This window comes from Mus caroli, unplaced genomic scaffold, assembly GCF_978045245.1.
Source record: "Mus caroli unplaced genomic scaffold, Mus_caroli_1 scaffold_10, whole genome shotgun sequence".
NCBI lineage: Eukaryota > Metazoa > Chordata > Mammalia > Rodentia > Muridae > Mus > Mus caroli.
The window spans coordinates 44238228-44300181 of NW_028227265.1; the positions used below are offsets into that span (position 1 = coordinate 44238228).

At 43.4% G+C, this 61954-nt stretch overlaps 1 protein-coding gene across 1 annotated transcript; it reads left to right on the plus strand.

Annotated features, from left to right (window-relative positions):
• Nucleotides 1-18207: 18207 nt before the first annotated feature.
• Mylk3 (myosin light chain kinase 3) lies at nt 18208-53627 on the plus strand. Its single transcript, XM_021170588.3, has 13 exons — nt 18208-18911; nt 23825-23918; nt 25065-25473; nt 28715-29115; nt 30380-30485; nt 31120-31213; nt 31904-32013; nt 34475-34616; nt 36089-36159; nt 42298-42426; nt 50159-50311; nt 51570-51702; nt 53360-53627. The coding sequence occupies exons 1-13, from the start codon at nt 18426-18428 to the stop codon at nt 53417-53419; spliced, it is 2388 nt and encodes a 795-aa protein (XP_021026247.1). The 5' UTR covers nt 18208-18425; the 3' UTR covers nt 53420-53627.
• Nucleotides 53628-61954: the final 8327 nt, after the last annotated feature.

Consider the following 61954-nt stretch of genomic DNA (forward strand, 5'->3'; position numbering starts at 1 on the left):
CTTGCCAAGTGCTAGGATCCCAGGCATGCTTGACCACCTCTCGCTAACTATTTTACATACTGCTCCCTGCTCCTCCTGTTGGGGGTGTTCTTCATTCTTCTGTTTTACCTTTGTGCCTCTGTTAAAACCGGTTCTCTACTTTGATCGAATCTCATCTTTAAAGCCTCCATCCTAGGGAGAGTGCTTCGAGGAAAGGAAACTAGTGTCCAGATTTCTACATCTTTGCAACCTGTGGAACTCTCTGGCAAGGATGCAATGTGATTAAAATTCTGAGGGGAAACGCTTCCCAATCTAGAGCTCTATGTCCGACCTACTGTATCCAGTTGTCAGGATGAGAGGTCTGATATCCAGTTTCAATCACTTGTTGTGTGACTTTGTTTTCTAATTTCCAGAAGCTTTTACTTATGTTTTCATTTAAAATGATTTATTTTATTTTAAAGTGTGTGCATGAGTGCGTGTGTGTATGTGTGTGTATAGAACATATATGCCTGCTGGTGCCCATGGAGTTGGGAGGTGCAGATCCTTTGGAACTGGAGTTTCAGGCTATTGTGAGCTACTGGTCCTGGATGTTGTTGGTCCTCTGGAAAGGCAGTTTGGGTTCCTAGCTGCAGGGCCATCTCTGCTGTGAACTTGCATAGTGACTATAGTATTTGTTTGACAAATTCCTGAAACTCCAGTTAATTAGATGTGACACTAGCTGAACCTATAGAATGTGTTTTTGCTTGTCTTCTTTATTTTGATGTGCATGGGTATTTTTGCCTGTATGTAATCTGTGTATCACATGTGTGCCTGGTACCATAGGAAATTCGAGGAGGATGTCAGATATTCTGGAACTGGAGTTACAGGTGATCGAGAGCTGCCATGTGGGTGCTAAATATCAAAGCCTGGTCCTCTGGAAGAGCAGACAGTGCTCTTAACCATGGAGCCAGCTCTCCAACCCCTCTTTTTGCTTCTTATGCATATGTCTTCATATTGACTTTTTTATTATTTTAAATTTTAAGTTACATCTGTCTGTTTCTTATTTATTGATTATTTTGTATGTATCTGTGTGTTCATATGTGTCTGCATTCAAATGCCATGGCAGATATGTGAAGGTCAGAAGACAACTTGTGGGAGTTAGTTCTTTCACCCTGGGGATTCTGGGGGAATCAAACTCCAGTTGCCAAGCTTGGCAGCAAGCGTCTTCACCCACTTAGCCCTCTCACTGACCCTATGTCTTTATTTTTAGTTTCACCATCTGAATGAATATCTTTAAATGTTTAAAGATTTATTTTGTTTAATGTGTACAGGTGTTTTGCCTGCATGTATATATGTGCACCATGTGCGACCCTTGTGGCCACAGAGATTAGAAGAGGACACTGGATCTCCTGAAACTAAAGTTGAAGATGGTTTGAACCATCATATGGGTTCTGGGAACCAAACTCAAGTCCTCTGCAAGATCAGCAAGTGCTCTCAGCAAGTGCTCTTACAGCCGGGCCATTTTTCCAGCCCTGGGACAGTATCTTAACTATATTTTATAATCCATATTTTTATATTTTTAAAAATTAGTATTTATACTTTAAAATTTCACCTTTGTTTGCATCCAATTCTTTCCATAAGCCTTCTTTTAATTGCTGGGACAGACTTTCTTACATTTTGTGGCTATGAATGACAACTATTTTGAATTATTCTGTTTCTCATATTCTTTGTTTCTTCCTTGAATATATTTTTTTTCTCCATTAATCTCCTATTTTGTGGGGGAGGGAGGGTTCTTTTTTTTTTTTTGTCTCTGTGTATTTTCAAATATGGCACTAAACACCGAGTGAGCCGCTGAGGTTTGTGCGCTGCTTGGAAGTTGAAGATCATCCTGGGGGACCCCAAGGGGCCCTCACTATCGCAGTACATAGAACCTTGTGTTCTGGGCTCTTGAGTTTCCCTAGGAACAGTGTCTTTGTCAGGAGGTGCAGTCTCCTGGCTGTATCTTCTCTGTGTGGAGATGTGGGGAAGGATTAACCCTTGGCACTGTCTTTTACCCGTCAGTGTCTCAGGGACCAGCAGCTTCTCTGAGACTGTATAGAGAAAGTTGTCTCTGTTGTGTCTGTGTTCATCTTTGCTCCTGGTTAGGCAGAAGGTAGTTTTTTTGTTGTTATTGTTTTTTGTTTTTTTTTTTTTTTGTTTTTGACATTTCTTTTCAATAGCTTTCCATTTTCCACAAATTCACAGTTAACCCTCACTCACCAGTGCCTCACCTCCCATCCTCTTGATGGAGAGTATGTCTTACTTTAATACATACTCTATCACTTCTTTTCCTATCAAGTTTCTGGAAGGGAAGTCTTGGGCCCCACCCCCACCCTCACAGCCTCACAGCCTCACAGCCTCACAGCAGGGGGACAATTTGCATAAGGTGGAAAATGGACATCTTTGCTGGCACTGGACCAGAACTTCCAGAGTCTGACCTCATGGTTTATTCTCACACATTTAGCAAAGCAAACTTTGGAAAAAGGTTTCCACATAACAATTATCATAGTAAAGCTTTAAGCATAGCTACATAGACTCCCTAACATGGCAGCAAAGCTACATAGACTCCCTAACATGGCAGCAAAGCCCCTGCGTCCTTTGCAATAGGAACAAGTTCTATTGACTTATAGACAGTGCTGGGGTAAGGCATAAGGAGGAAGGGTTTGTAATAAGCATAAGGTTAGGGTCTAATGAAGGAGCATGAAATGTTCATGGGACCATGATGATGGGTTCTATTCACTGAGAGACAAGGCTTAGGACTAGGACCTAAACAATGCTCAGGATTTTGGGGGATTCAGGAAGGCCGTCTTCTAATAGAATACCCAAAAGATCCCCAGGTTGAACAACAACGTCCACTTCAGTCTTGCTGGTGAAGAGGAAACAGCATTTCCTTCCCTTGAAGAAAGTAAAAAGCCTTCACGCTTAACAATTCTGGATTTTCTAATGCTTTCTTTGAGCTGTGCCTCCTTCAGGGAATGAGAAAAATATGGAAGATGCGTTTTCAATGTGAGACTTGATATGACAGGCACAGATCTGAGTCCAGAGGATAAACCAGGAAGTTCCAGGTTCTTGTGCTCTTTAATGCATTGTCGCAAAGCATGGATACTTACAGAAAGGAGACAGTTTATTAAGGGTAGGGTACTGAGGAAGCTGAAGGTGTCTTAGCTCACCCGTGGCTAGGCTCCAGGTGGCAAAGGGTGGGTGGGTGGGGATATGAGTAAGTGAGGTCCCATGATGACCCTTATGGGATATCATAGCACCTCCTAACTATGCCCAGTTCATATAACTCAAGCTTTTCTGAGCATGCTCACTTAGCTGAATGAGGTCCATGTAGACTAAAGGCTGTAGGTATTTCTACTACTGCCACCTTCCATGTGTTCCCCTGTGGGACCTTCTCCTCTGCTGTTTCCTGCTCTCCTGCCTCATTGATAGCATTTAAAAACAAAAACCTTTCAGTTTCTTCTCTCCATGAGCCCTCACCTGCTGTCAAGTTACCAAAGGACTATGTAAAACTCTTGGGGTTCAGAATGCCCCCATTACAGGGGAATTCTATCCCCACCCATAGCAGGGCAAAGGTTAGCCTGCTTTTCTCAAGAGTGGACCAACTGCTCTGTCCCTCAGCAAGGAGAAAATGTGTTGGGTTTGCTACTGTTTATCAACCCAGTAGTCACTGCTTTTCTGGTCTTTGACATAGGGTGGTAATCCCTCTGGGCAGGCACTGTTGTCCTAAGAGAATCACCAGCTTTCTTGCTGTGTCCTGTACATTCATAAGAGATAGAGAATAGTCATAACTCGATCCCCAGAGAACCTATGTGTGCATAAACTCACTCTTCATATATACAGAGAAAAGAATTTAGAACTGGTGGTCTTGGCTCTTCCTTGCCTTAGAAATTCCTGTGGGTATGATTCCCACGAGTGTGATTTCCCAAGGGTGTGATTATTCACATGGGTGTGATTCCTGTGGGTGTGTTCCATGCTCACTCTCAGGGGTGTCAGAGCCTACTTCTGGGAACTGTCAGTTTTCTGTACTCTGTTTCTTTCAAAGGTTCTGAGAGCCAACTCCTACTGCTCCTTCAGAGGTCTCCCCATGATCAGCTCACCCAGAGCTTCTTGCTGTATTGTTATAGGAATAAATCTATGCCAGGTGGTAGTGGTGCATGCCTTTAATCCCAGCACTTGGGAGGCAGAGGCAGGCGGATTTCTGAGTTCGAGGCCAGCCTGGTCTACAGAGTGAGTTCCAGGACAGCCAAGGCTATACAGAGAAACTCTGTCTCGAAAAAACAAAAAAACAAGCAAACCATCAAACAAACAAAAAACAAAAAGCAAACAAACAAACAAAAAGGAATAAATCTGAGTTGGAGTGTAGCTGCCAGTGGCCACGGGTTCCTGGGTTCCTGAAAGGAAAGCTGGGGATGGATGGGAAGGATGGTGAGAGAAATAACAAACCAAGACAAAGTTCTCTGATCAAGGCTCAACTTTACTTCTAATGTCTGAATTTTTAAAGGGGGGAAACCCATCCCCCACTATGATAGGATCTTGTCAGTCACTTTGTCAGGGTCTCACCAAGCAAACAAGCTCAGCTGCTCAACAGGTAGTGGCTTCTTGTAGGAAGCTGCAGAAGTGGCAGGACAATAGACTTTACCTAGGTCAGAAGACTCCACCCTAGGTGAGCTAGCCAACTGTGGCAGACAAGGTCTGATCCAGTGTGCTCAAGGCTGGGGAAGAGCACAGTTCCTCCCTTTTCATTTATTAAAAATTAGTTGGATTGGGGCATAAGATTTACTTATGCTCTGTGGCCCTGCCTGGGAATTATGATGGCTGGCGGCTGCACCTGGCTTAGGACTGAATCTATTTTACTCTTTCTGACCCATCCTGGAGAACACATGCAGCTTGTTTGTGTTTATTTGCACAAGCACGCCATTTTAGTGTTTATTGTGAACAAACATAGCCTCTTGGCACATGCCTCTGTCTTAGGTTGATAAGAGCCATAGATCAGTTGCCCATCTTTGGCTGCTGGCCCTCATAGCACACCTTTCTCCCATTAAGACAAAAAGCCACGATATGCACTCAATGCATTTCTTCATAGCAATGAATAACAAAAAGCCACGATATGCACTCAATGCATTTCTTCATAGCAATGAATATCTGAGCTTTGCTGAAGGCGAGTCTGTATGGAGGTAACCAATCTGTTTAAAATACAAGTCAAAAGTTAAGAGCAAACAGTATTAAGGCTGTCTGTGGGGATGTTCCAGGCACTCAATTCAGTTACAAACTAGCAACAATCAGACATGAAACCTGGCCTCCTGGTGTGTGGAAGGTGGCTTTGAGAATCAACAGAAAAACTTACTGCTCAGGTAATAGTGGTAAGAGCCAGGTAAGCTGGCTGATAAAGATTTATAGCAGGAGTTACAGAGACAAAGTTTGGAGCTGAGATGAAAGGATGGACCATCTAGAGACTGCCACACCCAGGGATCCATCCCATAATCAGCCTCCAAACGCTGACACCATTGCATATGCCAGTAAGATTTTGCTGAAAGGACCCTGATATAGCTGTCTCTTGTGAGGCTATGTCGGTGCCTGGCAAACACAGAAGTGGATGCTCACAGTCAGCTATTGGATGGTACACAGGGCCCCCAGTGGAGGAGCTAGAGAAAGAACCCAAGGAGCTAAAGGGGACTGCAATCCTATAGGTGGAACAACAATATGAACTAACCAGTACCCCCGGAGCTCGTGTCTCTAGCTGCATATGAATCAGAAGATGGCCTAGTCGGCCATCATTGGGAAGAGAGGCCCCTTGGACTTGCAAACTTTACATGCCTCAGTACAGGGGAACGCCAGGGCCAAGAAGTGGGAGTGGGTGGGTAGGGGAGTGGGGGGGGGTATGGGGGACTTTTGGGATAGCATTTGAAATGTAAATGAAGAAAATACCTAATTTTAAAATTTTGATAAAAAAAAAGATTTATAGCTATCTTTATAATAGGAATCTCCAATCTTGGATTGATTTCTAGACCAGTCCATGACTGAGTCAGAACAATTGGTCACATTGAAGGAAAGAGAAGAGTCATTATAACTCCTCCTCTTGATTAATTTTGACGTATTAGAGCATAACCATAACTTTTGGAAAGTAAAACCCAATTTTAAACAATCCATTCTCTTTAAAATCAATATCAAAAGCATCACTTTCACATTATGAAGTTTGGCTGCCAATTCTTATATATGAATGCATAACAGTACAACTTCTAATGCTACATTAAAGAGATATTGTTTTAAATCTTATCCCTTTTAAGTCTAATTTCTAGGATAAGAATTACATAAAATATTATCTTGTTGCATCCAACTCGACCAGCAAGGAAAACGCAACCACCGGTTCTTCTTAAAGCAGTTTACTCAGGCAGCTTCTCTTTTCAAATCCCCCGCGCCTCGGGGTACAAGCTTATCCACTCAAGCCACAACCATGCCTCAACCAATCACCACAGGTCACATCACCTCACCAGGCAGGCTTGCTCAGCCAATCAGGAATTAGGGGCGAGCTATCCACCAAATATGGGCTTGTTTACTGCCTGGCATAGATTTCCGTCCGGCTCCGGAATGGCTTCCCACATTATCCCAATTTAGAAATATCTTTAGAGGCCTGGTTTTCCTGGGCTGGTTCATACCATGTGTTGTTTAAAATGACTCCAACCCAGAGTTACCAGTTTTAAGCTAACTTTCTTGTTACCAATATTACACCTTTTAAATCATACCCAATAATTTATAAGCCAATACTCTATAACCAAGACATGCAGAGCATATTTATACCTTTAAGAACAGTCAGAAACCAAATGAAGTGGCTACACAAATCTTACAAATTTAGACCAATTGCCGGGCAGTGGTTGCACACGCCTTTGATCCCAGCACTTGGGAGGCAGAGGCAGGTAGATTTCTGAGTTCAAGGCCAGCCTGGTCTACAGAGTGAGTTCCAGGAGAGCCAGGGCTACACAGAGAAACCCTATCTCGAAAAAAACAAAACAAAACAAAACAATTTAGACCAATCAAAGAATTTTTACTTTTTCTAGCTATAATTTCAAGAAAAAGCACTTTGTCATTTGCTGAACCCCATAATCACAATTGAAGAGATTTTTCTAGGAAAAAACAGCTATGAGTTTATTTGCCTTAGAACTAAGGAGTTGTGGACTCCTTTTTAAAAGCAGCTTTTCAGCAGGGCCTCTCCTGCTGTGCTTGACTCTTGGCTAAGGGTGCAGGGCAACTTAAATCAGCCTCTGCTGTGCAAACTGAGGCTGAATCAAGAGGTGGATATGTTCCTCCTCCACTCTAGTCCTTAGTCTTCTGACACAATAAGCCAACGAATGCTGTTAGCTCCAAGGATGCCAGGTATCTTAAGGTTTCCATTGCTGTGAAGAGACCCCATGACCAAGGCAACTCTTATAAAGGACAACATTTAATTGGGGCTGGCTTACAGGTTCAAAGGCTCAGTCCATTGTCATCATAGTGGGAAGGATGACATCTCAATCCAAAGGCATCCAGGAGAAAACTGACATCCTCTGGCAACTAGGAGGAAGCTCTCTTCCTCAATGGGTAGAGCCTGAGCCTAGGAGGAGACCTCCAAAGCCCACCCCATGGTGACACACTTCCTCCAAGAAGGCCACACCTCCTAACAGTACCACTCCCTGTGGGCCAAGCATATTCAAACCACACCACACACACCACCCAAACTGAAGCTGTCATTTTACCTTCAGCTCACTCCATGAGGGATTTGGAACAGCAGCTGGCCAAAGTGGCCATGAAAGCTGCCTTAAAATCTTGCTGCTTCAGGGAGCTGTAGGGCAAACCTTTTGGTAATTTAAGTAGCCATCTTTAGAGACAGACAGTATCTGAGACACTGCATGTCTCTTTTGGCCTTTCAGTATTTTCCCAGGGCTTCATGGTTTCTCTTGGAGGTTCAACACTAGTAAGAGTAAAGCACACAATGTGTCAAGCAGTTCAACGTGTTGAACTTGCAGAGATCAGAGGACTGCCTAGACTCTAGTGGGAACTTAGTTCCACAAAAGCTTATGTCATTGACTGCGACAGATCTGATTGGCTGAGGGTTGGACTTCCAGAGATTTCTCAAGGCAGCTATTTCCCAAAGTTTGAGCCATGAAATTCTGGTTCCTGGGGGAAAACCAAGGGTCGATTGATGGGGAAGGAGTGCATCTAAGTGCAGGTGATTTCTGTGGCAGATGAGGTCCTGCGGAAGAGAGGATGGAGCATTGTGTTCCCCAAATCTCGTTTTCCAAGGACTCTTTATTTGTTGTTTCTTTGCTTTGTTTCTTCTTTTATGTTTCCCTGACATGGCGGGTTTCTCTTGAAACCTTCCTGTCTTAGCGATGAAGTACTGGGGATGTAGGAATGTGTTTATTATGCCTGGTTTATGTGTCTTTTTAAGAAACTTTATTGTTGTTTTTAGGCAAGGTGTCATGCATCAAAGCAGGCTTTAAACTTCAGATCATTAAGTCTCTAACTCCTAAATGCTGAGACTACAGGTGTACACAACGGTTATCAGACTTAGGGTTAGAGTCTATGTCCTGATAAGCCAGTTTCAGTCATCCCTCCTCATTAAGGTGATTAAAAGACACAGATTAATAGGAAAAAGAAAAAAAAGAGGAGATTTATTCACCTTGACTAGATTGGAAAAAAGGGTGCCTTAGTTTATGTTTTTATTGCTGCTATGAAACACCATGACCAAAAAGCAGATTGGGCAGGAAAGGGTGTATTATTTGGCTACACTTCCATATTGCTGCACATCATTGAAGGAATTCATACAGGGCAGGGCTTTGGAGGCAGTGGATGAGGCAGAGGCCATGAAGAGGTGTTGCTTACTGGTTTGTTCCTCATGGCTTGCTCAGCCTACTTTCTTATAGAACCCAAGACCACCAGCCCAGAGATGTCTCCACCCACAGTGGGATGGCCTCCCCCACCCCCCCATCACTAATCAAGAAAATGCCTCACAGCTGGAACTTAAGGAAGCATGACCTCACCGGGGTTCCCTCCAGTCAGATGCTTCTAGCTTGTGTCAAATTGGCATAGAACTATACAGCACAGGAATACACACGACCTAGAGAAGATTAGTGTCAACAACAATTCCATCTTATAGACTATCATCTTTGTAAAATGTTTCCTTAAGGTTTATATCATAGATTGCTTATGTAGATAACAGAGCCAAAGCAATGAGCACCATTACATAAAAGAATTATACAGGGGCTGGTGAGATGGCTCAGTTGTTAAGAGCGCCGACTGCTCTTCTTTGAACTTCCCGAGTTCAAATCCCAGCAACCACATGGTGGCCTACAGCCATCCGTAACGAAATCTGATGCCCTCTTCTGGAGTATCTGAGGACAGCTACAGTGTACTTACATATAATAAATAAATAAATCTTAAAAAAAAAGTTAGTTTAAAAAAATTATACAGCAGTCTTTTTAAATATGTGAAGCCAGTTTCTCCTATGAAAGTGAGATTCAGAACTTTTCTCACAGCAGGGCAAATGTTCAGCAGCACTGACTAAAATTTTAGACCTCTTACAGAGTAAGGAAGAGGGTCAGTTGCTAAAAATAGATCATGAGCAACTGCATCTTGTATATAATAAGAAATACTTACTTTGTCAGGGCAAGCAGATTTATACCAGGGTTTCAATCATCAAGGTTGTCCAGATGGAAGAATTAAGGTGCTGTTTAAGCTGACTATGAAACCCTTTCCACAGGGGTTGGGTAGGACTCCATAGGCTTACCATTATCCATTTTAAGCAGGTACCAGTCAGTTTCAGGAGTCAGTAGAGAACTACAGGAACTGAAGAAAAACATCAGGACTGTACAACAAAGTGCCTCCGTTGGTGCTTTAAAAGAGCAAACTTCAGTACAGTTTGTGGATGGGAGGCATTTTCTTCTCAGCTACCCTCCCTCATCCCCCACACCAACCCCACCCCACTCTGTCATTCTCCCATCCTGGGCACAACCACGGGGCTGCCTTGATTTCTCCACGCTTAGTTTAGGCTGGCTCAAAGCCAAGAGGAAACAGGACCCACTCATACCTGATGTGCCCACCGCTTGGGTTGACTGTGGCTGCAGCTGCTGCTGTTGTTTCCCCTGCAGCCAAATCTTAAACGAATCTGGAAACATTTTTTTTTAAACAAAATGTCAATTCCTCTCTTTTAGGTTAACTATAAAATGTTATTAAGAGCAGAATAATGGACTTCAGTTTGAAAATGCCATAAAATGGCATAAGGATGTAAGGCTGCAGACTGCCTTGTGATTTTCCCAGGTCTTCATCAAATAAATGCTTTACAAAGTACTAAATTATTTTAAAATAACCACCCATATTTTAAGAGCCAAAAACCAAAACAGTCTACTTTCACATCCTCATGATTCTGAACTGTTGATGACATAGTCAGTGGATGACTAGAAAGGAAAAACAGAATTTAAATATATTTTGGGTATCAACAGATGCTCACTTTGAATCCTTGAAAGATTAAATTACATCTAATATTTTAACCCACAAGTATTCTAAAATGTTGTTAAGAATAGTATAATATTTCTGTAACAATAACTAGATGAACTTCTCAATTGAGTGAAACCTTTTATATAGTTAAGCAAAATGAAAACTTAAAAAATTGGCTTGTTATCTCTAGTGAAATCTTCTAAGTCATACTTTGGAGATGAGAACACAAGACACAAACACAGAAACTCTTCCAAACCAGTCAACGGGGGGCAAAATACTAATATGTTATCCACCAGGGAAGAATGGTCGGACTGCAGACAGTGGGAAACAAAGGGAAAGCATTCACAGACTTTGGCTTTGCTCTGCTTTCCCTGGGCTGCTTTGAACCCAAGTGAGCAGTAACCAGACAGTGCGTTCAATGTCTCCTTATGATGAGATGTGTCTTTTAAAAGAGACTGGGTAAAGAGGAAGCGTAAACAACTGCTATCTCTTAGGCCTGTCCATTTTTTCATGTAAAGAGGAAAACTGATAAATTTAAGTTAAACTATAGACTCGTAAGGCAAGATAATGGGTGCAAGATAGTAGAGACATGCAGATTCTTCTAGGAGTGTTTTTCTTCTTTAAAAAATAGTGTCTTATTAAGTCCTCTTAGAGTTCCTTGTCTTTTTTACTTTTCTTTTGCTGTGATAAAGCACCATGGCCAAGACAGTTTGTAGAAGAAAGGGTTTATTTTTGGCATATGCCCTTGGATCCAGAGGGAAGAGTCCCATCCCAGTGGGGATGCATGGCATCAAGCACCATAGCACGGAGGCAGAAACAGCTGGGAGCTTGCCTCTTGAAATGCAGGAAACACAGAGATGGAACTGCAAATGGAGAGAGTCTTGAAACCTCTAAGCTCACCCCCACTGGCATACTTTCCTCTAGCCATACCACCCCACCTAAGCCTTGCCAAACAGGAACCCCCAACTGGAGCCAGGGACTTATGAGGGACAGCTCATTCAAACTTCTACATTCATCTAATAGCTTAACAAACAGTCCTGGCAGAAGAGAGAAAACAACATCATAATTTCCAATATACAATGTAGTTTCCTCTTGTTTTGAGACAGGTGGACCTGGAGCTGGCTAAAGCCAGGCATGATTTTGGAGTCACGATCCTCCAGTTTCCACCCTGGAATTACAGGCTTACATGACTCAACTCTCCCATTTTGGGCAGTGCTGGGAATCAAATCCAGAGCCTCTGGTAGAGTAGGCAGATCATCTATCCACGGCCAAGTTTCAAGTACAGAACACCCAGCATGGTCTACTGCAGCACCAAGGTTCCTAAGAGACAGGTTTCAATACAGGAAGGCAATAGAGTTATTTGAACAAAGGAACAAATGGAAGATATAGTCACATAAAGATGGAGAAGAGGGTGCTAATTCTCTATATTACTACAAAGGAATGGGGTTCTTTTTATAAATTAAAAAAATACAGAAAAGTAAAAGCAAGCCTCTAAACAGATTTAATGTTGAAATTGTCATATATGCTATATACAGATATATAGATACAGGTATATAGATATAATCTTCTTTTTTTTAAAAAGAAATTATTTTTCTTATTTTTTAGTGTGCATGAGTGTTCCGGATTTAAGCATGTCTGTGCACCATGTGCATGCTTGGTGCCTTCAGAGGCCAGAAGAAGACATTGGGTCCCCTGGAACTGGAGCTGCAGACAGCTGTGAGCCTCCATATGAGTACTGGGAATTCAATTCAGGTCCCCCAGGAGAATAGCCAATGCCCTTAACCACTGAGCCACCTCTCCAGCTCTGTGAACAAAAATTGTACTAGCATTTTCATCATGTTGCATTTGTCAGAGTTACATCATACTGCATGTATCACGAGAGTATGTTGTACATGAATATGAGAACTGAATTTAATAGTTCAATGGATGGAGACTAAGCCTAATATATTTTTGTGAATTACACTGTTTTGGTTTTGGTTTTGGTTTTTGAGACAGGGTTTCCCTGTGTAGCCCTGGCTATCCCGGAACTCAGTCTGTAGACCAGGTTGACCTCAAACTCAGAGATCCATCTGCCTCTTCCTCCTGAGTGCTGGGATTAAGGCATGTCATCACTGCCCATCTGAATGACACTGGTCTTACCTTAAATATTTTATAATGTAGATTTATGCCAACTTGTTAACTAGACAGGAGACACATTTTAGCAGGATTGGAGGCCATTAAAGATGGGCCTCATCTCCCATTTCCTGGCTAAGACACAAGAAAATAATGATGGAAATATAGATGGAAAGAGGACACAGGTATTATGGCTTGGTGGAGGTCTGAGGGAAAGCCAATGCCTCCATTACAGGGAGAGAAGCTCAGTTCCCTCTCAGGTCCTGGGTAGAAACATAACCTTTCAATCTGTTTTAAATATCATAACATAAATGTCCTCTGTCTTCCTGTGACCTCTTAGAGGTCTTCAGCATCTCAGCATCAAGTTTGTCCAATTTTCTTGAGTTCTAACTCATGACACACACTTTCTACCCCTCCTTTGGTAACAGGTTCAAATTCCAAGTTTCTGCTCTACATTCTGGGTGTTTTCTTTCTGGAGAGCCCTTCCTCCATCCAGCCCCATACAGATCTCTGTTACTGAGACCCACCCCTCCCTTTGGGGGAACTCTAATTCAAAAGGCTCTTTTTAAATCTCCTTTCTTCCCTCAGCAACCCAAATGTCTAGCCAGTCCCATTTCCCTGTTCTCAAACTCCATCAAAAGGACCTTGAGTTTTCTTCTAATTTTGTTTCCAGATTCTCCATACACGAGATTTAGCATCCACAAAAGGGAAGCCCAATTCCTGGACTCCTGGCAACATGTTAGATATTAAAATATTTAATTCTATAATATGATTTAGACATTAAAATACCTAATTCTATAATATTATTCACAGCAAATATATTATTTCTCAGCAGTATCACAATAGTAAAATTAACTCATTTTAATATTAATTATATACACATATTTTAATATATTTACACATATGTGTACATACATATATATTAGTACATACATATATTATATATTTTCATATATATATTTAAAATAGACCACCAGACAGAGTGGTAATGACATGATCCCAGCACTCAAGAGGCAGAGGCAGAGACAGAGCCAGGCAAATTTCTGTGAGTTTGGGGCCAGTCTGGGGTACATAGTGAGATCAATAAAATAAAAATAATAAAATAAAATAGACCAAGGTATAAAAATCATATAAAATATTTTCATATTCAGACTAATCCCCAAAATATTACATTTGTCTAGCAAAAGCAGTTTAGATATTTTTCTGACCACCTAATAAAGGCATATTTTAATAAATTAGTAATTCATTATATTTAAACTACTAATTTCTCTCTCTCTCTCTTGTCTGTGTAGCTCTGTCTGCCCTGGAACTTACTTTTTAGACAAGGCTGGCCTTGAGCTCACAAAGATCTGCTTGTCTCTGCTTCCTGAGTGCTGGCATTAAAGGAGTGCATCACCACACCTAGCCATTTTTCTCTTTTTTATTAGAATTAATGAAATATATTTTTAAAATCATACATAAAGGAAGCTAATATAGATTCTCAAAATTACTATTTGTAGAATTATATTTCCTATAATGTTCATTGACAATGAAATTAAAACATTTTTAAATGTGTCTACATACACACATGTGTGTATATACATGAGTGCAAATGTTTTTTGAAGTCATAAAGAGTCATAATATTCTCTTGAGTTGGAGTTGCAGGCCCTTGTGAGTTGCCTCATATGGGTACTGGGAACTGAACCTGAGTCCTCTGCAGGAGTAACAGGTGCTTTTAACCATGGATCCATCTCTCCAGCCTTTGAAAAAAGAACTTTAATAAGGACCCTTTACAAGCATGCATAACTATTATTTTATATCCTAACCTCAATAAAAATCTTATATGTATCACTAACACATGATTTGTTATAAGGACAAAGCATAGCAATAATCCAACAGAAGTGGGTTTGTTTGTGATACAAAGTCTTACCATGTAACTCACCAAGTATATGTAGGAAGCAGCTGATGCTGCCTGAAGTAATAAGATAGAAAAATGTCCTTGATGGGGACTGGAGATATGGCTCAGTGGTTAAGAGCACTAGTTGCTCTTTCAGAGGACCTGGGTTCAATTCCCAGCATCCACAGAGCAGCTCACAACTGTCTGTAACTCCAGTTCCAGGAGATCTGGCACCCTCACACAGACATACACGCAGGCAGAACACCAATGTGCATACAAATAAATCTTAAAAAAAAAAAAGTCCTTGAAATAATATGACTGGCGCAGCTGTTAGAACCTTCTAGTCTTTCCTCTCCATCCAAAGCCAACCATCTGCAGGTGGCAGCCATCCCAAATGTGTCTTTTGGTCCCTTCATAGTGTCTTTGGTTGTTACTAAATAGGTCACAGCCTGTTTCCCAACAACATAGTATCATTCACTTCTCAATGAGCCACGAACCAAATTTAATAGCCACAATCAGGAAAAAAAGAGAGATTTATTCAATGTGGCCACTTTAAGAAAAGGGACAAATAAACCCAGTGAGTCTCACCCAAGTCTGCCTTCAGGGGTCCTGCCGTTTAGAGTTAAGCAGATCCGAGAACTACGCATGTCTAAACAGGCCTAGTCAAGACCCCTTCCTGCATGTCTCTGACCCATCACTGATTTGGCTTCATTATCCCTCAAGGTTGTAAAGTTCTCTCTCTGGAGGAAGTTTTGCTTAGGCTGGCTCAGCTTTAGGTTTTCCCTGGCTAGGCGTGAGATTCCTAAGGGTACGCTAGTGTGAAGTTAACACACAGCTCTAAACTCAAAGGCAGTAAGAGATGATTTCTTTTAGAGCTAAAATATAAGTGACCATGGTCCTTGGAAAAGACCTGTAGCTTTTTCCAAATACATTGTTTCAACATGGAAATAGTTTCATGGAGTTTTTATGGTAGCAGAACAAAGAGTGCCACAAATCAAGGCACTTTTAAAATACATTTTTGGGGCTGAGCATGGCAGAGCATGCCTTTAATCCCAGCACTCAGAAGGCAGAGGCAGGTAGATCTCTTGAGAGTTCGAGGCCAGTCCAGTCTACAAATCAAATTCCAGGACAGCCAGGGCTACACAGAGAAACCCTGTCTCAAAAACAAAACAAACCAAAAAACACTGGTGGGAACAGAGAGGTACTTACAGGGAGATGGGGGATTTTAATAGGCCCCAGATCTTCTCTGATCTGATATCTTCCCTTTAAAACGTTATTTTTAGGTTTATTTATTTTATGTGTATGAGTGTTTTGTTTGCATGTGTGCATGTACCGTATGATTCATGGTGTCAGCAGATGTCAGAAGAGGGTGTCAAATCCCCAGGAACTGGAGTTGCAGGCAGTTGTAAGCTACTGTGTGGTATGTCCTGGCGGCTACGCTGCTGAGCCCCCTGTTCAGCCCTGAGATGGCAGTCTCTGGTGGAGACTAGGGTTGTGCTAAGTTAGTACATTCCCAAGGTTTTTAATCTGTTTGTCAGAATGTGAGGTCCAACACAGACATGGACAAGGCGCAGCTGTTTGGTAAGCTAAAGATCACCCAAGATAAATTGTAACTTAGCCCTGAAGCTGCAGCCTTTCAAATGTTGCCCAAACCTGGAGTTTAAGGCAGGAACCTTCACAGGCAGCATCTTTTCAGGAACCGTGGCTCACAGGTCCATGTTTCAATGGTCCGATAGCCAGAGCAAGGGACACGAATGTTTCTTTAGGAAATATTCATCCCTGTCAGGCTGATTCACTACCGTCCGTACCTGGTACATAATGTGCTGGGTTACTGTGTGTAATGCTGGGTCCAGGGCTCTGTGACCCTAGGTAACCACTCTCCCAGCTGAGCTACAGCCCCACTCCATGTATCTGTCTTTAATCTCACCATGAGGAAAACAGACCAGTGTTCCTTTCCAACTTGCCGTGCTCATTCCACCACGGAGACTCAGGAGCACTCCCAGAAATGAGTTTGGATAGCTCCAGGCTGGGGAACAGGTGTCTTGTGTGTGTGTGGGGGGGGGGGGGTTGTGATCAAGCATAGCAAGAACACTATTGGAAGGCTACCTGTGACTTAAAATAGCAAAATGGCTTGATGGTGCCTATGGGTCTCCGATTTCCAGGTCAGTTTATCAAAACTGATTGTGTTTAGTAAAGGGAATCTGGGGGGACACCAAAGCCCCCTTCCCTTGGTGCCTTCCTGTATGTAGCAAAACCACCCTCGGGACCATGTGCCTGTGTAGCCTGGGCATGTTTTCCTCTCGGGCCCTGCTATTTCCTTCAAGGGGCTGCATGAAAGTTGCCATACTGGCCTGGGACATCCGTGGCTCTTTTGTGTCCCATACCAGCTGCGACCTGAATGTGTCCACCTCAGGTGCTGACTCAAGCACAGTATTTTTGGAAGTGTTTGAAAAGCACAGGAACACAGGCCTCCTTGTTCTCTGTGACACTAGAGAGCTTGGAACCTGAGACACTGTTGTCTGATTTGTTCATCATCATCATTACAGGGAGCCAGGAGGTCGCTGGTATATGTCGGCAGAGGGTATTTTTTTTTAAGGAACATGACTTGTGGGGTTGCCCTTAGTGAGCATGCTAGATTGTTGTTTCTCAGAGCTGTGTTTAGATGGGGGTCCCACGAGCATGTTTGCTAGAGGCGTGAGCTGTAGACTTTCCCCACAGACAGTGCAAATCCACGTATCATGGACCATCCAAACAGGATGGAACAGCAACAGAAAGCTCATTTTTAGTTTGCAGACACATTAACATTTCATGATGGTTAAAGGCAGAGCTGGATGGCGGGGCTTCATAGGTTACTCTGCCTTCGTCTTGCCTTGTGTTGGGAATTAAATGTATGTGTGGCTGTGGGATTCCGTCTCCTCAGCGCCTGGAGTTCTGAAAACCCCTGTGCATAGTCCAGCTGAGGAGATACTCCTGTAGGGATAATAAATCACAAAGGAGTTTACTTTAAGACAGTTTGTTAGTATACATACTTTTATCCTTTTTTAGAGATCAAAGTGAATTTGTATGTAAATGAGGACATGTTTTTCTGCATTTTATTCTATTCTATTTTGTTTGTTTGTTTGTTTCAAAACAGGTTTTCTCTGTATAGCCCTGGCTGTCCTGAAATTCCCTCTGTTAGACCAGGCTAGCCTCTAACTCCCAGAAATCAGCCTGCCTCTGCCTCTCAATTGCTAGGATTAAAGGCATGCACCAACAGCACCCTGTTATTTTTCTTTTAAATTAAATTACAGTTATATAATTTCCCTTTTCTTTTTCCTCCATCCAATCCCTCTCAGTCCCTCTCAAATTCGTTTTCTTTATTGTTATTATTTTATGTATAAAAACACATACATCTATAAATACACTCTACTGGTTTATTTAGCAATAGTTGTATGCATATTATTTCAGGGCCGACCACCTGGTGTGGGATAACCAATTAGGGCTCATCCCTGGGGAAGACTAATTCTCAGCTTTCCTTGGTTGTCTCCAGTTCTTTGTTTAAGGGTTGGCTCTCGTGGATTCCCCTTCCCTGTTTGCATGTTAAAAGACATTTTTCTTCCATTCTTTAGCAAGAGCTATATGAGCCCCAGCCTTCTCTGGGCAGACTCTTAAAATATCTGCAGTCAGCAGCCTCTTAAAAAGGAATGTTAATTGTTACCATGATGTCAAAGAGGCCCCAGGAGAAGGGCCTGGGCCAAACTCAGCCAGTCACTCTCTCAGTGGCTGAGTGCAAGATAGACAAGGCAGAAACACAGAGAACTTGGCCCTCTCCGTTCCCCCAAACAGCTCAGTCAGGAGGGCAGGCTGAGGCTCTGCAGCAAGGCTCTTACCAGCGGAGGACAATGGCCTTCCCGATGTTAGCACCAAAGTGAAAGGCAGATCCGTGGTGCTTCAGTTTCCTTGCCTTTGCCCTTAGCAAACCAGAATTGGGATGTCAGGAGTTTCAGAGGAGGACCCAGAGGGTCTGGCCCCCCACGGTCTGCCAGCGTTGGGCGGAGCCTGCTTAGCCACCATGGACAAAAAACTTAATGTGCTGACTGAGAAGGTCGACAGACTCTTGCATTTCCAAGAAGATGTCACAGAGAAGCTGCAGTGTGTGTGCCAAGGCATGGACCACCTGGAACAAGATCTGCATCGGCTGGAGGCCCCCCGGGAGTTGAGTCTGGCAGGGCCTGGCAGTACTCCCCCAACCACCGCTCAGGCCGCGTGGCCTGAGGTCCTGGAGCTGGTGAGGGCTGTGCGGCAGGAGGGTGCCCAGCATGGTGCCAGGCTCGAAGCCCTCTTCAAGATGGTGGTGGCTGTGGACAAGGCTATTACTTTAGTAGGGTCCACATTCCAGAATTCGAAGGTGGCTGATTTCATCATGCAAGGAACTGTGCCTGGGAGAAAAGGCAGTCTGGCCGATAGCCCCGAGGAGGTTGGTTCTGGATTCCCTGCCCTGGCTGGAGTGGTTTCCGGAGACCCTGATGGGGAACTGGGTCAGGAAATGGTTCCTAGGAGAGCTGGAGACAGTGTTTCCTTGTGTATTCTGTGTCTTGTTGTAGAGGAAATGAAAGATGGAAATTTAAAGACCATAGATGGATTTCCACATAGTCCAGTGATCCACATTCTCTTCAAAAACAAAAAGAATGAGGTGGTGGTCCAGTCAGAATGGATCCTTGGGCAACTCCAGGCAACCGAGACATGAGGGACAAACTAGCTGTGAGTGCTGAGGTCTGACCTCAGGGAGAGGAAGGAGAGGAGAAAGGGGGAATGGGGAGCGGTGCTGATTTAATGACTTGTAGAGCTGTCGGGTCAAGTGCTCGCTCTCTCTCTTTGCCCGAGGATTCTCATCGTTCTAACTTCTTTCCTCTATCTCCCTTTTCATTTTTTCCTTCTCCGGGCTAGAGAGCCTGAACCCAGTCTTGTATTTACTAAAGCTCCATCCTCAAGGCTTCTCTTCACGGGAGGCTGGGCACAGTGCGCTGGGTTTCCTAGTACTGCAGACAGCAGCAGCCTTTAGTAAGTACGTTCATGTAAGAACAGAAGGGGACAGACTACTAAAGGTGAAAATTATTTCTAACAACGTTTTTTAATTTATGCAAGTAAAGTAGGCATTGTCGTCTTCAGTCCTTCAAGTAGCTAGAAGAACGACGAACGGACTTTTTATATGCTTGTACCTCATCTGTTAATTCTCCAGTCGTTGTTTCCTCATCCTAGCAACCCCATAGCGTCATGTTGAAGGATCTTAGTGCCGTCAGTAAAGAGCCTTCTCCTTAGTTTTCCCGAGTGTGGGGAGTGAATTCTACCCCTCCTGGGGACATACTTACTTACAAAGCACGCTGTATTAGGAACTATACCGTACAATGTATCATGTACAAATCTCCAAGGCTGGAGGCAAATGTTACATTTCCTGTGTTGTCCTGGATACTGTGGGGTGAATGTGCCTTAAGGTGGGTTTTTTTTTAAGTGTTTTTGAAGTTTTAAATATTGAAATATTTAAAATACACATAAGACTCCATTTTTCATGCATCGGAATGAAAAGAAGAATGGAAGGGAATTTAAATGTTGGGTAATGGGCTTTTTAGAGGCAATTAGCGTTCTTATCCTTATGGGAGAGGATCAAGTTGGAATGAGTGGTATTGCTTAAAGGGGAACTTACCCAGCATGCACAAAGCCCATGTTTCAAACTCAACACTACAACAAACAAGCAAACAACAAGTAGACGGGGCTCTCTCAGAAACACAGCCTTGCTGCTGTTAGTATATCACCAAAGTAAACAATTTTGCTATTATTTGAACTTGTTATTCAATCATCCCTGAATGTCTTACATTTCTTAAAATTCTTACAGTTTCCTTATTAAATCAGGCACAAGTGAAGCAATTAGTGAAGCAATTATAAAGCTAATTCTTCTTTTAAATTCATAAAAAAAAAACCCCAAGAGATGACAGAAAGACATATCTTAAAGCTTTAACATCTTTTTTACTAATGGATGGAACATGGTTTAAAACCTTTTAGATTTTCAGTGAACTGCCTGTTCATGAACTTTCCTATTTTGTTTTACACCTTTCCCTTTTTTATTTATAAAAGGTATTTGTAGAATAATAGAATTAACTGCACTCTGTAACTATAGAAGCCTTTGAGAACAGTGGAAGTCATAGAACTGTCTTTTCATGTTTGCCACGGTGTATACATGAAGTGATGGTCAGTGCTGGTAGTCAGGACAATGCCTGTCTGCATTGCCCCGCTGTCTCTCCCTGGTCTTTTTGTTTAACTCTCGTTATCAGTGATTGTCTGCTGGTTTGGGTTCTATCTTTCAGTTAGAATGTCAAATTTTCACTGGATCATGACATGAAGTTTTTAACTTGTCAAGGATGAATGTGCAGTTCAGAGAACTCTGTGAACTGAGGCTCAGCCACGGGTCTTTAACATATTAGTACTGCTCAAATCTAGACTCCAGAGATATCTAGAGACCCCCTATTTGTCTCGTAAGAGAGTAGGAGTGTAGTAATATGTAGAACTGAACTACACCCTGACATTGTTAAATCTGGAAACTATGTCAGGGCTTGGTTACTTTCTTATATTACATTTTGGTGGTGATGCTGGGGATTGAACGCAGGGCTTCATGTATACAACACAGGTGGCCTGCCTTTGAACTATAGTCCCAGCACTGACCACTGCCTCATGTATACAAGACAGGTGTTCTGCCTTTGGACTATAGTCCGAGCATACCACCTACCACCTGCCTCATCTTCTAAAGTGCTCACTAACATTAATTTAGTTGTAATAATGAATTAGATTACCATAAGAAGCCAGCTGCCTTCATCTTTGGGCTCAATTGCAGGTGGGTCCAACATAGCCAGGCTTCAGGACATCAGCCCTCATAAATGGGTGGGCACAGAAACCATCCTGTACAGAAGAAAAGGAGGAAAAGGACAGATTGAGCCAACAGGGTCTGCCTCAGGACAGGCTGTACAAGTTGGCCTCTACTGACGGAGAAGTCTGTAGAAAAGCCTCTAATTTCCAAAACAGGAGTAGCAGGATAGATCCTGCAGAGGAAGGAAGAGTGTGCTGTCTGCTGCACAGGTCTGGGTCACACTGATGACGTGAGGATTATAACAGCTAGCATAGATTTTTTTTATGTGCTGGACACTGGGTTATGTGTGGTCCGTGTTATTAAAGAGCAAAACTGGGCTGGCAAGATGGCTCAGTAGGTAAAGATGACTACCCCCAAACCTCATGAACTGAATCTAATCTCTAGGACCAATATAACAGAAAGAAAGAACTTTATCCTCTGACCTCCACACGTGCACTGTGTCGTATGCACATATATGTACGAAGGAAGGGAGGGAGGGAGGGAGGGAGGGAGGGAGGGAGGGAGGGAGGGGAAGAGAGAAAGGGAGAGAAGGAGGGAAAGATGGAGTAAATTTCATGTCCTTGGGCTTAGGCGATGACTCAGTGAGTAATGATGCTTGCTGTAATATCTGAAAGCCTGAGTTTGACTCTGTGACCCACATAGTAGAAGGATGGAACCAATTCCTGCAAGTTGTCATGTGATCTCCATGGATGCGGCTCATGCCCTGGAGCCACAAAGGAGTGAGAAGGGAGCAGGACTGAGAGAGGCACAGGAAAAACAGGCAGGGGGACTTGGGAGAGGGGAGGACTTTGGAGAACTGCCCTGAAGGACAAAGGACTTAGGCCAGGGGTGGAAAAATAAAACTCAATCCTAAATCAACTCAGATCAACGATTCATGCTGTTATAGTTCTGGTTGAGACTGGCTTCCAAGGTCAAATCATGCTTGGGAGATGGGATGCCACAGTCATGGCTAACTTCTGCCTGGGAGCTGAGCAGCAGTGAGGCAGGAACCTGGCCTCTCAAATCAAACTCGCTTGTTTAAACTCTGCCTCCAACACCTGGCCAGCTCCTCAACTTCTTGCTTTCTCTTTGTAAATCAGGAGTCATCCCATTAGTTAATATTATCTGCCTTCAAGAGTGGACAGGAAGATTAGGGAACTAACCTGAAATATTTTGAAACGTGTGTCCAGCACACAAAAGGTACTCAACATCTATAGAGCGATTTTGAAACAGTGACCAGTGTCAAAGAGCCCCTGTGTAAGGCTGCTGACCACTGGTCCACAGGGATGCTCTGCTCCTTTTCTTTAAAACTAAAAAGTCTGCTAGAGACCAGGGCCTGATATACATATTCAAAGCCCTATACTGGTCCTGGTCACTCTGTGGCCAGGGAGCTCGCCAGAAAAGGTTTCTACCTATTGTTGGGGACCCCAGGAGTTTTGAACCTTTGACCAGTAGAGTCCCAAGTATGGCTCCCAGTGTTAAGTCAAAGCACAGCTCTGGTTAACAATTCCCTGGTCCCTTGTAGATATGACCAGCCACTAACAGGCCTCTTTATCCTGCCTCAGCCACTGAGCCCTTGTTGGAGAGCACAGAGATATTAAACAGCTGAAGATATATTTTATCTGCAGCAATTAAATGATTTTAATTGGTTTCCAACACTGAAAATTTAAAGCTTTGACTTAAAATTCTAGGGATCAGGGTGGCAGGATTCTATATTGTACATTTGTTGAACTGGTATGGGGGTGCACACCTTTAATCTCAGTAATCAGGAGGCAGAAGCAGGTGGATTTCTGTGTATCTGGTCTTTATAGAGTGCTCTGGACCAGTCAGGGATACTGAGTGAGACTCTGTCTCACAAAGAGTTTATAACTTATATGTATAATTTGTTATATACAAGTGATACTTTAATAAATTAATTTTTATTTAATTTTATGCCTTAATAAAATCTGATTAAAACAAAAAGTCTAAAATCTGATTAAACCAAAAACCAAAACGTTTCTTTTGGAAAACAAAGAAGATTTTGCAACTCTAGGCCCAAATGACAAAACTCAGCTGGAGGCGGTTGCTTAGCTCCTAAGCTGAAGTTAGCTATTGACTGTGGTGGTTCATAGATTTGACTTTGGAATCCAGTCTCAGCCAGAACTATAGCAGCATGAATAGTTGATCTAAGTTGATGTTTTAGGATTGAGGTTTTTTTTTGTTTTGTTTTGTTTTTTTCCATTCCTGGCCTAAGACCTTTGTACTCTAGTTCAGGAGACCCCAGCTCCCTAGCCATTCAGTGAGGCACTGGAAAGGTCATGGATTCTGGGTTTGAAACTAGACTCTTCCTACCTCAGTGTCTTTATCTCCAGAGTGGTATACTATGTGTTCCCTAACACTGCTGTGGGTCATATGAACTAACCTAACTATATTTAAGCATGCTGTAGGTGGTCCGCAGATGTTTGAAGTCTGAAAGACAGTGTTTTTATGTTTGGTTGTTTTATTTTGTTTTTTAGAACAAGGAGCAAGCAGAAGTTGCTGGAGTGAAGCGAAAGCATGTACTGAATACAGGAGGTGTGCAAGCTGACCCCTCTAGGCCGCTGCGGGAAGGCAAGTGGCTATACCGCTTACTTCTAACTGCAGAATAAAAGTACTAACCAAGCCACCTGTGGTGTGATTGTCTTAATTTTGTTTGGCTTTTTGAGACAGGGTCTCATGTAGTCCACACTGGTCTTGAACTCCACTGCGTAGCTGAGTTCAAACTCCACTTGAACTTCTGGTTTTCCTGCCTCCATCCCCAGAGTGATGGAATTAAGAGTTTAGCTAGACTGACTGGTCAGGGGGTTTTTGATCCCAGCACTCGATAGGCAGAGACAGACAGATGGATCTCTGAATTAAAGGCCCACATGGTCAACAGAGTGAGTTCCAGGACAGCCAGGGCTACAACAAAGATCCCTTCTCAAAAAAAAAAAAAAAAAAAAAAAAACCAAAAGAACAAAACAAGAGTTTAGCTGGATTGCATTTTTTAAAAGTTAATTCTTTTTTTAAAACTTTACATGCTTGGCATGCTGGTACACACCTTTAATCCTGGCACACAGAAGGCAGAAGTAGGCAGATCTCTCAGGGCTACACAGTGAGATGCTATTTCAAGAAAACTAAATTCTTTTTTTTTTTAATAATATTTTTAGGGTTCTAAAGTCAAATTGACAAAATAAGGTCTGATAAGAGAAGTCTAGCTTCTGACCTTCTTTAAAGTCTTTACTTCTGATCATTTAAGATGCTTCCTGTGTGGTCCAGTCTACATAAACACATTATAAGTAGTTGTTTGTTTACACACATGTACACACTCACAAACATCCTTCCTTCTTTTCCCAGCGTGTATTGGTGTTTTGGCTGCATATGTCTGTGTGCCTTGAGGAGGCCAGAGAGGACATCAGATTTTCTGGGACTGGGATTATAGACAATTGTTAGGTGCTGGGTCTTGAACCTGAATTCTCTGGAAGAGCAGTCAGTGCTCTTAACTTCTGAGCCATCTCTCAAACTTCTGTTCTCTCATCGTAAAAATGGGTGTACAACACTCCATTGGGTGGGTGTTCCGTCGTCTGGACACGTTCCCGATGGCAGCGTGGGTTATGTCCAGTTTGGGGGTTTTATGCGTGTGGTACATGGGATGATTTACGTATATGCTTGCTCATCTTTTCCTTGTAATCGGTGTCTCCTAAAGAGTGTGTTTTCACCCAGCCTGTTATCTTGTAGAGAGCCAACAGGAGGACGTACCTGTGCGAACAGTGGAGGGGCTGCCTCTTATCATCAACACGTCACTGAAGGGAGCTGACCTAACCCAGGCAGGAGCCTCACTGAGGCAGGGAGTTGAAGTTCTTGACCCAGGCCAAGTACCCCTACCCACAGAAGCAGAATCCCGGCTTCCTGAGACAGCCAGTGAGAACACTGGAGCCACCCTGGAATTGTCCGTAGCAATCGACAGAATCAGTGAGGTCCTCACTAGCCTCAAGATGTCACAAGGTGCTGGTCAAGGAACCTCATCCAGCAAGCCTGACTGTTGGCTTTCAGAAGAGGCCATGAGGCTGAGTTCAGGGCCTCACCCTCAGCCCCTAGGGCCACTATCTCCAGACAGTAACACTCACAGTGGTGATGCACTTCCCAGGTAAGGATGTTCTTCTGTGTTGGGCTGTGGGTATAATTAACAGCATGGCCAATGGGCCAGTGGCACATGTTTGGTGACCATCACATAGAGAGAGCTTCATTGGATTCACAGGAGGAAGAGCTTATGTTTGGGATCCTGGGGCACTAGTGTCCACCTGCTGGTTATAAGAATTACCTAGGAATAGGGAGTGGGGATTAAAAAGAAACATCAGCCCAGAGACTCTGGTCCCTTTGGTCTGGTGCCATTGGTACCATTTGGTCTTCAGGTACCACTGGAGAGTTCTTGTTTTCCACTCCAGCATGTTCCAGCACTCCAGCGTTGGTGCCGCCCTCCGTGGGCATCACTTTATCCTCCCAGCATCCCCAGAATGTGAAGGTTGTCCTGTTGTTCTTCTGATGGTGAAATCCAGGCTCAGAGTCTCACCATAGGCAAAGCTGCGATCTGAGACCAGCTTACTAAATCCGTGTGCTCTGAATGTGGTAACTTGTTGTGGGTCCATCAAAACCCCCCCAGTGAGAAGGACTTTCCATCCCAATAGCAGCCCTGAGCTGAATTTCAGACACACCAGACCTAAAGCAGTTCTCAGGAAGTGAGGAGGTTACCACCTGCCCTTCCTCCCCTAGAATGTGGTTGTTTGTTTTTGTTTGTTTGTTTTTGTTTGTTTTTGAGAAAAGGAGATTGAAAATTAAGTGTCAGTTCTGATGAGAAGGGGCTGCTTCTATAGGTGTCCTGAGACCATATCTGATCTTGGCAGCACAAAGTTTATCATTAGTCTGCAATGCCTGTGGTAGGCATTCTGTGCTGTGGGTAAGAGACTTTAGACACCAAGCATGACATAGAGCTGCACGACACAGGGGTCACCTCCTACTCCACTAGAAGAGAACACCAGAGAGGCCTGCAATGTCCAATGGCCTTTCCTACTGACCACCTGGATAACCCTCCATCAATTGGCTTGTCACATTTTCTGGATCTCTTGCTCTGAGATAGGCTCAGGGTGATTTAGCTTAGATACCAACCTTCATCCCTCTACCATCGGTGATGAATATCTAGTTCCAAGCACTCTTGCCCAGTGTTTAATTTCATCAGGCTGCCACATCTCTCAGCTGCACTACCTGTGGTCAACCTCCATTCTTAAAGGCCTAGACCTCAGAGTGGGGCAGGGCTTTCAGCTGCTGGAGAAAAGCCCTGTGGTTTTTCTTTTTCCATTTTATTACAGATAAAGGACATATAACATAGAGTTTACTGCCTGTGCATGTATGTATATGTGTGTATATGAATGTGTGCATGTAGATGTGAGTATGTGTGTATGTATATGTATGTGTCTGTATGTATGTATATATGAATGTGAATATATATGTCTGTATGTGTATACATGTGTATAAGTGTTTATATGTGAATGTGTATATGTATGTGTTATATGTTTATATGTGTGCATGTGTGTGTATGTGGTGTATATGTTTGTATGTGTATGTGTGTATATGTGTGTATGTGTATATCTGTTTATCTGTGTATGTGTGCATATATATGTGTGTGTATATGTGCATATGTGTATGTATGTGGTGTATATGTTTGTATGTGTATGTGTGTGTACATGCATGTATATATGTGTATATGTGTGCATATGTGTGTATGCACGTATATGTATGTGTGTGTATGTGTGTATATGTGTATATATGTGTATATGTGTATATATATACGTGTATGTGCGCGTGTGTGTGTATATATATATATATTTGTGCGTGTGTGTGTATGTGTGTGTGTAGCTGGGGATGGAGCCTTCCTCTACCACTAAAGCTCTGGGCATGGAAGGTGTGGGCCACTGACTTGTAATCTTAACCAGTTTTACTCACACAATAGTAGAGAAGTTAGGCTCAGCCCCAGGCCACTGTTTCTCTTACTGTCCCCACACAATACCTCAGCCTAGCAGGAGGAACTTCCAAAACAATAAACTCTTAGAAGTTCCACAGGCCAGGGAAAGCCTTTCACTTAGTGCTCTCTCAGAATGAACCCTCAAGGAACACAGGAGCACTTCATACATTCCTCTTCTCTCTCTCTCTCTCCCTCTCTTTCTTTCTCTCTCTTTCTCTGTCTCTCTCTCTTTTATTAATTTATTTATTCTTCTCTCATATATTATATCCCATCCACAGTTTCCTCTCCCACCTCTCTTCCAAGTCCCTCTCCCAGATCCACTTCTCTGTTTCCCTTCAGGAAAGAACAAGTCTTCCAGGAACATCAACCAGACATGGCATAACAAGTTACATAAGACTAGGAGGAGGAAAAGGATTCCCCAAAGCAGGCAAGAGTCAGAAACAGCCCCAGCTCCTACTGTTAGAATTCCCACAAGAACACCAAGCTACACAACTGTATAGCTGAATACAAACTGAATAGGTTTGGCTTCCATAGACTCATGTGTTTGAATGCTTGGTCCATAGGGAGTGACACTACTAGGAGGGGTGTCATTGTTAGAATAGGTGTGGCCTTGCTGGAGGAAATGTGTCATGGAGTAGGTGGGCTCTGAGGGCTCCTAGTGCTCAAGCTCTGCCCAGTACACAAGAGACAGTCTTCTGGCTGCCTTCAGACCAAGATGTAGAACTTGTATCTCCTTCTCCTGAACCATGTCTGCTTGGGCTCTGCCATGATGACAATGGACTGAACCTCTGAAACTGTAAGCCAGCCCCAATTAAATGTTGCCCTTTATAAGAGTTGCTTTGGTCATGGTGTCTCTTCACTGCAATAAAACCCCAACACAACAACAGTGCATGCCATACATGCAAAGGACCAGGTCAGACCCATGCAGGCTCCCTATTGTCAGTTCAGTCTCTGTGAGCCCTGGTTAATTGATTCTGTGGACCATGTTCTTGTGGTGCTCTTGACCCCATCTGGCTCCTATAATCCTTCCTTCCCTTCTTCTGTAGGAAAACCTATTGTTTGGCTGTGGATCTCCGCATCTCTGCTACCTTTCTTATATAGCCCAGGGCCATCTGTCTAGGGATAGTACTATCTATAGTAGGTTAGACCCTCCTACATCAATTAGCAATTAAGAAAATGCTTCATAGATGTGGCCTCAGACTAGTCTGATCTGGATAATTTTTCAGTTGGGAGTTTTCTATTTCCAGGTGACTCTAAGCTTATGTCAAGTTGACAGTTGAAGCTAACTATGACTAAACAATGTTCTACTGCTGAGTTTCATCAGCTGACGATCCTTGTTTTGAACCTCAGGACCGTATTTCTCTCTGCCTAGGATCCCTATCAATACGCAAGAGATGGCTACTCCTGGGGAGTTGCTTGAGACCCAAAGTGACAGTCCCATTGGCTCTGCAGAAGCTCCAGGCCCTGGGACTGTGTTAGAAGGCCAGATCCCTAAAGGAGCCAGACCATCTCCACCCCTGCCAAAGAGGAGCAGCAACAATGGTGGCATGAGTGCAGAGAAGGAGACAGGGCCTGGGGCTGAGCCTATGAGAAGACCAAGCTTGGCTACAAGGGACTGGAGAGATGAGACTGTTGGGACCACAGACCTGCAGCAAGGCATAGACCCAGGAGCAGTGAGCCCTGAGCCTGGGAAGGACCACGCAGCCCAGGGCCCAGGAAGAACTGAAGCTGGAAGGGTATCTTCTGCTGCAGAGGCTGCCATTGTGGTTCTAGGTAAGTAAGTCTGTGCACATTTGTAAGGTGAGTGTCTGGAAGCCTTACTGTACCGCCCATCAATGACGTGGTTCTAAGAAAGTGTAAGGCTCTGGATAGTAAGTTCTGGTGCTAGAGTCCAAGATACCGAATGTGAAGGACTAAACTTGGGCCGTAAGTCAGCTTTGGTGGTTGGGAAGCAGGAGCCTCTGAGGCTGAACTGGCTAGGTTTCTCAAAGCAACTTCCCTGCTTGAGTGTTCCACCATTAGCATCCTTTGACATTAAGGCAGGTAAGAATGCAGAAAACAGGAGGGCCAGGGATGTAGCTCAGTTGGTAGAATGTTTGCCTAGTATACATAGAGCTGAAGCCCCAGGTTTGATCCCTGTACAACATAAAACCTACTGTGGTTTGTGATTGCTGTATGTTTCCTTTTTAAAAATGATTCCACGTGACATTTCTTTTTAAAATTTTTTTAATTAGGTATTTTCTTCATTTACATTTCAAATGCTATCCCAAAAGTTCCCCATACCCCTCCATGTGACATTTCTAAGCATTCATATTACCCAATCAAAACGAAAACCAAAAGCCAGTTCAACAGACCTGATGCTGCCAAGACTGATTCCCTGAGATCAGTTCATGGAGTCCATATGGTGGAATTGAATCAACTCCTGAAAATTATCCTCTGACTTCCACAAGTACATGTGTGCCATAGCATGTACAGGCACATGTGCACACATGCACACATGTATACATATTCTCTCTCTCTCTCTCTCTCTCTCTGTAATAAAATTAAAGAGAAAAACCCAATCTTAAATGCCTCCCCCCCATCTTCCCAAGTGCTAGCTGCCCTTTGCTTTCCCCTCTCGATCCATTAACCCTCGCCGTCACCATCCCATGCCCGGATAGATGCCCATCCTGGGCTCCAACACAGGCTCTCCTGCTCTCGGGGATCTAACTGAGATTAGCTGTGTGAGGACCAAGGCTGAGAGGTGAGGATACTGTGTTTGCTTTCCAGCCTCCTTCCTCTCACACTCCTCTATTTCCTTTGCCTTTAAATATAGCCTCCGCCTCTTGAAAATCTTCTCACTGACCCATTGAGCTTGGCTGCCTTTTCTGCCAAGTGTGTGGCTCCATCGGGATAATTCTAGAGACAGGGCTTTGACATTCTGGGACCGTAAGGAGGGCAGTGGGCTTGCCATCTGGTAACTCAATTGACATTTAGGATGGGAAGCTACCTGAAGGAGACTCGCAGATTTTTTTTTGTTGTTGTTGTCTCTCTGCAGATGACAGCGCAGCACCCCCAGCCCCTTTTGAACACCGGGTAGTGAGCATCAAAGATACCCTGATCTCAGCAGGCTACACGGTATCCCAACATGAAGTCTTAGGAGGGTAAGTGCAGCATCTGCCTGGGTGAGGGGCAGAGACTGTACCACCAAGGCTGACCTGCATAGAGGAGGAACAGAGGTTCCTAGGATGTGGATGGCTGCATGTGTAAGGGAGGAGAGATGCAGGAGGCCCTCAAAGTAGGACATCCCAAAGGAAGCAGAAGTACTAGGCATGGGTGTGGTAAATAGGCTGGCATGATATGGAGTGGATAAGGAGGATAGTCCCATATCCAGAATAGCCAGCCCATGGTAAAGTGAGAATGCTTTTTGTCTTCTTTCTTAATCACTGATAATTTCTTAGCCCCAGCTAATCAGCATCAATTGTCCCAGTAACCACTTCTACTCTAAAGCCAGAGCCACATGGCTGAAGCTGCTGAGTTCTGCTGCTTGCTGGGACTGGAACATGTTCCCCCTTGTTCTATTATATCGTCACCGGCTTTCTGTTTTCTCACTTCTTCACTGCCTAAACATGATATGGGTGGTAAAGAAGTGAGTTTCTAGACTTTGGGTTATCCAGGGGTGAATGATCACTAAGATAACAGCCCACATGGTGTGTGTACAGAGGAGGGCAATGGCAACTCTCATAGTTAGGTGAGGTTTTCATCGCCTCAGCTCACTGTGTCCCTGTGTCTCCGTAGGGGTCGGTTTGGCCAGGTGCACAGGTGTACAGAGAGGTCTACAGGCCTTGCACTGGCAGCCAAGATCATCAAAGTGAAGAACGTAAAGGACCGGGTGAGGCATCTGCTCCAGGCCAGATCCTTCTAGCCAAGGCCCAGACTCTTATTTCCCTCATGGTACCCTCCTCCAGCCCCTAGTACCCAGCCCCCTCCATGCCAAGCAGAAACTTGATGTCTTCTCTCTCCGTTCACCTTGATTCATGCCATACACTAAGTTATCCACATTCCTTAGTCCAGACCTCATTTGTGTGAAAGGCCTACTGTGGCTCTGCCAACATGCCTGTCTGTCTGTGAGATGAGTGGGTGGGTTGATGCAAGGTCCTTTCTGTTAGAAGAACACATCTGGGTGATGGGGCAAGGAGACCTGATGTGAGAGCAGGGGTTGAAAGAAGCATAAGGTGTGTGTGTGTTTGTGTGTGTGTGTGTATGTCTCTCTGTGTATGTCACATCTGTGTGTATGTGAGTGAATGTGTATATGTATGTGTGACTGTGTGTTTATGTGAGTGTGTGTGGATATGTGTGTATGAATTATGACTTTATATGTGAGTGTATATATGTAAGTGTGTGAGTGGAAATATATATGTGTATGTGACTGTGTGTGGATGTGTGTGAATATGAGTGTGTATGTGAGTGTGATTGTGTTTGTGTGCATGTGCACATCCTCATGTGTACACATCTTGGGAGATGCAAGTAGCTTCTTTTCCTGTTTCTTGGAAAACCCATTTTTTCCCTCTGGTCCCACAAGGAGGATGTGAAGAATGAGGTCAACATCATGAACCAGCTCAGCCACGTAAACTTGATCCAACTTTATGATGCTTTTGAGAGCAAGAACAGCTTCACTCTGATCATGGAGTAGTAAGTATCTCGGAAATGGGATGGTGGCATTCCTTCAGGGTGGGCTCAAGGCTCAAACTGAGAGCCTTCATTCAAGCCAAGCTCTCCTTCTCTGCTCTTCACAGGCATGCCCAGAGCCATGCCACCCTCCCTGGTCTGGTCCTTTGAACCTGAGCATGGAACTTGGAAGACAAAGTCCTTTTGTCACAAGCCAGTGTGTAGCATTTCTGATCTGATTTGCAGACGTTATGCTAGTTTGTCCTAAACATGTTTTAGTGATTTTGTATGAAGGATTAACAGTTGTTAATTAGAAAATGTAGACAGAAAATGGAAAATATTTATATCTAGTTTTCATGAAAATATAAAGAATCTAGTTACATTGGATCCACACCTATGTCTGCAGAAGTATCTGCAGCTCTCTCTATGTGGGGTGTTCTACAGTTCACTCTGTGTCTGGGGGTACTACAGCTCACTTTGTGTTGGGGTGGATCGCAGTTCATTCTGTGTATGAGTGTACTATAGCTCACTTCACTTCACTGCACTTCACTCTGTCTGTGGAATTGAGCCTTCTCTCTAGACCTGAAACTGACTCTTGGCATGGAAGCCATCAACTAGGGGCCATTTATCTTTACACTTGTGTTGTTGTTCACCTTCTGACAGGGATAATAAGAGCAAAAAAATGTTATAACAGACAATCATCAAAAGCGGGAGAAACAGGGCTCAGTGTACTTCCCTGGCATATATGAGATGCTGGGTTCAATCACTGGGATTGGCCAAAGTATTTGGAGAAACAAAAACTTGTCTCACACGTGGCTAATTTTCCTCTGTAGGCTTCTTTTTAATTTTTCAGTTACTTAACTCATTCATTACTTTGTTTGAGATAGGGTTTCATGTAGCCCATGTTTGAAATCATGATGTAGCTGTGGATGGGCCTGAACTCCTGACCTACCTTTCCCAGGCACTAGGATAAGAACTGTGGGTCACAGGTAGTATCCAGATCATGGTGATTCCTGGCTTCATTCGGGGCCCATGCCCATGTGGGTAATATTTGGAACTCCTAAGCAGCTGATTTTGAAACCCTATTGTTAGGCTACCCCCAAACAGCAGGGTTCCCACATCAAACAACTGTTTGCACAGAGAGATTTTTTTTTTTTTTTTAGGGTAGGGAACAGTTTATTCAGCTTACATTTTCACATTGCTGTCCATCATCAAAGGAAGTCAGAATAGGAACAGGGCAGGAACCTGGAGGCAGGGAACTGATACAGAGGCCATGGAGGAGTGCTGCTTATTGGCCTGCTTCCCCTAGCTTGCTCAGCCTGCTTTCCTATAGAACCCATGCTGGACTGGGCCTTCCCCTACTCACAACTAATTGAGAAAATGCAGGTGGATGGATCTCATGGAGGCATTTCTTCAACCTAGGCTTCTTCCATTCTGATGACTCAAACATGTCAAGTTTATACAAAAACAGCCAGTACAGTTCTTTTTCTTTTAATTAGGTATTTTCCTAGTTTACATTTCCAATGCTATCCCAAAAGTCCCCCATACCCACCCCTCAATCCCCTACCCACCCACTCCCCCTTTTTGGCCCTGGTATTCCCCTGTACTGGGGCATATAAAGTTTGCGTGTCCATTGGGCCTCTCTTCCCAGTGATGGCCGACTAGGCCATCTTTTGATACATATGCAGCTAGAGACAAGAGCTCCGGGGTACTGGTTAGTTCATATTGTTGTTCCACCTATAGGGTTGAAGTTCCCTTTAGCTCCTTGGGTACTTTCTCTAACTCCTCCATTGGGGGCTGTGTGACCCATCCAATAGCTGACTGTGAGCATCCACTTCTGTGTTTGCTAGGCCCCAGCATAGTCTCACAAGAGACAGCTATATCAGGGTCCTTTCAGCAAAATCTTGCTAGTGTATGCAATGGTGTCAGCGTTTGGAAGCTGATTATGGGATGGATCCCTGGATATGGCAATCACTAGATGGTCCATCCTTTCGTCACAGCTCCAAATTTTGTCTCTGTAACTCCTTCCATGGGTGTTTTGTTCCCATTTCTAGGAAGGGGCAAAGTGTCCACACTTTGGTCTTCATTCTTCTTGAGTTTCATGCGTTTAGCAAATTGTATCTTATATCTTGTGTATCCTAAGTTTCTGGGCTAATATCCATGGGGGTCGGGGTACAGGGGTTGAAAGTGGCTGCTTTCTGACACTGGCAGAAAAACAGTAGCAAAAGACCTTGCAGGTGTGACTTTGAAGGAGAGAAAAAGGGGAGGTCTGTGTTAGAATGGGCTAGCATGCAGTGGTAGGGAATATGACAGAGCAAAGGCCCCAACAAAACCCTATGTAGCAGCAGTGTCCACCAGAGCACTTTTAACCAGCCCTGGGTGTCCAGGAGGCTGTGACCAACTTTAGGAACACCTGGATGGGCTCCTCTCAGCCCCTCTGAGGACTTCCTCAGTCTGACACCTGGCTCTGACTTTTCTCTGGCAGTGTGGATGGAGGTGAACTCTTTGACCGGATCACGGATGAGAAGTACCACCTCACTGAGCTGGATGTGGTCTTGTTCACGAGGCAGATCTGTGAGGGTGTGCATTACCTGCATCAGCACTACATCCTGCACCTGGACCTCAAGGTGAGTGCTATGTCAGGCCTTGGCAGGTGTCTTCTGAGCATCCTGTGTGTCAAGGCCACCATTCCAATCCAATGGGTCATAGCCATCATTGCACAATTGCAGATACCTGCTGGGAATGGTGCCTTTGCAAGCTAGGAGCTCCTTCTCCCTTTTTTTTTTTTTTTTTTTTTTTTTTGAGATAAGAATTTCACTATTGTAGTCCAGGCTGGCGTCAAATCTGTGAATTCTCCTTGTTTTGGCCTTCTGAGTGCCAGGGTTGAGACATGTGTACCATATCCAGCTAGCCCTGTGCTCTGTGACCAGACCAATCAATCAGAGCCCTATGCTCTGTGACCAGACCAATCAATCAGAGCCCTATGCTCTGTGACCAATTGCTTTGCGTTTATTCCTGAAATTGTGGGAACCTGAGCACTGGGATTTTTAAAAACGTCCCTGATGAAGGTCTGGGAATGTGGCTCAGTTGGTAGAGCACTTGCCTTAGCATGCACAAGGCCCTAGGTTTGAGTTTGAGCGCCACATGAAACTGGATGTGACGTCATACATCTGTAAGCTCAGCAATCAGAGATAGAGGCAGGAGGATGAGGAGTTGAAGGCCATTCTTGACTGTGTTGCAAATTTAAAGCCAATATGGAATACAAGAGGACCTCATCTCCAAAAAATATATAAATAAATAAAATAAACATAGCTTTTCTGGTTCCAATATGCAGCCAGTGATTAGAAGCACTATCCCAAAGCAGTGGTCTCACGGGTCATGGGCCAGATCTCCATCTCAGAGGCATGCTCTTCAGTTATCACATCATACATGTTTGTCTACATTTTATCTCACTGTCAACATTTTAAAACATGGAATCTTCATACCAAAAATCTGGCTCTTTGACTTCTCCTGAAGACTGAGAAGCTCTGGCTGCTGTCCCGGTTTCTTTCCTGGTGAGCAGCAGAAGGTATTGAACAGGGTTTCCCTTTCCACAGGACAGAAGTCCTACTGCCTCACAGTCTATACCAATGCCTTTAAAACATGATTTTGTTTTTAATTTGGGGTGTGTGTGTGTCTGTGTGTCTGTGTGTGTGTGTCTGTGTGTGTCTGTGTCTATGAGTGTATGTCTGTGTGTCTGTGTAAGAATGTGCATGTGAGTGCAGTTGTCCATGGAGACCAAGAGATGCTGTCAGATGCACTAGAGCTGGAGCTGCACAGTGGTTTTGAGCTGTCCACCATGGGTGCTGGGAACTGAGCTCTGCAAGAGCAGTACATGTTCTTAACCTCTGAGCCAAGTAAGTCTCCAGCTCCCTACACAAACCACTTCATTAGTGCAGTCATCTATTTTTATTTCCTATCTACCCTATACAACTATCCTGAGCCATTTACTTCTCTTGTTGTCTAGAAAACAGAGGCTTGTGGACAATAAGGGAGAAAGCTGAAGGCTTTCTCAGCCAGGGTAATAATGGTAAAATAACTTCCTCCTTCTCTCTTCCAGCCTGAGAACATATTGTGTGTCAGCCAGACAGGGCATCAAATTAAGATCATTGACTTTGGGCTGGCTAGAAGGTAAGGGTCCTGGTACACTGACAAAATTCTTCTTTCAGCAGCACCTCTAGTTCTCTTGATGTAAGTTTTGAGTTTTTCTTTTGACCACTTAATTCCCAGCAATAACAACTGATTATTTATTAATAGTGCCTAGGCTATAAGCTTCAGTTTGTACTCTGACTTGCTTTTAACTTACTATCCCTTTTATTCTAATCTGGGTTCAGCTATATGGTTGGTTGCCTTGCCTTGTCTTCCTATGTCCATCTCCCTGAGTTCAGCTACTTGTCTGGTTTACATCCATCTCCTTCTCAGAGTTCCAGGAGAATCCCCCTGCGCCTCACTTTTTCCCAGAATCCTCTCTCCCTGCTGGATGTCCCACCTCCTATTTCCTGCTTCAGTTCATTGACTATAGGGTTTTTTTTAATTGACAGGTAATTCTTACAAGACATTCTCTCTACACTGCAATATAGTTACTTGTCTGAGACCTAGCATTTTTTGAGTTTGGGGATAGATGTAAGAAAGTTCTCACATGGAGACTGGTGGCCTTTGGCTTGCTATTTATGTAATGGGTTTGTAGTGCAGGCTCCATTTGTCCTAAAAGATTGTGGGATTAACTGTACTTCAAACCACCTGTCTAAGCAGAACAAAATAGTTCTAGGGGATTGCTGAACAGGGTTCAGGGCAGACTAAATTCTAATAGTACTCCATTCTACTAGGGTCTAAGCTACTCAATACACCCACCTCCATCCTTACACTCTGAGAAATCACTGACTTACATATGAAAACACGTATGTGACAGGATAGGGCGGAGTCATGCAAGTGGGTCTGGAGCCACTGAAGACTACATTAGAATTTAGACCAATAGTGATACATGACATTTTTGCTCATATGGAGATAGTCATGAGGGCGGAATGGAATCTAATATGGGTAGTACAAACTCTGTTAGGCCCCAGGTTTCAGCACATCAAGTGGTCATTGTATACATTTTAAAGCTTTTATAACCTTTATTTATGTATGTGGGAGCAGGGAGGCACAATTCATGCCTTAGGTGCTGTGTGGAAGTCAGAGGGTAGCTTCTAGGAGTTCTTTCCTTCCTCTGTATGGGCCCTGGGAGCTGAACTCATCACTGGGCTTGGGAGCAACCACCTTTATCCACTGAGTATCTCACTGGCTCTTGTACATGACTTTTTTAATATATATATATATATAATTCTTTTTTATTTTATGTGTCTATGAACTATATGTGTGCAGTACCCACAGAAGTTAGAGGAGGATATCAGATGCCCTGAAACTAGTGTTACAGACGGTTGTAACTTTCCATGTGGATGCTGGAATCTAGGTCCTCTGAAAGAGCATCAAGGGCTCTTAACCACCTAGCCATGTCTGCAGCCCTTCTTGTTTATTATTTCCAAGATATCTTAAAGACCCTTAAATTTCATACAGCCTAAAGTATACATAATTTTACTTTCCAGTCTTGACAGTCTCATGCCCATGGCAAGTGCAATTGGCAGTGTGGATTCCTGGAAGAGGTTACAGCAAATCTATGGAGCTTAGAAAGACTGTCCACCAGCCTTCTGTCTCAGTTAAGATGCTAACTAACATTGGTTCACTAGGTGTGCGCCCATCCTCCAAGCTCCCCTCCAATTTTTCTTTCCTCTAAGAATGATCATTCTCTGGGAATCACATATTTTCTGGATAGTTCTGAATATGGTAGCTGATTTTCAATTCTTTCTGAATTTTTTCTGACATTTCCCCCTTTCTTTTTCTTTCCTCCCTCCTTACTGTTGCAAGGAAATATTAAAAATGAACCCATCAACTCCCTGTACTCCCGCTTCTCTCAACCCGCCAACTCCCGGGCAGGGCTGGATCACGTTCCCGCTCTAGTGGACCACCATGGCCCATGCATGATTCTCTGAACTCCTTTGTCTCTCTGGCACAGAGCTTCCGAGTTCCTTGGCAGCTCTCTGCCACCAGGCCCACACAATGACTGCCCACCCCACAGTCAGCCATTTCAACACCCATTTACCTGGTAGAATCAAAACTCTTAAAGCTTATAATTAACCAATCAGATTTATGTGTCAATAAATTCTCAATTTACAAGAAGTCAATTCAATAATTTCAGAGCCAATTGATAATGATAAGAGCTTTATCCCAATTATTCTAACCTTATAATACCATAACTGCGGCTGGCTAAGGGCCATACTGGTTCACATCTGCCCACCATCTTCCTTCTCCCTTCTCCCTCCTAGGCTCTCTGACTCTGCAACTCTTAGCACTGTCTCCCTTTTCCCTGTCCAAATACAGGCCTCCTGCTGCCCTATGTGATTGGACAGGGAAAATCCTGCAACAGCTTAGCCCCTTCCTTTCTTCATTCTTGTTTTTTTTTTTGGGGGGGGGGAGGGGAGACAAGTTTCAGCTGGCCTCACACTTGTTCTGCAGTGAGGCTGACTTTGACCATTAAGTCTTGATCTTCTTTCCTCTGCCTTCGCATGCTGGGATTACAGCATGTGCCACCACCTAGCTTTGTTCATTGTTTGTTTTTCAGACAAGGTCTCATTATGTAGCCCTTGACTGGCCTCAGACTTTGATCTTCCTTCTTCAGCCCCCTGAGTGCTAGGATTATGTGTGTGTGCCTCTGTGGTCACATTTTCTGTAGTCTTGATGGCTGCTTCCCACAAGGAGCTGTCTGTGATGCTCTGAGTATCCTGCCCTTCCCCCATCACTCACACAGCAGCTGAACTCCTCACCAGGTCAGCCTCTGGCTTCTGCCCCTGCTTTCAGGAAGCATCCTGGATGACAGTGGCAGTCTTTTGGGGTCGCGCCTCCATGGGCTGAAATGTTACCTATTTGCAGGAGTGAAAGGCATATTTCATCACCTCCATGCTGTTGCTATAACAGACATTTGCCACCTCACCACCTTCAGTGAGCAATATAAACCCCCTACCCACACACTTGAAAAACCACAATCAATGATGTAGGAAACCTGCTTCACTGTTTCCTAAATAATGTCTTCTAAACTTGGGATTATTTTGCACATATGTGTGTCTTATACAAGAGACTGCTGCTTTCCAACCTAGTTCTCATCACCATCTGCCCCCAGCAGGCCTTTTTAGTCCCTTTTGCACACTCACTGTGTCCTCCTCCCAATGGAGTGCAGCTGTGTTTGTCCTCTGGCCCTTTGCAAACCCATAATAGCTGTCTTAGTTAGGGGTTTACTGCTGTGAACAGACACCATGACCAAGGCAAGTCTTATAAAGGACATTTAATTGGGGCTGGCTTACAGGTTCAAAGGTTCAGTCCATTATCGTCAAGGTGGGAGCACAGCAGAATCCAAGCAGGCAAGGCACAGTCAGAGCTGAGAGTTCTACATCTTCATCCAAAGGCTGCTAGTGGAAGACTGACTTCCAGGCAACTAGGGTGAGGATCTTATGCTCACACCCACAGTGACACACCCATTCCAACAAGGTCACACCTATTCCAACAAGGCCACACCTCCAGATGGTGCCACTCCCTGGTCCAAGGATATACAAATCATCACAATAGCTAAATAATTTTTGGCACCCTAAAATCCCCTTTTTGAGATCCTTGTGGTATAACACTTGTATTATTTTGTATAATAATTGTGCTGGATGGAATGCACATACAAGATTTGCAGAACACACTTGAATGCCAGGTGTGCAGTTGTCATATGACCACTTACAGGGACACACTGAATTCAGAGCAAGAAGCAACCACTAGAAGCTCCTGGCATGAGGGAGGCTTCTTGTGGACCGGATCTGTCATGAGCAGGTTTAGTGAATGTTTACCAGCTCAGAAGAGGGCGACAGTGGGGATACAGGATTGACTTGTGATAGTTTCCAGTTTTTACAAATTGAGGAACCCAGTTAGCTTTAGAGCTCTTCTGAGAGCAGGAGCCAGTATGAACAGGAGCTGTAGAGGGGAATCATGGGAGATGGCATTAGCTATGGCCTGAGAACCAGTGAGTGTGAGCAGACTGATCTAGGGAGAGCATAGTATAAGATGAGATTACTAAAGAAGAATCCTGCACGCTAGCTAGGCTCAGAAGTTAGAGTGTTATGTGATAGGCCACTGAATCTCATCACTCAGTAACTTCATGATGGGCCCTTGACACTAGCCTGGGAAAATCAGTATTTTGATCACACAACTTGGCAATTACTGCAGATCAAGTCTTTTAAAAAAAAGTCTAGATAGCTACTTGTGAATATTTACCTACAGACCACTATTTGAGATCATTGAGCTAGTTAGTCTTAATACACACACACACACACACACACACACACACACACACACACATTTGGCCTGTATGTATATTTGTGCACATGTGTACAGTGCCCACAGAGGCCAGAAGAAGGTATTGAATCCCCTGGCACTGGAGTTATAATGGTCGTGAGCTGCCATATGGATTCTGGGAATTGAACCCGTGCCTTTTGTTTTGTTTTTTAGGGTTGGTTTGTTTGTTTATTTGTTTGAGACAGGGTTTCTCTGTGTATCCCTGACTGTCTTGGTACTGGATTTGTGGACCAGGCTGCCCTCAAACTCACAAAGATCTGCCTGCCTCTCCCTCCCATGTATTGTTTAAAAGTGTGTGCCACCACACCTGGCCTTGGACCTGGGTCTTAACCAATGAGCTATCTCTCCAGCCCTCAGTGACGTCAGATGTGCACTGTGTCTCTCATTCTCTTCTTGTGGCAGTGACACAGGAACAGTTATGGCCTAGCTTGGCATTGGCCCAGTGAAATCTTACTCTCATTCTATTAGCAAAGCAACTCCTATGGCCAGCCCCAGCATCAGGGAGTGGAGCTGATTTCAAGGAATTTCTACTTGAGGTGGAAGGAATCTCACTCTCAGGGCACGCACAGCACAGCACACAGCTTCTCCTGGAGTGAGTGCCACTTTTCATTTTCTTGACTATGTGCTCAAAGCATCGCTGGATTACATAATTATGTTTTATTAGTCACCTCTCTGGATTTTGTTTTGTTGAGACAGAGGCTGTTACTCAAGCTTGCCTAAACTCGTTCTGTAACTTATCCTGGTCTCCAACTCATCTCAGTCCTGCTGTGTCAGCCTCCTGAGTACTGGAATTACAGTTTAAGACACCACACCCTGCTCACCTTAATGATTTCAGCAGCGTCTGCTCCATTTCACTTACACTGCACAAAGGATCTGAATTCTCTACATTCTAGTCAATGCATGCTATATTTTCTCCCTCTGTTGTATGTATGTGTGCACTTAGTACTATAGACATTTATATGGGTGCACATGAAAGTACATTGTAGCTGTAATTTGTATTTCCCTCATGATTGATGATAATGTTCATCCCTGCCTTTTCTTACTATGACCCCTCTAGCATATGTGCACACCAACAAAGCAGTCACTCTCCAGAAGCTTCGGCCCCATATATTTGTACTTATTCATGCGATTTCACATCAGGTTTGATGTATTGGTCTCCACTCATCTTCAGATTGTAAATGGCTAGAAGGACTGTAGTTTTCTTGTTATGGGTTGTAAAGCGGTGTTATAATGTGTATGGCGAATACCTTGACAGGCCCTGCCAAGGTGTCCCCTTGAGGAATCATGCCCGTGACAGGCCTAGAGTAAAGAAGATTTTTTGAGGGGGAAGGGAGCAGGAGGGGCCTGGAAAGGGGAAAAGGCAGAGAAAGAAGGAGAGAAAGACAGAAAGAGAGGAAGAGAGGTCAGGAACATGTAGGAACAGAGAGAGAGGGAGAGGAGGAGGAGGAGGATAGAGAAAGAGAGAGGGAGAAGGAGAAAGGAGAGGAAGAAGGGAGGGGGGAGGAGGAGGGGGAGGGGGAGCAGGAGAGTAGTGAGCAGTCTTTAGAGGCTGCTGTACCTGGATCGAGGCATGCAGGTGGCTGCAGGTGGATGCAGGTATCTACAGGTGGATGCAGGTGGCTGTTGGGTGGAGCCTAGTGGAATTGTCTGTAAACCAACATGGAGTGGCTAGAAGGCATGTCTGAGGGTATGATTATTCCCCCAGGAAACCACTTGTGTAGTGTGAGTGTGGGGCCCAGGCAACATACCTGACAGGTAGGGTGAGGAAGTGTTTTTCTTTTCCAGGATCTACCTTTGCTCCACATTCTCTCCCTTCATATGTCCTTAACTCTTCTCTCTTCCTCTCAGATACAAGCCTCGGGAGAAGCTAAAGGTGAACTTTGGTACTCCGGAGTTCCTGGCCCCAGAAGTTGTTAACTATGAGTTTGTGTCATTTCCAACAGACATGTGGAGTGTGGGAGTTATCACCTACATGCTGTGAGTCCTGGGGGTGGGGGTGGGGCACAGGAACAGGGGGCTGGTTCTGGGTGGGGCTTGGGCTATCCATCTTACACTGGTACTTTTAGAAGCAGAAAAACACAATTTGGCAAGGGTCATCAGGAACATTGATAGAGAAGCAGTGTGCACGGTGAGATGGAAGAAAAGCTAGGGTGTGCTACAGATGGAATAAGGACAAGACCATTCCTTCACATGGGTGAAGAGAAGGTCTTATTGTAGATTTGAGGGAGAGAAATCTGAAAGAGTCCAGACTGAACTGGGTTGTTGGGGTGGGAAGAAAAGGGAGATTGGGCAAGCAGAAGAAGGGGATTGGGCAAGCAGAGCAAGCGCCAAGAGTACATGGGAACCAAGAGAGGAACCAGGAACCACAGGCGTGCACAGTCAGAAAGGCTGAGTTTACATAGGAAAGAGAACCTGGGGGAAGGAGAGCTGGCCTTTGGGAAGGAGAGGTTTAGTGCAGGGGGTGGGGTAAGCCACGGGTACTGAATACCACTGGGAGAGCTGGCTAACATCTGCTTTGATGGGTTGAATAGACATCTAGGTTGGTTTTTTGTTTGTTTATTTGATTGTTGTTGCTATTGTTGTTTATTTCCTTTTGGGTGGGGTGGTCTTTGAGATCTAACATCACAGCCTTTTGCTGATGATAACTGCATCTGAGCTAAAATTGGTAATTGTTATGTCCAAGTCGTAGGGACCACCCCCAAAGACTACCAAGGAGACAATTCCGATACAAACACATAAGGGTCTTTATCAGGAGCTTTCAAGCAAGAACTCTCACTGTCACCATTGCAACAGGTCAGAAGTGAGAACCTCGAGTCTAGGGGTGCAGGCCATTGATTGTGCTTACAGCAAGCTTGGGGAATTTCCATATGGGTCAGCAAGTTAATATTTTAAAAACTGCATTTCTGGTGTAATCTGTAGGAACTAAACATGGTTGGTGGGGGCCAAAACCACCTGAAAAACAGGATGGCTAGGTTATCTATTTTGTGCAGGATGTCTTAGGTTATCTATATGTATCCTGACCCTGTTGTTGTAGCCTGACTAGCTGTTGCTACTCGGGGGTGGGGGGTGTTGTCATAGGATGTTTCCTCAAGTGGACTTTGTGGTTTTCCTCTAGGAATTGGAGTTTAGCCCCTGGTCAGGAGTTTCTTCCAAAAAAAAAAAAAAAAAAGGAGTTGGTTGGGCTTTATAGAAATCTGCTGGGACAGGAGTAGACTAGGGAAAGAGGGTAAAGTTAAAGAGCTCAGGGGAAGTTATTTAACTTGAATGTACATTTGAGACTTCTAGACCAGTCTCCTGGAAATTGAAGCAGGAGAATCTTAAGACCAGAGACTCAGAGAGGGACACACACAGAAAGAGAGACAGAGAGAGACAGACAGAGAGAAACTCCATCCTCAGGAATATGGAAGTGGTAAAAACTTAGGCTGTTGATTGATATTAGTACTTATCTGTAGTCCCTTTGACCTGAAAAAGGCAGAACCAACTCAGTCAGCTACCTGAAGTTTATATGAATTTTTTAAGTTTACCAAAAAAAAAAAAAAGATATGTTTGGATATATTAGCATTACCACTCGTTGTAATCTGTAATTCACATTGTAGAAAAGGTAGTAGATTAATGCCGTTGAGTTGTAGTAAAAGCTTGGGAATCCAAAAAAGTGACTCCAAAGCATTAACACGTTTTGCTCTGTCCAGAGGGCTGAGTGTATAGATTGGCTTTCCTCTGTACAGAGGGCTGGGTATATAGATTGGACAGAGATATTTTCAGCACAATGAGAAGCACTGTTAAGTCCATATTTAGAAGACAACCAAAAGAAATATGAACTTTTGAGCCTGTGATTATGATAATAGCAGTCAGTGCTTTACAGGGCTAGATAATAGCTTATTAGGACTCCACTGATTGCTAAAACCGAACTTTTGAAGTCTTATTATAATAATAGTATATATAGAGAGAGAGGTAAAGAAATCTGATTCTCATTTTTTACATACCTTAGACCTTTATATCTTGTATTTACTTTCTTAGACCCTTACAACTTACATAAACCTTTTTCTTTTAAACCTTTTCTTTCCATCTAATTGTTTATCATAAGCCACTGCCAAGGGCCAGCCTTTGCTGTTCTTCTTTCTTATTAGTTTCTCTTGAGGCATCAGAGAGGGAAGAGCATCAGAGGGTAAGACTTGGTCTTACATGACATTTAGCGTTGCTGTATAATAATAAAGCATTTACCTATTTTAAATCTAAGTCACTTTGCTACTATAGCTGACCTGCCTGAGATCCTTTTGGGCCATATACTGCAGTCTCTGGTAATTAGCACCTCATTGTAAAACAGCAGGGGATTAAGTGAGGCTTAATTGCTAGAGCCTCCTCCCTGTTGTCCAGATGCCTCTTGCTTGTCAGGCTAGAGGGAAGTTTGGAGCAAAAAACTTCTATTGGACCAGGAGAAGAGAATTATGCTTGCAGAAGGAAGAACCTTTACACAAGCAAATATGTATTAAATTCACATAAATTCATATACAGATTCATGCACACACATTCATAAATCTCCATTTGAACCAGATTACATACCTATCTCATAATTACACACGTATACACACAGATCCATACTTATGTACATGAAGCAAAAGACCGAGTGCGAGTGAGGAAAGAACTCACTCGTTCTGGATGAAAAATGAGCTCCAATCTTTACTGCATAGAGAAAGAAGAAGCTTCTGCCCGTTCATTGCTAAGTGAATTAAACCCAAGTCTGGAGAAGAAAGCTTTGCTCTCTTTAGTAAGACTAAGCCTGCCTTGCTATTAAGAAAAGACCTGTTTTGTTCCATGGTAAAGAGAAGCCTACCTGTTACTTCTGTTCTCTTTTTCTTTCTTCCTCTTTCCCTCTGCATCTGCACATTTAAGTTACCTTATAATTTTGAAGCTATTCCATTCTGCATTCTCCTTCTAATCTTGCCCTGATGTAACAATGCCTTGCTCCCAATGCCTTACTCCCAATGCTTTCTCTCCCATGTATATTCTTGAATGTGATCTTTCCTCGTCTTTTGTGCCTTTTCCAGGAGAATAGATCACATGTTTTTTCCATGTATTCCCACCCCCTTTCTTATAAATAAATGTTCACTAGAAGTTCAAACATAAGTTGAATAAGACGTTTACATACATATCCATGACTAAATATTTACCATCTGTTACCAGCTCTATGGATCGTTCAGCGTTAAAAACCATAACTTTTGTGACTAAGTCATTAATGAAGCTTTGTATAGATAAACCCAGGCAATATTTTGTCGTCTGTCCTTGTGCCTGTAGTAAATTGTTAGTTCCCTTTTTATGACCTTGGTTAATGGTTTTACAACCTCTTGGAATGTTGGAAGTAACAATTAACTCATGAGACTTGAAGCCTGGCAGAGTTCTCATTGCAAGTTTGATTAACAGAGTAGTCCTATTATAAAAAAGCTTAATAATTACTAATATAATTTTTTAAATTCTTATAGGATCATCATTAAGAAGAAGTCATCGACTTGTCTATATAGTACCACTACAAGACAGTACATCTTTGTTGTTCCGCAGAGTTCTGCTCAAAACGATGGTCTAATACCTACTGATTGTTATATATATTTAATAATAACAGAAAAGGCATATTAATAGCAGGAATCCTTCCTAAAATGAAATGCTCCTCAGCCTTGCCTAAAGGAGCAAATCCATCATAGATTTTAATCCATGGCGGAACCATCTCAGGAAGATCACCTGCTAGTTTTTAGCTTCTCCTAGATGGCTCGGGGCAAGATACAAGCAATTGATGACTGAGGGCAGTCATTGCAATGCAATATTCTAAAATGAAGAAATAGTAAAAAATTATGTTGAAACCTGTTTTGTAAGTTTCTCTCTTTCAGGGTGAAGTCTTCCAGCGAAGTAAATGGTGTCTGCCTTTCTCAGCTGGAGACACAGTAGCTCTAGAAAAGAGAAGCCTGAACTGAATAGGCAGCTAGCTATATGCATCCTTGAGGGAGGAGCTGGGTGCTTGCTGCTCTTAACAGAAAGCTACAATAAGTCATCAATGTTATTAGAAATCTGAGAAGGATAAATTATAACAGGAAGTATAATCCAAATAGCCTATATATCAATTAAAATGATAGACTTACCACCACCTGGACGGTTATGCTAGGTTCCCTTAATCTTGATGACTTCTATGGGTGACCAAACCAGCTCAGTCAGTCAACAGGGTCTCAAGTGAAGGAGTAAGGATTGAAAACGGAAAACAGACAAAATAGCAACATGATTCCAACCCATACTGAGGCTGAAGCAACTTTATTTCTAGACTGCTTTTATATTATTCTAGGTATATCAAAAAAAAATAATAATAATGGTCAGGATAACATCTTCAGCTGCCAGACTCAGAGATTTTCCTTTGGAGGAGGAACCTGGAACAACTGACTTGCTGTGGCAAGGCAGAGTGTGGCAGTCAACCCAACAGTGTCCATAGTTTTGGCAGAATCAGTGGTTGAGACATGGGGCAGTTCTTTGCCAGTGGTCATCATTACCATAATCCAGGTGAAGTCTTCTGTGCTCCATTGTCTTCTTTGGAGACTTTAAGGTTACTTCTAGGGGCTGAAGAGATGGCTCAGCAGGTAAGAGCAATGACTGCTCTTCCCAAGGTCCTGAGTTCAAATCCCAGCAACCACATGGTGGCTCACAACCACCCATAATGAGATCTGACGCCCTCTTCTGGTGCGTCTAAAGACAGCTACAGTGTACCTATATATAATAATAAATAAATCTTTTAAAAAAAAAAAAAGGTCACTTCTAGGAGCTAGAATTTCTATCATGGGAAGTTTTTTTGTTTTTTGTTTTTTAATTAAACACTTTATATGTCATATTTGGCAGGTCTCTGAAGAGTTTGAGGACCATTTTTTTACTAAGTATAACTGATCTAAACAAACTTGTTTTATTTTTAGTTATTTGCTGTCTTAGGGTTTCTGTTGCTGGGACAAAATACCATGGCCAAAAAGCAAGTTGGGGAGGGAAGGGTTTATTTGGTTTACACTTCCATATTGCTGTTCATCATCAAAGGAAGTCAGGACAGGAACTCAAACAGGGCAGGAACTTGGAGGCAGTGCTGCTTACTGGCTTGCTTCCTGTGGCTTTCTCAGTCTGCTTTCTTATAGAAGCCAGGACTACCAGCCCAAGGATGGCATCACCCATAATGGGCTGGGCTCTTCCCCATCAACCACTCATAAGAAAATGCCCTACAGCCAGATCTTATGGAGGCATTTTCTCAAGTGAGGTCCCTTTCTTTAAGGTGACTCAGATAGGAACTCTACCCAAGGGAATTCATAGAGACCATGAGGGTACAAAGAAGCTACAGGATTGCCTCCTAGGAGAGTCAAGGGTGCTCCAGGATGGAGCTTTAAGAACAAAGGAAGTAGAGGAAGTAAGAGTGGTAGTAACAAGAATTTCAATCTTTGATATCCCCAAGTGGATTGAGATACTTATCAGAGATATGTCCCAAATCACAGAGGAGAGGTGTCTCTTTCTATGTATTAGAGGCCCAGAAGAGCAAGAGGAGCTTTCCAGCATATCAGTATGGCTTTTGTAGTAATAGCAGACAAAGCAGGTAGCTCTGGGATGACACTTACCAAAAAGAAGAGGAGCGATGAGTGATTAGAACAGATGGAGGAGAAAACTGCTGAAGGTGGACTGGGAGAGGCATGGTGGGTTCCAGAGGGTGTAGGGGGTTTCTTAGTAGAGAGATGCCCATGTGGTGGGCATGCCAGAAAGTGTAGGAGACTCCAAACCAGAGAAAGGATACTTACAGAATAGGCAAGGAGAGACAGATACAGTTGGAGCAGGTGGAGGGAAGAAACAGCTGAGGGGGTGGACTCTAGAATTTGGAGTCAAATATGGTAGGTGGTAGCAAATGATCTCAGGAGAGTCAAATCAGCAGCTTGGTTAGAAGAGACCAAGTTCTTGGAAGGGAGTTCATTTATACCAATCTTGTGGTTTCAGCATCAGAAGAATGAAAATGGGGACATGTCTGCTCCTAAGTATAATTGAGAAAGGTGTCATTGCAGATATGAGGTAGAGCACAGCCAGAGGCATCTGGAAGAGTCTAGACTGAACTGAACCATGAGTAGGGGTGGGGAGGCAAAAGAGGAATGGTGGGGGCAAGTGGACCAAGAGAGAAGCCACAGACTAAGAGGCCAAAAGCGAGCCAAGAGACTAAGAAAGCACAAGGCAACAAAGAGAGTCAAGAGAGAAGCCAGGAGCCAAGCCAAGAGAACATGAAGTCAAAATGGCTAAGTTACGTAGGGAAGAGAAGCCAAGCCCCTGGGAGGGAAGGTTTAGGGTTGGGGTTAGGATGAGAAGTGCTGGGAGGAGCCCCAAATATTGAGGATAACTTGTTATAGCACAGAAGGGAAATACACATGTGCAAGGCTGGGAAACTCTGGAATCCATTGCAGAACACCTCTCAGAGCTATTTTATCAGAGGGGTGAAAGAGTTGGTTCCTAGCAGTTCTTTCTTCTTTGTGGGTTGTTCTTAAGTGTGGGGCCTGAGTCAATTTCCTGATATTTCTGGGTGATAAAAACAAGCTTCAGTTGGAAAGACATCAAGCAAAGAGATACAGGTACTGGGTACCAGTCAGAGAAGAGATACATTACAGTGTTGTGTGATTATGTCAGAGAGTGGCCCCTTCTCTCTCTCTGACTAGATTTCCTGAGCTATTTTCTTAACCCTGGTCTAGTTTCATTCTTGTCGCTGTGATAAGACTCAGACGGAAGCAACTTATGGGAGGACAGAGGTTCAGATACTGCCAACACTGAGGAAGGGCAGGGCAGGAACTCAAGGAACTTGAAGTGGAAACCACAGAGGAATGCTGTTTTTGGCTCATTCATACACCCATGCTTAGCTAGCTTTCTTTGACAGCCCCCAGGGACTATAAAAGGCTTTGTGTTGGCTATATCCTGCAAAGAAAGTTTAAAGCCTTAGTCAGTCACGGAGGTTATCTTGCCTCTCTGCCTTAGCCTGAGCCCAGTAAAGCTAATATTTCATGGGCTTGAAGGACAATAGTATCTATTAGAGCCTGAATCAGAGAAATAGAAAGCTGTTTTAAAATAAATATACACACTGAACATGGTGGCTGGTGCCTTTAATCCCAAACACTCAGGAGGCAGAGGCCCAAGGATTTCTCTGAGTTCAAGTCCAGCCAGGTCTGTTATAATAGTGAATTTCTGCACACCCAGGGATAACTAGAGAATCCTGTCTCAAACAACAGCAAAAATCAGTAAATACACACTTGATTAGTGGACACATTGTGTTAGAATACACTTTACAGTTACTCTAGAGAAGTGGTTCTCAACCTGTGGGTTTTGACCCCTTTGGGGGTGGAATAACCTTTTTCCAGAGGTCACCTAAGACCATCAGAAGATGCAGATATTTACATTGTAATTCATAACAGTAGTGAAATTACAGTTATGAAATAACAATGAAAATAATTTTATGGTTGGGTCACTACAACATGAGCAACTATATTAAATGGTGGCATTAGGAAGGTTGAGAACCATTGCTGTAGAGCTAAGGAAAGAGCTGCATGAGATAGGAGATTGTTCAAAATGTCCTCTCCCTCATCTCCCACCTTCATGAGAACATGCAAAGCCAATTTATGCAATGGAGCAGTTACAGAAGTTGAGCTTGTGATATACTCATGGTCCTTTCTCTTCTCCATAGACTCAGTGGTTTGTCCCCATTTCTAGGGGAGACAGATGCAGAGACCATGAATTTTATTGTGAACTGCAGCTGGGATTTCGATGCTGATACCTTCAAAGGGCTGTCGGAGGAAGCCAAGGACTTTGTTTCCCGGTTACTGGTCAAAGAGAAGAGGTATTTTTAGTTGCTGGTCATTCATTGGCCATTATAATGGGCCCTGATCTGCGTGCTGAGCTGGTATGCTGAATTCTTTCTTCCTGAGGGATTTCTTAGTCTTTTATTTGCTTGGAATATTAAAATGAGCAGCAGCTAGACAGCAGAGTCTTAGAAGAGTTATATTACAAATGAGTTTTATTTCCAGGTTATCACTTATAATAAGCTAATGCTGAAAAAAGTTGAGGTATGTAGATGTCAGCCTTGGAATACAGGTCTGAGTACTTCATTTCTTGGTCACAAAGGCATTCTTAGACTTCAACAAAGTCTTAGGGTGATTTCTGCTGTGATGAGACACCATGACCAAAAGCAACATGGGGAGGAAAGGGTTTATTTCATTCACAGTTCTGTATAACAGTTCATCATCAAAAGCAGTGAGGGCAGGAACCTGGAGGCAGGAGCTGATGCAGAGGCCATGGAGGGATGCTGCTTACTGACTTGCTCAGCCTGCTTTTTTTTTTTTTTTTTTTTTTTTAATAGAAGCCAGGACCACCAACCCAGGGATAGCTGATGCACCACCCACAATAGGCTGGGCACTCCCACATCAATCACTAATCAAGAAAAGGCCCTACAGGCTTGTCCACAGCCCGACTTATGAAGACATTTTCTCAGTTGAGGTTCACTCCTTTGAAATGACCCTAGCTTGTTTCAAGTTGACTTAAAACCGGCCAACACATGGAACTTTATGAAAGTCATAGATTGAGCCATTGAGGTTTTCTTGATACACAGACATGAAATAATTGGAAATGGACACAAAAGTACACCCCAGGAGAAAGGCCCAAGCATCCAGGCTTCAGGACAGCTCAGTGCTCATGGATCTTCAGTTTCTTACTGTAAAATCTTTCTGAGTGAGGAAACTCAACCTGTAATTCAGATGAGCTGGCTGCTGCTCTACTCCTCCAGGAGAAATGGATTTTGTTCAAGTATCATGTTCTCCTAAGAGCAATTCTAGTAGCAGCTGGCCTTCCATTGTTCTGCCTTAGCTTCCCAGCCCCCTGTGGGAGGCAGTGGCGAGTCACTAGGTCACAATCTTCTGGAGGTCAGGGAACTTTTTACTGATAGATTTCACTGGCTCCTGTAAGGAGGGGAGGTTTGAGAGCGTGGCATGAATCTGCCAGAACGATGAACCAGAGACTCAGACTTTTCACCCAACAGAACAGACGTTTAGACAACTCACAAAGACAAGCTCAACTCAATATACTGATGTTTGACTCCACAGCTGTAGGATGAGCGCCACACAGTGCCTGAAACACGAGTGGTTAAATCACCTGCCTGCCAAAGCCTCGGGCTCCAACGTTCGCCTCAGATCCCAACAACTGCTGCAGAAATATATGGCTCAGAGTAAATGGAAGGTATTTTGGTTTTCCTTCAGTAAAAACTGCATTTGAAAGAACTACAGCCAAGTTTTTCCTCATACGTGGATTCTAAATATAAGGATTATTTAAAGGAAAGATTTCTCTCTTGTGTCATAGCTGCTGGTTTGATTAAAAGATGCCATGGGTCTGGGGGGGGGGTGATAATGTACACCTTTAATCCTAGGACTCTGAGAAGCAGATCACTATGAGTTCAAGACTAGCATAGTCTACATACCAAGTTCCAGGACAGACAGAATTACATAGTGAGACCAGGTTCTAAACAAACAAACAAACAAACAAACAAATAAAAAATGCCTCAGAAGGGAAACCAATGGTATAAAAGTGATGTGGTCCATAGTTGTCCGAATTCTTGAAGTACCAGGATGAAACTGAGAATCTATTCTCAGTGATGACAGTTTGGAGGACCTATGCTTAGCTGTATGTAGCTTTGGGACTTGCTCCTATCCCATTTTAGAAAGTAAGACTTCCTAGGAAAGCCATACCAAACCTAAACTTCAAAGCTTTTAAGTGTTGTTCACCAAGGATTTGTTTGGTACCATTAACATGGAATCTACCTTAACAACAATTGTTTCCCAGGGAACCAGCTCCCCAAAATTTTGGTGTTGACTTATATCCCCATGGGGGGAAAATCAATAGGCTTTTGTGCTGGGCTCAGCGTGTACTCAGTACGTGTGAAGCTCTTGGTTCAAACCTCAGCATAAAACAAACAAATAGACAATAAGAAGACCCCCACATAACTCCCTCCCCCAACTCAGAAACAGACAATGAAACCCAAGCCTCTTTCCTTGGGAGCTTTCCTTCAGTCGTGTGAAGCAGGCATTTTACTTCAGTAGTGCAGGACAGCCTTTTTTCTTTCCTATGCCATTGGCTTTTGTTTAGAGCTCTTTCTAGTGCATACGTTAAATTTGATGACCCACTAATGATTTATGAGTCACAATTTTAAAATATGTTCTAGAGAGCTCTACTTTCCACTTTAAAGGGCAGAATAACATTTTTCTTCTCAATCATGTCCCAGAATGTGACTTTCAGTTATTCTGGAAACCTGGTACCCCTATAGAGTATCAGGTATTTTTTTTTTGTTTGTTTGCTTGTTTGTTTTTCCTTTTATTGACAATAGATGTTTTTCCTCACACGATATATCCCTGTTACAGATTCCCTTCCCTCTCCTACCCACAGCTTCTCCTCCTCCTCCCATCTGGACCCACCCCCTTTCTGCCTCTCATTAGAAAACCAACAAGTATTGACCCACACCTTTAATCCCAGCACCCAGGAATCAGAGGCAGGCGGATCTCTGTGAGTTTGAGGCTAGCCTGGTCTACAGAGTGAGTTCCAGGTCAGCTAGGGCTACACAGAGAAACCAAACCAAACCAACTAAGCAAACAAAAACTAGGCTTCTGAAAGATAATACAATATGACAAGACAAAACAGAAACTAACACATTGGAATTGGACAAAACAAAGAAGGAAAAGAGCCCAAGAGAAAGCTCAGAAGCCAGAGACCCACCTCAGAGACCCACCATTCCCGCGTAGATGTGAATAAGCCCAAGTGCCTAGACTTGTCTTTCCATCCTTTCTTAAGTACTCGATATAAAAATGTGCTTTTTCTTTTTCTCCCTCCCCCTTTTTACTTCAAGAAACATTTCCACGTGGTGACTGCAGTCAACAGGCTAAGGAAATTTCCAACGTGTCCCTAATCTTCAACTCTGCTGCTCCACTGGGCCTGGGAATTCTTGAGGCAACACGAAGTGGTAATATGAAGAGATTACTCAAGATTTTACGCAGATTGGCGCTTTGCTATTATTGATTTTTCTTATTTTGCAAAGAATGATGGAAGGAAGCAGGCAAGAAAGAAAAGAAGAAAAGGGGAAAGAAAAGGAAAAGGCAGAAAGCAAGGAAACAGGCTACATTGTTGCTCTTCTTGTAGGTGAAAGTGTTTTTATTAAAAGCCCTAGGAATGTTTTTCTGCCTCATAAGGTTAGCAGGTCTCATTGCTGCTTCCCCCCCCCCCCCGCCCCCGCCCCCTTCCTTTTGGTAATAAGAGCAGGCACGCTCAGGATGGACAGGGAAATCCTACTTGGCTTTTGGTCAAATTTGAATTCTAAACTTGCCATGATTAAAGAAGCCAGTAGGGAGGGAGGTATGAAGAGGGAGGAATTAGGTCCAACAGTGGGGGATGAGTATGACTGAAACATATTGTATAAAATTCTTAAAGAATTAATAAAATATATTTTTAAAGGAGTCAGTAGATTTGAGCTGCTTGCTACTTTAGTGAAAGAAGTCTCCTTTTACAGTGGTAATAGTGCAAAGACTCAGAATTGATCAAAATGCAAACTATGCACTCAGCTCTGGGTGAGTCAGTTCCCCCTGTGCAAGGCTCAGGGAGCGTCTCAGAAGAAGGGGCAGAAAGAATGTAAGAGTTGGTAGATGAAGATGAGTCCTACAAGATGTCGTTAAGACATGACATGGCTTTTGTAGGCATCAACTCACGGCATCTGTGGCTACCTGCACAAGATCAAGTTGGTCAAAATTCCAATGAGGATGGGAGGAAACTCCTGAGGCCCACCCCTACTGGTGGAGCTACTGGCAACTGATGGCTGATGAGGCAGGGAGAATCGTTTTCCTTCAGCCTCTAGCAGTAGATGTTCATGCCCCAGTGGATGCTACATACCCATGTGCCATGGCAGTACTAATTATCTAGGGAGGTTAACTAATAGCAAAAATTAAAGAGAAAGAGTACACGTAGGTGGGGGGGGGGATGGGGCAGGACATTAGGGACAGTTGGAAGCAGGTAGACGGATATGATCAATATGCATGTATTAATGTATGGAGTGTTCAAAGAATAAAAAATATCATTTAAAACAGAACTCAGTAGATTCTTTTGCAAGGAAAGGCATGCTATCCATTGTTTTTTCCAGTGCAAAGACTTCCAGTGTCAAGAATTCCTAGAATTATGACTAATTTAGGATCTCTGCTCTTAGAATATGTGAGGAGAGCAACCCTTAAGTATGTTTTAACTTCTCTTTTAACAATCAACATTGTTCAGGCAGTGGTGATGCATGCCTTTAGTCCTGTGAGGCAGAAGCAGATAGATCTCTGTGAGTTTGAGTCCAGTCTGGTTTACAGAATGAGTTCTAGGATAGCCAGGGGCTACACAGATGAACTCTTGTCTTGGGAAACATATGTGCACATGCACACACACACACACTTACACATAGAGGTGTGCATAAAACATCAGCCAGGTATAGTGGCTATATATGCAATTCCAACACTCAAAAGTCTGAGACAGGAGGATTACAAGTTTGAGACCATAAAAAAAAAAAACAAAAAAAAACAAAAAACAGTATCAGCCTACCTTTCTCTAGTATTATTTGAAAATTTAAAACCTATCAATCTCTATGACCAAATTTGCTTCTTTTAAATGTGCTTTTGGGCTGATGAGATGGCTTAGCAGTTAAGAGCACTGACTGCTTTTCCAGAGGTCCTGAGTTCAAATCCCAGCCATAGTGGCTCACAACCATCCATAATGAGATCTAATGTCCTCTTCTGGTGTGTCTGAGGACAGATACAGTGTACTTACATATAACAACAACAACAACAACAAAAAAAAAAAAGCCGGGCGGTGGTGGCATACACCTTTGATCCCAGCATTTGGGAGGCAGAGGCAGGCAGATTTCTGAGTTCGAGGCCAGCCTGGTCTACAAAGTGAGTTCCAGGACAGCCAGGGTTATACAGAGAAACCCTGTCTCAAAAAAACAAAACAAAACAAAAACAAAAAAACAAAAAAACAAAAAAACAAAAAAACAAAAACAAAAACAACAACAACAAAAAACCAACCAAACAAATAAATCTTTAAAAAAATTTTTTTAATGTGCTTTTAAAACTTGATATGCCCTAGCTGTTCTTTTAATTCCTATCCATTCTGACATCCCCTTTCTTGGTTATGAATTTCTAGTACTGTAAGTTCGGATACTGATTAACATTGTATAAAAGAAAAAGGTAACTACTGTCCAGCTTTCTGATAGAAACTCAGAAACGACCCATCACAGAGGAATGGAGGAAAATTGTTACCCTCTACAGTCTGTGGATAGTCATAATAGACATTTTTAGAAGGAAGTATGTGTAATCACTGTGGTGTGCACTGCTATTGGTCCACAGAGATGTCAGTTCTCAATGTGGCGAGCAACTAACACATTGCCAACTTCCTGTGTGCATTTAAATACTTTGCCAACTTGAAAAGTGGTTTAAAAGGATATTACTCAAAACCAAACCATTCTAATTCCCTTATTTCTTACTTGTGTGTAGTATTCCTAGTACCGTGTGTGTGTGTGTGTGTGTGTGTGTGTGTGTGTGTTGTGTGTGCATTTACACATGTGTGCATGTTTCCATGGGGGCTAGAGGTCAGAGGTCAGTGTTGAGTGTCTCCCTCAATTGTTCTTTGCTTCCTGCTTTGGCTAGATTGGTGGCCAAAACCCCCAGGGGTGCTCTTGTCTCTGCTGGGATTACAGGTTCTTGTGTGGGTGTTGGGGACTGAGTTTCATGACAAGGAGTTTATCCACTGAGATTTCTCTCCAGCCTCCCAGATCCCAGCACTTTCAGTGTCTTGTGACTTAGATTTTAGTTTCACAGCTTGCTTATCCTCGACCCCCCCCTCCCCCACACACACACATTAAAGACTTTATGGCAGAAAGCCTGGGTGCAGACAGGAAAGTTATTCTACTGCTGAGACAGAGAGGTTCTTCCTCAGCAATGCTAGCTCTCGTCAGGATGCTGAGACTTCCAGTGTGTAAAGAACACATGGCCTCAGCAGGCATTTTCCCCAAGCCGCCAGAGAGGCTGCACTCGCTGCCCCAGAGTGAGTGCGAGTGATAAGAACAACTTATGCCCACCACCTGAGCCCACGGTGAGGCAATACCACAGACCTCACCCGCTGCCCCAGATAACCAAGCCATGGAGAGCATGTGTGGGTGCAGGTGATGAAGAAGCCCATAAAGTCATGTATGAAACGCCCTAGTTGTATTTGGCTGAATTTAGCTTAAAAACTCCAGTCTGGAATGGCAAAATCGCTCAATTCCTGAGGGCCCAACGGAGACAACATCGTGCCGAGAAACAATCCGAGTGGATCCCACACAAACATCCAAGGGAATGCCTGCCACTCAGACGACAAAGCCTGCACTGCGGCGGTCTAACTCCAGTGGAACCGAAAAGCAGGAAACATCAAGTCTCACTCACCTGTGCTCTGCCCAAGCCAGGCCACACCTGTCAGACAGGAAAGGTTAGTGAGGAGTGCGTGTCTGAACGAGTACGGGCCCATTTTGCCATTTATTTGCTTATTGCTGTTTATGAATAAATAAAAAGTGTTAGAACCTTTCCACTGGGTTTGAGGGTTTGCTTTCTGCCCCGTTTAACGGCAGTTCTCGACAGAAAGCCACCATGTAAAGCCTTGCTCCAAGATGACCATGAATGAACAGCTGAAGCAGGATTCTGAGCACAATCTTAGCGATGCAGTAAAGGATCTGGCAAAGTATCAGGCCTCTTCCTGGGAAAAGGTTTAAGAGTAGTCTCCAGCGGGGATCTTTTGAGTTCTATCTAGGATAACGGAACTTAGGGCACTTAGTGATGACACACAGGTTGCCATGCTGATCCAGAGAAGCTTGCCCAATAGAAATGCAAAAGAAGTGACACACTGTTTGATCTTCGTAATCGTTCCTCTAAAATATCCATTTAAATTAACATCAATAATTTGACCCCATGTGCCAAATATTTATATTGTTTCTGCTCATATTAAGTCTCCAAAATGTGACGTGTAATTTATACTTACAACCAGTTCAGATGCTATGCTTTTATTAGATAGAATCTATATGGAAAGTTCATAAACTATACTGTAGGAAATGAACTCATACAGTCAAATACCTTGCAACATACTTAGAACTTTTTCTAATAATCAAATGAGGTATCCATTTTTACACTTAGTTAAAATTAGAAAATTAGTTTTGTCACTGGATTAACTATATTTAAAATATTTTTTAAAAGATTTATTTATTTTATTTATGAGTACACTAGAGATGTCTTCAGACACACCAGAAGAGGACATTAGATCCCACTACAGATAATTGTGGGCCACCATGTGATTGCTGGGAATTGAACTCAGGACCTCTGGAAGAGCAGTTAGTGGTTTTTAATCATTGAGCCATCTCTCCAGCCCCTTATTTATTAAAAAACATTTAATAAGTCTGTTTTAAATAGTTTTTGTGTTGGGCTGGGCAGGTCTCGAGAAAACATTGTGTCTATTTCTTTTCCTTCTTTTCTTTTTCTTTTTCTTTTTCCTTTTCTTTTTCTTTTTCTTTTTCTTTTTCTTTTTTTCTTTTTCTTTTTCTTTTTCTTTTTCTTTTTCTTTTTCTTTTTTTCTTTTTCTTTTTCTTTTTCTTTTTCTGAGTACGCTGTGGTTGACTTTAGACACACCAGAAGAGGGCATTATATCCCATTACAGATGGTTGTGAGCCACCATGGTTGCTGGGAATTGAACTTAGGACCTTTAGAAAAGCAGTCACTGCTCTTAACTGCTGAGTCATCTCTCCAGCTCACATTGTGTCTATTTGATTTCTGCTATTCTTTTCCTGTGTACTTGATGTTTGTCTAGAGAAACAATTTTATTACTGAAGAACCCACATGCTGTTTGTTTGTTTGTTTATTTTTTGAGACAGGGTTTCTCTGTATAGCCCTGGCTGTCCTGGAACTCACTTTGTAGACCAGGTTGGCCTTGAACTCAGAAATCTGCCTGCCTCTGCCTCCCAAGTGCTGGGATTAAAGGCGTGCACCACCACCGCCCCTCTGGAGCTGAGTTTCTAACTGGCTGGCATTTCTAATGCAGAACAGGGCTATATGGGCTGCTGAATTGTCACCAACCATCTTGCTAAGCTGTGGAACCTATGTGTTAGGCTATCACCATGCCAGGCAAGATGTGCCCTTTAACATTGTAATGATACAACCATTGAAGGTACAATAAGTTTTCCAGTAGAATTAAAGCCCACTTCATAGGAAGCACCCCATTCATCTTCTTGTAAAACAGGGCAAAACCCTGTGGCTAGGAAACACTTGGGTCCTGATGAGGAATGTTAGCTTAGATGAAAATTATCATTAAATTGTCCTCTAAACATGTGTGCTTACACCCATATACTGCTGCTGCATTCAGCTGTGAAGTTCTTTTTTTTTTATTATTTAATTAGGTATTTTCTTCATTTACATTTCAAATGTTATCCCAAAAGTCCCCCTTACCATCCACCCCCCACTCCCCTACCCACCCACTCCCACTTCTTGGCCCTGGCGTTCCCCTGTACTGAGGCATATAAAGTTTGCACGACCAAGGGGTGGCCGACTAGGCCATCTCCTGCTACATATGCAGCTAGAGACACGAGTTCTGGGGGTACTGGTTAGTTCATATTGTTGTTCCACCTAGAGGGTTGCAGACCCCTTCAGCTCCTTTAGCTCTTGCCAGACTAGAGTCAAGCTCAACAGGGTCTTCTTTCCCAGCTGATTCCGCCAAGCCCGTTCCCTTGGCTGTGATTTCGCTGGATAGTAGGTAGGGACAGTGGGAATCTCGTTCATCCATTCATGCGCGTCACTAATTAGATGACGAGGCATTTGGCTACTTTAAGAGAGTCATAGTTAACTCCCGCCGTTTACCCACGCTTCATTGAATTTCTTCACTTTGACATTCAGAGCACTGGGCAGAAATCACAGCGCGTCAACACCCACCTCGGGCCTTCGCGATGTTTGTTTTAAACAGTCTCCCTGTTCCGCACCAGTTCTAGGTCAGCTGCTAGGCGCCCGCCGAGGTGAGACGCCCAGCGGGAAACCGCGGCGGGGGGTGGGGGGCGGACCCGGCGGGGGAACACCGAGGAGCTCCTCCATTGGGGGCCTTGTGACGAAAGGATGGACCATCTAGAGACTGCCATACCCGGGGATCCATCCCATAATCAGCCTCCAAATGCTGACATCATTGCATACACCAGCAAGAGTTTGGTGAAGAGAAGTTCTTGTTCCAGTTGGTTTCTAACTAGTCAAAGTATTGGGGGCAGGTGCTGTTACTGTGGTCTTCACCAGTGTTTTGGAACAGCATCCCAATACTCGGGCTTAAAGAGAAAAACATAATTGTATATGCATATCAACCCCTCAAGGCTTAGAAAACTCCGCAGAGGAGTTGAAAATGTAAAAACTGGGGAGGGGGGGGGTGAGGCTGATATCTTGAAGCAGAGAATTAAGAAAGTGACCAATGGGAAACCTTGGCCACAGTCATAGCAGCAAAGGAAGCAAAGCATAACTGACTTCTAGATCTAGGTAGGGTAGTCTACTCTTTAGGTTCTCATGGGCCATGTTGAATGAAGAATTCTCTTGAACTCATATTAAACACACAGACACTAATGAGAGCTGATGAGAAAAAGTCTGAAAAAAAAAAAAAAGCCGGGTGTAGTGGCACACACCTTTAATCCCAGCACTTGGGTGGCAGAGGCAGGCGGATTTCTGAGTTCGAGGCCAGCCTGGTCTACAAAGTGAGTTCCAGGACAGCCAGGGCTACACAGAGAAACCCTGTCTCGAAAAAACCAAAAAAAAAAAAAAAAGAAAAAAAGAAAAAGAAAAAGTCTGTACATAATTTTATGATATCTACCTTCACAGATAAGCAAAAAAAAAAAATCTGCATGTATTAGTTCTAATGATATAGTGCTCCATTTAGACTCTAAATTTTAGAGAGTCTTTTTAGAGTCTTTTTTGTTTCCTTGGGTGTCCTCCATCCCCACGGGCTCTTACAATACTTCTTCCTCCTCTTCCACCTAGTTCCCTGAGCCCTGAGGACTGAGTGTTCCAAGGTCTCTCACTTCCTTCACACTGTCCAGTTGTGGGTCTTTGCATTGTTAGCTTTCGTCTACTACAAGAGGAAGCTTCTCTGATGATGGCTGAGTGAGACACTCATCTGTGGGTGTAACAGAATCCCATTAGGAGTCATGTTATTGCTATGTAGCATGTAGTTTTAAAACATGCTTCCTCCTTTCCCCCAGGGCCAGGCTTTCGGTTTAGCTCCGAGATTAAGCTCCCGCCATCCCACGTTACCTCCTTTCTGTGCTCTGACATCTCCCGGTTTAGCTCCCAGATCAGCTGCCACCGGCCTCACTTCCAATTTGCCCATTCCTCCCGGCCAGCTTTGCTAAGCTTGTCAACAGCCAACCCAGCTGCTTTCTTTCTCCTCCTGACCTCCTTAGCGCTGTGGATGGAAAACACTAGACAGTTTTAAACTTAGCCAGATAACACAGTGGCTGGGCGAAGAATCTGCTGCCCTAACCCTATCAGTTAGCCTATGCCAGCCGTCTGCCAGTGTCCGAGGCCCCTGTTACCAGCCACCCAAGATTTTACATGGTCGTATGTGCCTCCTGTTCTAAAACCAGGCAAAAAGTCTCCCCTCTCTCTGCATCCCTTCTCTTTTTCCGGGGACCTGGAAGCCCCACCTTTCCTTTCGCCCAGAAATTGGCTTCTGCCATCTTTATGGACACAATCAAGAACCAATTAGGGAACCAGATTATAGTATCAGCTCTTCCCTCTACATTACTATGTTCTTTTAGCAGAACAATAATATTTGTCCTGGTCTGGCCTGTCTAGTCTCAGGTTCGTGGACATCTGGGCAGTGTCAGGCATGGGTGTCATCTCATGAAGTGGACCTTGAATCCAATCAGATAGTTGTCTCCATAACGTTTGTGCCACTATTGCACCAGCATATCATGTAGGTAGCTCCCCATTGTAGATCAAAGAGTTTGTAGCTGGACTGGGGTTTACTTTTCTCCTCTGGTAGAATGTCAAGTACCTGCTAGTACTATGAACCCTAGTCAGTAGGGAGTACCAGAAATCTTTAAACCAGGTTTCAAATTCTTTCATAACTGAATTGATAACATCATAAATTATTAAGTATTGTCAACATTTGACCTCAATGTAGCCATCTTACCTCCATAAAGTAAATGGTCACCATCAGCACTTTCCTGGGACTACAGATGATGTAATCCCTTTGCCCTTATGAAGCTGTCTTGACGATGATTTGCACAGTGTTAGTTGTTTTACGTAGGTATTTTTGATAGCTATGCAGTGATGCTTAATTAAGCAAGTTTTGGGTGGAAATGACATAACTGTTTTCAAATTGTACAAGTCCCTTTCTTTTACCAACCATCACCAGGTCACTGTTCATAGTTATA

Coding starts and splice junctions, on each gene's coding strand:
- Mylk3 (XM_021170588.3), top strand. CDS start 18,426: ATGTCAGGAGTTTCAGAGGAGGACCCAGAGGGTCTGGCCCCCCACGGT. Junction 42,427..50,158: donor GGAGTTATCACCTACATGCT/GTGAGTCCTGGG, acceptor TCTTCTCCATAG/ACTCAGTGGTTTGTCCCCAT. Junction 51,703..53,359: donor TGGCTCAGAGTAAATGGAAG/GTATTTTGGTTT, acceptor TTTTACTTCAAG/AAACATTTCCACGTGGTGAC.